The sequence below is a fragment of the Suncus etruscus genome, chromosome X (assembly GCF_024139225.1).
Source record: "Suncus etruscus isolate mSunEtr1 chromosome X, mSunEtr1.pri.cur, whole genome shotgun sequence".
Lineage (NCBI taxonomy): Eukaryota > Metazoa > Chordata > Mammalia > Eulipotyphla > Soricidae > Suncus > Suncus etruscus.
The window spans coordinates 73,981,414-74,053,502 of record NC_064868.1 but is presented as its reverse complement, the minus strand read 5'-3'; the positions used below and the strand labels follow the sequence as shown (position 1 = coordinate 74,053,502).

The window sequence follows — 72,089 nt, the reverse complement described above, 5'->3', positions numbered from 1 at the left end:
TGTTGTGTTTCACTTGGGGCAGCCAAACCTGGCAGTGTCAGAGGCCATGACCTGGCCCTGTGTTCAGGTGTGTCTAGTGCCCTGTTCAGGGAACTTCAGTATTGGATCACATCAGGGTTGATCCCATGCATGGCCAACCACTTAACCCCTGTCCTGTCTCTCCTGTCCTCTTTCTTGGTCCTGGCCCCAACCTATCTCTTGCTCTCTCATGACAATCACAGTGACAGACTATTGAATTCTGTCTTGTTATCCTAGATCATTCTCTCTCTCTCTCTCTCTCTCTCTGGTTTTGTATAACACCCGGTAATATTAGAGGGTTCCTTCTGTCTCTACTATATGTAGTGCCAGGGGAATTGGTCATGCACAAGGCAAGCACTTTAATTCTTCTGCTATCAAGGCTGGAGAATAGTAAAGTGAGGCAAGCATTATTAGGCCAACCCAGTTTCAATCTGTGATACCCCCATATGTTCACAGAGCACCACCAGGAATGATCCCTGAGTACAGAGCCAGAAGTAATCCCTGCACACAGTTGGGTGTGATCCCCAAACTAAACAAATCAAATCAAATCTGTGTTATCACTCATCCTATTTTGGGGGGTCATTTTCTCTTCTTGAGGTCCTATTGCATACATAATGTCTCTTCCTCACCCTCTTTTGTGACATATGTGAACTGGGAGCTGGTGTGATTGTACAGCTGGTAAGGTGCTTGTCTTGCACACAGCTAACTCAGTTTCAATCCCTGGTATTCCATATGATCACCCCCTTCCCAAAAACCTCCAGGAGTAATTCCCGAGTGCAGAGCTAGGAGTAACCCTAAGTGAGCATTGCCAGGTGTGGCCCCAAAACAACAACCAAAACCTAAACACATGTCTGGAGTGAATGAATGAGCAGAAATTCAGGGATAGACTATTCAAGTCCTTGCACTAAAAATGTATAATAACTGCAGTGGCCAATGTCCATTTCTGGGCCTGGAGTGCTGCTTGAAAGGGACTTGGAGCTCTTGGGTGTGGTAAAGAATCCTCTAGCATAGATAGGAGAGGTCAGGAAGGAGTTAACTGAGCACAGATGGCAGCCAGGAGGTGCCCAAGGCAGGAGCAACCTGGCCAATTTGAGTGTTTGGCAACGGGTTTTGTAATGGAGAGTGACAGTGGGAGGGAGCAAGATGCTTGTGGAGCTGAAAAACTCTGCAGGGGCCAGAGTAAGCGGGGCTTAGCAGGCCCGCGCCGAACTTTGTCTTTCTCCTAAGAAGAAGAAGAAGCTATTAAGGGTTTTATGGAGCAATGAGTTGCGGAAAGTGGGGAACAGGAGGGGGAGGGAAGTGACATAATCGGACGTGCGCATTTTAAAAGCCTCCATTTGGCTACCCTGCAGAGAAAGGATAGAAGGGCCAAGTGGAGTCAGTGAATCTGGCCAGTTACAGAGCTGGTCACATGGTCTAGGGGGTTGTTGGGGGCAGCTGTGTCTGAGGTGGGGGACAAGGAGGGGCAGGAAAGTTTGGAGGGAAGATGAACGCAAGGTGTATTGAAGGAAGACAAGGTCAACAAATACGGTAGTGAATTGCATGCAGGGAATGAGGACTATCAAGAGTAGCTCCTGGAGCATGGGATAAATGCTACTTCAGAGAATAGTGGTAATTTATTTCTATTACTGTTTATAGGAGGTAAATAAATGACATCCCTAGAATTAAAACTAGGGCTGAGAGAGTAGAAATTCCCTTTACTGGTCTAGAGAAGCAGTTTTCAAGCAGCAGAGAGGAATGGGGGCATAGGGAGTCCCTACCATATTCCAAGGGGACCATGGGTGAGAGTCATGTATATGAGGGCATGGCACAAGACTAGGACAGCCACAGGAAGTTAATAAAGCAGGAAGAGGGCCGCAGTCAGAAAAAGTTTGTGAAAAGTGGATCTAGATTATGAGAGGTTACTAATAACTTGGAATTTTGTAAGTCTACTTCCAGTTTCCCTCCATCCCCACGCATTTTTCCATTCAAACGTGTGTGTTCCTTCTTTTGTGGGGGAGGAGGGGCCACTCTGGAAATACTCAGGGGATAGTCTTAACTCTGCACTCAGGAATAACTCCTGGATGTGCTCAAAGTAACTAACTATATGGGGTTCTGAATTGAACCCAAGTCAGCAAGTAAAGGTAAGTGCCTAACCTGTTGTGTTAATGCTCTGGTCTGTCTCCTCTTTAACTTTTCCTGAGCACAGAACCAGGAGTAGTAGTGCTCTGAACACCTCTGAGTGACGCCCAAAACACATATAAAAATGTCAAGTGGATTCTTTGGGTGGTGATCATGATATAATATATACAGCTACCACACATCTGAGGTATTCAGAGTTGTAGATTGCTGTTATTTTAGTTAACATTTTGGGTGAATTTTGAATAACACTTGGGGGTACTCAAGGACTTTTCCTGGCTTTGTGCTCAGGAATGACCCTGGTGGTGTTGGGAGATGCCAGGGATTGGCAGCCTATAAGGAAAGAACTTCATCCCCTCTCCAATAACTCTGGTCCTCAGTAAACATTTTTGTTGTTTGTTTATTAAATCATACCTAGCAATGCTCAGGGGTTGTTCCTGACTCTATGCACAGGAATTACTTTGGGCAGAGCTCCAGGGACTATAAGGGATGCTGGGACTCGAACCTGCCTTGGCCTTATGTAGGCAAATGTCCTTTTGCCTTGCAAATGCTGCCCTACTATCACCATTCTTGCCCTCATTTTTAAGGCCAGGAGATTGGTTGCTAGGCATGCACCCAACCTGGGTTCTATTCTGGGCACCACATGGTCCTAGGAGCAATACTTGGTACAGATCTGGAGCTGCCCCCTACTTCTTCAGTAGAGGGGTGACTGACAGTGTGGTGTCTGTGATGCACCCCATTCTCAGGCCTCTGCATTGAACCATGGGCCCAGATGTCAGAGAATCTCAAGGAGAGAAGCAGGGGGGTGGGGGTTCCTGAGCACCTCCTGGGTGGTCCAAAAACTCATTTACAAATAAATAAGCATTTGTTTCAAAGCAAGAGATTGTTCCTCATCCTAAACCCCAAAGAAGAATGTGTTTCAGAAGAGGGAGAACTGGCTAAAGGGAGAGCACAGGGTTAAAGGCGCTTGCCTTGGACACAAGTGACCCCCAATTTTGAATCTGTGGCATACCACATATGGTTCCCCCAGCACAGAGCCAGAAGGAGCCCCCGGGTAACACCAGGTGTGGTCCAAAAAATCCACCCACCCACCCCCCAAAAAAAGAAAGAAATTAGAAAAACCGAGAGAGAGAGTGTAATTGGTTGCCTGCTGAGCAGTGAGAGCCTGAGATAAGGGAACATTTTCTGTTGGATTTATAACAGGGAGGTCATAGTGACCTTACTGGGGGATGTTTGCTGGAGTGCCGAGGCCAGAGAGGATTCTAATGGGGTGGGGAAGAGAGGAAGCACGGGGGAGTCCTCAGCAGTAACATCTGGGGTAGGGGGTCTTTGAGGGGTTTCAAGACTTCCGTGTTGCTTTTGCCTAAAGGAATGAATTTCCACTTGATTCCAAACCAAGGAGGAGAAAAAGACAGTTTAGAGCAAGATTAAAAAGGCAGAGAATAAGGGGCCGGAAAGATAGCATGGAGGTAAGGCATTTGTCTTTCATGCAGGAGGTCATCGGTTCGAATCCCGGCGCCCCATATGGTCCCCTGTGCCTGCCAGGAGCAATTTCTGAGCCTGGAGTCAGGAATAACCCCTGAGCACTGCCGGGTGTGACCCAAAAACCACAAAAAAAAAAGAAAAGAAAAGAAAAAAAAAAGGCAGAGAATAAAAAAAAGGCAGAGAATACTACAAATATGAGAAATTGCTGGAAAGGATGAGATCATTATCCAGGTGGAAAGCTGAAATTATGGGGGAGTGAGGCAGGGGGATGTTGGATCACACTCCAAGAATTCAAAGTGAGGTGAGCAGAAGTGCAAAGCGAGCACCGTTTATTATCTGTCTGGCCTCTTAGTTAACTTAACTTTACTTACAGAAGGACTAGAAGTGCAGTCCTAGTGTTAGTTTAGAAGAGATCCCATAGGGTTCCCTGAACCTTCCAGCTAAGTGTAAGCCCTGAGCACCACCAGTGTGGTCCGAAAACCAAAATCAAAGCCAGAACCAGAGGGCAAGGGAAGGGAGGCAGAAAATTTAACCTTTTATGTATGAATTAGGAGAAACTGAGAAGTAAAGGAGCACAGTCAACCTTGGTGTCAAGGTTGAAGACAGATCATCATGGATTCCAGGGGTCTCAAACTCAATCTACCTGGGGGCCACAGGAGGCAAAGTCGAGGTGATCCTTGAGTGCAAAGTCAGTAGTACGCCTTGAACATTGGGGGATGTGACCCAAACAACTAAAACAAAACAAAACAAAACAAAAAAGGATTCCTCTAGGGCAGGGCCACAAAATGTTGTATGGAGGGCCGCACTGAAGCTTTGCATTCAGGGGACTCCATTTTGTTTTGTTTGGGGGAAACACCTGATGATACTCAGGGGTAATTCCTGCCTCTGCATAGGAGTTACTCCTGGTGGGCTTGGGGAACTATCTGAGGTGCCAGGATGATGCCTGGACATGCCAGACAAGTGCCTACCCATTCCACTAACATCACTCAGACCCTAGGAGTCCCAGATTTGAGCCCTGGCACCATCACCATGAGAGACCCACTCCAAGCACATAAGCTATCGTAACTCCCAGAATTGCCTGGTATGACTGCCCCTCTCAAAAAAAAACCTAGAAATAGTTTATAACCTTAGAATCTATGGCAGATGGGTAGTTTCTGAATTTTCTAATAGGTAAGAGACTTTTTACGTTAGTTTTTGTTTCATTTTTGGGTCACACTCAGCAGCACTCAAGAGTTACTCCTAGTTCTTTTTTGAGTCACACCTGGCAGTGCTCAGAAGTTACTCCTGGCTCTATGCTCAGAAATCGCTCCTGGCAAACTTGGGGGACCATATGGGATACTGGGATTCAAACCACTGACCTTCTGCATGCAAGGCAAATGCCTTATCTCCATGCTATCTCTCCGGCCCCAAGTTACTCCTAGTTCTACTCTCAGAAATTACTCCTGGTGGGGGGTGGCATATGGGATGCCAGAGATCAAACCCAGGTTGGTCTCTTGCAAGGCAGAAGCCCTACCCACTATGCTATTGCTCTGACTCCAAAACAAGACATATGACTGGGGTATTTTGTCTTTCTCTAAATCCCCTATATATGTATATATCCCCTATATATTTTTTCATCCTGAAAGGGAGGCATTTCTCATTCCTTTGCTTATCTTTAAAGTGAGAATGCTGTATGACATGCTTACTAATGTTTCTGACAAGTAAGCTAGTTTAAGGGAATTAAGAAAACATGAAGTCCCAACTGGTAGAAAGTTCCCAAACTAGAATGTTCTTTTTTATTGCTTTCAAAGGCAAGGGTTCAAGTTGCTGGATCCAGACTATATTCCCTTTCACCTTCCTCCTCAAGACCTCAGAAAATGCCAGAAGACACATAAAACTAATAAGCAAAAAGCAATTCACAGTAATTCCAGAAAGCAAGAACAAGTTTTCCCAGTGGACCCCCCAAAAGGAAAAACACGACGCTTTCTAAGACTGCAGTTGACATGTACACAGTTGACATGCATTCAACTTTTTCTATAAATCTATAAGGTAGGTACTATTATTATTCAATGGAGGGGCTCACATCCAGGATTGGCCAGGGGGTCATTCCTGAAAGTCTTCAGAGGGTCCATACATAGTGCCGGGGAAGGGGGGGCGGCGGATGCGGCAGTAAGCAGAGCTAGGAGTTGCTCCTGAGGTGGGGCCCAATTGCCCCCATCACCATGAAAAACACAAAGCAGACAAAGCTTAGAGGATTGTGATCCACAGCAGCAGCAAGGATCTACTTACCCCAATGTAGTGACTTACGCGGTCCTTGGGCTCAGTAGCTCCCAGTGGACAGTAAACAATTGCAGAATGGCAGAGAAATACAGTGATCCACAGGCAAAGCAAGTCACTTCTCAGGGAGAAGTTCACGTGGCAATTTTTTTTTTCGATTTTTTTTTTAATTCCAATTAGTATCTTGAGAGCTTTCCAACAGAATATTGCAGCCACGGAACAAAATTAGTCTCTTATGAAAAAAGAAGTAATCAGAGAATACGACAGAGGCCATACAAATTGAAAATAGGATTGCTGAAAGAGAACAACTTGGTACAGCAGGTAAATAGCAACAAATGGAACTCAAAGCTATCTTAGCAACTTGAAAACGTGGGTCATAGAAAAAGAGGAAAATAGTCTGCCAGGCACAAATGGAAATTTCATATTGTTCAGGATTACAAATCTGTAGGGTTCATCTAGTGATACTACTATTTTTTTTTTTTTGGTTTTGGTTTTGGTTTTGAGGCCACACCAGATAGTGGTCAGGAGTTACTCCTGGTTCTGCATGTAGGTATCAGTTTTGACAGTGCTTGGGGTACCATATAAGATGTTGGTGAGAGAACCCAGATTGGCCATGTACAAGGCAAATTTCCTCCCCATTGTACTATCTCTCCAGCCCTCGAGTGATGCTAATGAGTCCTATTCCTTTGGAAATACATCAAGTTGCAGATTTATGTTTCCCTTTAAAAATAGAAATGGGGGGGGGCGCAGAGTGATAGTAACATGACCAACATAGATTCTATCCCAGACTCTCAAAATCAAAAAATAAATTAGAACTAGAATGAAGATAGGGGGGGCAGGAAAGATAGTAGGAAGACTGGGCAGGGCACTTACGTGGCACACTAATGACCCAGGCTTGATTCCCAACACCATGTAGAGTCTCCCAAACCCTGCCAAATGATCCCTGAGAGCAGATCTGGGAGAATGATTTGAGCGCTGCTGGATATGCCCCCCAACAACAACAAAAAATAAAAAGTAAAAAAAAGGAAAATGTGGGAGATGCATTGGATTGAACCCAGGACCTACCTACCTACGAATCATGAGTTCTGCTACTGAGTCATATCCCTAGTTGGAACATCCATCTGAAATATTGTTTTCCTTGAATGTCACCACTTGTTTTATCAGATAGACTCAAGTCTTTTCCTTCTTTGAGTCACACCCAGTGGTACTCAGATCTGACTCTTGTGATCGATTGACCCCTGGAGGAGGTGCTGGGGTCAAACTCACATTGAGTGCAAGAGACTGAAATAGGATCAACTTCATACAAGGCCCCGAACTATCTCTTCGATTTTCTCCTCTGCTACTGTAGTATCTACTTTACTGAGAGCAGAGTTTATCTCTCCAGCCCAGATCTCTTCTATAATAAGCCTCTCAAACTTATCATTTTGTCCTCTTCTTTCCTCCCACCCACATTTGTTTCTTATGTTTTATGCAAAAGTCAATACCAGCAGAGCATAAAGGGGTGAACATTAGAATTTGGGGCATGAGAGAGAGTACAATGGGTAAGCTCTAAGGTGCTTGCTTTGCATGCATTCAAAGCGGGTTAAATCTTCAGCACCATGTGTGATCCCCTGAGACCTCTAGGAATGATTCCTGAGAGAAGAGCCAGGAATAAGCCCTGAGAACAGCCAGATGTTGCCCAAAAATAAAAATACATTTTAATTAATTTTTTAAAAATATTTTTAAATGACTTCAAGGTCTTTTTCCCTGTGACAACACCTAGATTAACTTTTATGTGAGCAGAGAACTCTAGGCTAGACAATTTGGAGAAATTATATTCTAACCTCTCAAAGGCCATTCTCTGCTTTTTTCATTCTGGAGAAACACATGTTCTCTCTTGAATATATCTCTCTCTACCTCTCTCTTTCTCACACATACTTTCTCTTTCTTTTGTTTTGTTCATATTTCTCTAAGAAGGCTTTCTCTAAATAAACCCCCTTTCCTTCCAAAAAATAAAATTAAGCTTTCATTTAACAGAAACCAATTTCTGATTTATAACAAGTCTGCATCAGCTGTGCATTTTCAGTATGAATACTATTGTTCTATGTAAACCCCATAGAAACTGGTCAACACTGTTGGTATTTGCTTACTTTTTGCAAAATGAGGATCGAGAGAGAGTACAGTGGGTAATGTACTTGCTAGCATGCCATCCTCAACTGCTTTGGCCAACCTCAGTGCCCAAATAGCACACTCTCTCATGTTTTGTTTTGTGGTCACACCCAGCAGTTACTCCTGGCTTGCCCTCAGGAATCACTCCTGGTAGACTCAGTAGATTATTTGGGCTGCCAGGGACTGAACTCAGGCCTTTACATGCAAGGCAAGTGCCCTACCTGCTGTATTATCTGCCAGTGATAAAATGAGCTCTCTTCGTAATCTTTCCAAGCTACTCCTTTTCCTCCAAAGTTTTACTTACAGGGGCCAGGACAGTGCTTCACTGAGATGAAAACTCTTATTTTACTAGTTTGGGATTTGTTCCCTAACACCACATATTCCTTTGAGCACCACTTAGAGCAATATGCAGGCAAGGAATGGGGAGAAGTTCTCCGAAACATTACAAGGGGTGGTCTCTAAACACAAGAACACATCTTGGGGACACTCACATGCTCCAGAGTTTATGGGGAGCTAGAATGATAGTCCAGTGGGTAGTGTGCTTGCCCTGCACGTGGCTAACCTAAATTCACATTTCTGGCACCCCATTTGGTTCCCCAAGCCCATCAGGACTGATTCTTGAGCAAGGAACCAGAAGTAAATTCTGAACACATCTAGGAATGACTTGAAAAGAAAAACAAAAACAATACAACACAAAGAGCAGAGTTGATCCAGGCTGCAGCTCTGTTTTTGCTGCGTCTAGTCTCAACAGGCAATTTTTATGTAGGAAGTTCTGCTCAATCTATTTAGAAGCTAGTCCAGTCTCTGCAAGCAAGCACAAGTACAAAATGTGATTTGGCCTGGTAGAGTGAATACGGGAAATGTCAAACCTAATGCAAGGCTAACCATGACTGTCCTGCAAGTTGGGATGATAAATTGAATTGACCGGCCAAAAGGACCTTGATGACATCTCTTTAAATTGAAATAGCACCGTGGAACTTCAGCCCCGTGACCAACCCTCTCCCTCTCCATTTTCCCCCTCCTATCCTATCAACATACAATGTGACTTCATTTATTTCATTTCCAAGGTCGACTTCCTGTTCCCAACTGGCATGCAAGAGGTTGGAGAATATCCGCTCTGCACTTCTAACAAATAAAAAAGCCCAACAAATTGAAAAATCTTCAACTTTTATTGAATTGGGTAGAGAAAAGATTGACCTCTGGGGAAAGCTCTTGTCCAGAGATTGAAGACTGGCCTGTGAAGGCAGAGAATTGCAATTTAGTTCACCAACCTCAGAGGAAAACAGGAAGTGCCTTTGATGAATTGCTGGAGGCTCATGGGGGAGAAATTTGAGAGAAAAACTGGAGAAAAGGGGATGTGGTTCAGGGTAGAGCATCTGCCTGCTAGGCAAGGTTCCATCCCTATACTGTCCACAGAATCTGATCCCTGCCACAATGCCCTTTGGGAATCCCTGTGCTGTAGCAAGTATGTGACATGCCCCTTTAAAATTGTAGCAGTGACAATAACAAAAAGGGGAAGGGGGAAAAGATATATGCATAAATATATATACACACATCTTTAATATCTTAGTGGGGTTTAAATCGAAGTTGTTATAGTATAGGGGTTAGTGCACTATCCTTGCATGAGTCGGTCCCCCGTTTGACCACTAGGAGCACTGCCAGGTGTGGGTCTTTTCTCCACCTCACACAAAAACAAACCTCTTGGGGGACTCAATTATTGATAGGTTACAGTTTTTTTTTACTTTTATTTCCAGGAGCTTGATAGATTTGCGCATTGAATTTCCCAGAAAAATCCCCTTATCCTTAAAATATATTTTTTGGTTTGGGGGCCGCTCCTGGAGATGCTCAGGGGTAACTTCTGGCTCTGCACTCAGGAATCACTCCTGGCAGGCTTGGGGGACCTTATGGAATGCCAGTGATTAAACCTGAGTCGGCCACATGCACAGCAAGTGCTGTACTTGCTGTGGTCACTCTGGACCCCCACTGTCCTTATTACAGGGAATTGCAAGCAACGGGCCCAAGTTCCATCCTTGATACTGTATATGTTTCTTTCAGCAACTTTAGAAGATCCTGGAGCATCACTGAGTATGCCCTCAAAACAGAAAGAAAAAGCAAAAAGAAAGAAAGAAGGTGGAAAGAAAGAAGGAAGGAAGATAGGAAAGAATGAGAAAGAGAAATGAAGGAATAAAAGAAAATGGAAAGAGAAAGAAAGAAGAAAGAAATAGAAAGAAAGAAGAAAGAGAGAGAAAGAAAGAAAGAAAGAAAGAAAGAAAGAAAGAAAGAAAGAAAGAAAGAAAGAAAGAAAGAAAGAAAGAAAGAAAGAAAGAAAGAAAGGAAGGAAGGGAGGGAGGAAGGAAGGGAGGGAGGAAGGAAGGGAGGGAGGAAGGAGGAAAGGAAGGGAGAAAAAAGAGGGAAAGAGAAAGAAAGGAAGAGAAGTAAGCAAAGAAGGAAGAGGAGAGAAAGAAAGGAATAAATAAATGTAGGAAGGAAGAAAGACAAAGAAGAGGAAGGAGGGAAAGACAGAAAAGGAGAAAAATGAAAGGAAGAAAGAAAAGAAAGGAAGAGGAGAGCAAAAAGAAAGGAAGAGAGACTAAAGGAAGGAAAAAGAAATAGAAAGTAAGAAGTTAACCAAAGTCTAACCTCCTGGGGTTTTTGTTTTACTTGAAATTTCCCAGAGTTTTGGGCCATAACTCTGGTATTCAAGGACTGCTCCCAACTCTGCTCAGTGTTCATCCAGATGGTGCTCAGGGGAGCGTGCAGTGAATGTAGCAGAAGGGACCAGGCCTCTGTGTGCAAAACATGCACCCTAGTACTTTGCACTATCCCCTGCATTCCCCACTACCTTCTTTAAAAAACCAAAAGCCTATTTTACAAATTTAAGTTCCAGTTGCTAGCCACTGAAGACAAGGGTTGGTGCAAGAAAAATAGGTTTATGGGGACTAGAGAGATAGCATAACATGTAGGGCATTGCTTTGCACAGGGCCTCCCAAGGTTTGATCCCTGATACCCCTTATTATCCCCTGAGCCCTTCTTGGGCTGATTCCTGGGCACAAACCCAGGAGTAAGTCCTGAACACCATGGACTGTGGTGCCAATTTGCCTCAAAAGAAGGGCTAATTGAGGTGTTAGCACCTGTTCACAAAAATTGTTATCTTGTGGCAGAAGAGATAGAACAAGGGGTAAGTCCTACATGTGGTCAATCCTGGTTCAATGTCAAGCATTTTATATGGTCCTCAAGAACTTACAGGGTCACTCCTAAGCATAAGCACAGAGTCAGGAATAATGCTTGAACACTACTGTGTGGCCTAAATCAACCCCCCACCCAAAAAAGTAGATACAGGCAGATGGCCAGTAGGTACATGAAAAAGTGCTCAGCATCACTTATTAGGGAAATCCAGATCAAGACAATGATGACATATCATCTCACACCTGTGAGAATAACACATAGCAGAAATAATTGGAACAATCTGTGTTGATGGAGATGGGGTGAAAAGGGAATTCTCATCCACTGCTGGTGAGAATGTCATCTGGTTCAATCTCTGTAAACAAGGTATGGAGAGTTCACAGCAAACTTAGAATTGAGCTACCATATGATACAACAATTCCACTTTTGGATATTTCCCTTCAGGACTTAGAAAATTCATTTAAAAGATGTATATGCTCGGGCTGGAGAGATAGCAAGGAGGTAAGGCATTTGCCTTTTATGCAGAAGGACAGTGATTCGAATCCTGGCATCCCATATGGTCCCTGAGCCTGCCAGGAGCGATTTCTGAGTGTAGAGCCAGGAGGAACCCCTGAGTGCTGCTGGGTGTGACCCAAAACCCCGCCAAAAAGGATGTATATGCACACCATTGTTCATTGCTGCACTTAGTACAATAGCTAAGACATGGAATCAACCTAGTTGTCCAAAGACAGGTGAATGGATTAGGAAGATGTGGTTTATATATACAATGGAAGGAATACTACACAGCTACAAGAAAAGATGAAATTATGCCATTTGCCGCAACCTGGATGGGACTAGGAGATCTCATGTTGAGTGAAGTAAGCTGGAAGAAAACAGCAAACACAAGGTGATCTCACTTATCCGTGGTATATAAATAGAATAAGTGGATGAGGAAATGTAATGTAGCAAAAGGGGAAATAACTATATCAGCCTTCGTCCCAGAGTATAGAGAAAAGAAAAAAAAATCAAGGGAAGGAAGAATAAGAGAAAGGGATGCAATAAGAGAACACTGATCCTCGCCTCAGTTATACAGGTGATGTGTAAGGGTGGTAGAAAAAAAGCACAGTTTCAACAATGCTGAAAACATGAGACTGCAGCTGCAACCACCAAACTTTATAATGTGCCTGTCAAGGTGGCTGGGGTTGTTGAGGTGCAAAAGACTGAAGAAAGCCTAGGAGCACTGCTGAAGGGAAGTTGACACAGGTGGTAGGAGTTTTTTGGAAATATTGCGTGTCTAAGACCCAACTATCAGTCACTTTGTAAATCAAATAAACACTTAAAAAAATTCTCCTGGACCAGGGACATGGCTGCAGGGTTCCTGTATGCTTGCATCTAGATTATATCCCTACCCCTACGTGACCCCCAGCACTACAGGAAGAAGCCATCAGGTATGGCCCCCAAACAAAAACCACCACAAGCCCCTTCTTCCTTTCAACTGGGACTTGAGGTTTATCAATAGCTTGTGCAAGAAGGACGCAGAAAGAGAAAAGGGTGGTAGGCAAGAGGGCTCCATTCTCAGTGCCTGGTTCCACGTTTAATGAACTCACTAGGTCATGCTGACCTGTTTTTTTGTGAATCTTAATAGACTATCTCTGTGCTGTGCGGTGTCTATGAAACATCATCAGGGGACAGTCATCTCTTGTTTGTTCTTTTCTTTTTGCTCATGATTGCTTCCTAGTTTACACTAAACCCATTTCCTTTTCGAAGATGAAAGTGTTTATTTGTGATGTTTTGCTGCGCTTTACTTTTTTAGATGAAAGTGTTTACTGGTGATTTTTTTTAAGATGAAAGCAGTTTATTATTTTGGTTGTTTTTTTTTTCCATATCTGGTTGTGCTCAGCGCTAACTCCTGGCTCTAGGCTCAGGGATCACATCAACTTAAGTACGTCATTTTGGTGCTTGGAAATCATATATGGTGGGTGTAGTGCTGAGGATCAAACTGGTTGCCTGCATGCAAGGCAAGTGCCTTAATCCTAGACTATCTCCAGAAACCTAGAACTGCTTTTTAAAAATTGAGTCACCATGAGTTACAAATTTAGTATAACTGAATGTCAGTCACATACGGACTAATGTTCCAACACCTATCCATTACCATTGTCCACTTCCCTCCACCAGTGTCCCCCAATTTTTCTCTCTCCCTCAGTTTCCCTCTATGACAGTCAATTTTTTCTTTTTCTTTTTTTAAATGTATTTGTTTGTTTGTTTTTGTTGTTTTGGGCCACACCTGGTGACGCTCAGGGGTTACTCCTGGCTATGCTCTCAGAAATCGCTGCTGACTTGGGGGACCATATGGGACACTGGGGATCCAATCACGATCCGTCCTAGGTTAGTACATGCAAGACCAATGCCCTACTGCTTGCACCACCGCTCTGATCCCTCTTTTTTCTTTTACTATTTTCTTTTTAGGCACTGATTGGGGTTTTTAGTACGGTTACTGATTAGTAAATCTATTGTGCATCAGTAGGGGAATGGCAGAAAGGGAAGGGGTGAGAGAAAAGTCTAAATAAAGTCCTTTAGAAAACAAGATGGTGGGCCGGGCGGTGGCGCAAGAGGTAAGGTGCCTGCCTTGCCTGCGCTGGCCTTGGACGGACCGCGGTTCGATCCCCCGGCGTCCCATATGGTCCCCCAAGCCAGGAGCAACTTCTGAGCGCATAGCCAGGAGTAACCCCTGAGCGTTACTGGGTGTGGCCCAAAAACCAAAAAAAAAAAAAAAAAAAAAAAAAAAAAAAGAAAACAAGATGGTGTCTCTAGTACAGGGGTGGCGAACAGGATTTTTACCCTCACTCAAAATGGCAAAATGCAATATGTGTTTAATATATTATTGTTAAAATTATATGCTTTTGTGTGAGTGTTTGTCTGTTTTGGCAGGTCACTGCGTGGTGTGGCTCTCTGACTCTCAGTTTAAAATCTTGGCTCTTTGCGTCGAACTTGTTTGCCACCCCTGCTCTACTGGCTACCACTTAAATAACTGATCAGGAGAAAGAAATTCTCACCTAGAGGTCCCAGGATCTGCTATTTGGAAGAAGAAATATATTCAAATCCAACTCTCCCTAGCTATCCAGTCCCACCTTAGGAAAGAGGAAGAAAACTAAGAAACATCCGCCATTAAGTGATAGGACAGAGTGCTTGCATCCCAGGTTCGATTTCCAACACCCCATATGGTCTCCCAAGTACCGCCTGGAGTAATTCCTGAGGGTAGTTCCAGGAGTAAGTCCTGAGCATGTCTGGGTATGGAAAAAAATAAGACCTAATTTTAGGACCAAAGAACCATTCCAGCCCATTCTATGTCACCACTGTAGCATTATTTGCAGTCTATAACAGCTTCTTTAACACCATGTCTGGATATTAGACAAACTATAAAGTACATCCAAGGACCAGAAAAGCAGTTGGAAAAGTTAGTACAAGCATCAGAACCAGATTCTGTTATTAAAATTTATTATTATTTTGAGGGGTTTGGGGCCACTCCAAGCTATGATCATGTGTTAAGCTTCACTCTGTACTCAGAGATCATTCCTGGCAGGTTCAGCAGACCATGTGGAGTGCCAGATATCCAACTCAGGTTGGCAGCATGCAAGGTGAATGCTTTACCCACTGTAATACCACTCTGATGCCAGGTACTAGAATTTAAAACTATGGCAATGGGGCTGGAGAGATGGTACAGTGGGTAAGGTGCTTGTATGTCCTTGACTCCAGTTTGATCTCTGGCACAGCCTATGGACTCGATGGCTCAACACCCACAAAATTCCTTATTTCCACCCCCCAAAAAAAGAAGTTCTAAACTTTGTCAGTGGGTTGTGTTCCATGAGTACACTTGAACTTCACATTCATTTTTTAATTTTTGGGGGGATCACACCCAGAGGCACTCAGGGGTTACTTCTGGCTCTATGCTCAGAAATCACTCCTGGCAGGTTCAGGGGACCATATGGGATGCTGGGATTCAAAACACAGTCCTTCTGCATGCAAGGCAAACACCCTACCTTCTTGCTATCTCTCTGGCCCCTCACATTTGTTTATTTTTATTTTTAAATTAAAAAATATTTTTGTTTGTTTTTTGGGTCACACCAAGTGGTGCTCAGGAGTTACTCCTGGCTCTGTGTTCAGAAATCACTCCTGGCTGCCTCGGGGGACCATATAGGATGCTAGGATTCAAAGCACCCTCCATCCTGGGTTGGCTGCGTGCAAGGCAAATGCCCTACTACTGAGCTATCTCTCCGGCCCCGAACACTCATATTTTTACTTCATCATTGTCTTTATTATTCTTCCATGTCAAAGAGGAACTGTTACTGTATTGCAGCACCTTGGTATTAAGACAATGAGTTTGTGGGACCAGTACAGTGTGTAGGGTAAGCAGCTGACCGGAGTCCAATCTCTGGCATTCCATATGGTCCGTTGAGCACTGCCAGGAATTTTTCCTGCGTGCAGAGCCAAGGATAACCCGTGAACATCATTGGGTATGGACCCCAAAACAAACAAAAATCTAAAAAATAAATGCAATGAGACAATGAGTTTGTAACTAAAATATTAGTAAAGGCCAGGACTCAATAGGCATAGGGAACAACTTCCCAGCAGTCAGGATTAAGTCCTGAGACAGAGTGTGGCCTCAAAACAAACAAAAATATTAGTAACACCTAGATAAACATGTAGTCTTCTGGCTGGCTGTCCCAAATCTTGACTCTCCTACAGTGATACTGGAATCTGAATTTAAATTTTTTGTTTCTTTTCATCCAAGATGGAGATACTGGGCCAGATAGTACAGGGGTTAAGGGACTGGCTTTGCACTTGACTGATCCTGGCTCAGCTTCTATTAATATACTGGGTACTCTTCTAAGTTCTCCAAGTGGTAATGCTGATTCAGTTTCAGATTTGGGGGCTGCCCTATCTCAACAGAGATTACAATGGCTTTTAGAGATGGTTGTTGTCGAATTATAGCTAGTCCAATGCCATTGTCCTAATTCATCTAACATTAATCTGATCTCTGCTGGCTAATTAGCTGAACCTAGTTATATTAAATAGACGCTATAGTGAGAGTAAATACATTCAATCATCAGTAATCTGTTTTGGAGCCACATCCAGCCCTGCTTAGAGCGTTTCTTGGATCTAGGCTCAGGGATCATTCTTAGCAGTGTTCAGGGACCGTATGTGGTGCTGGAGAGTGAACCAGGGCCAGTTCCATTCAAGGCAAATGGCTTACCCACTATGCTACCTACCTCTCCCATCTCCTAAAAGTATACTTTATAACATGTTTATTTTGTTTGTGGTGCCAAGGATCAAACAGATGCAAGACAGGTCTTAGCCACTGAGTTATTTTCTCAGACCTAAATCATGCTTTTTTCTTAATTAATATTGGCAATAACTGGAGAGTATTGGCCATTTGCAACATTGATTTGTGATTTTCCCCTCTTATTTTGTGAACCAGGTACTACTGAGGGGGAGGTTGGATTCCACCCAGTACTACTTATAAAGCTTATTCCTGGCTGTGCTCAGGGAACATATGTATTGCTAGGGATTGAACTTGGGTTGGCAGCACACATAAGTAACTTATGTACTGTCTCTTTGACATCCAAGTATGGCTTTAAATTTCCATTTTATAATAAAGGTAATGAACTGGACTCAGAGATTAAGTAACTTAGCCAGAGTCACACAGCTATTGCATAGTGAGCAATGGAACTATTTTTTTTCAATTTATGCTTATTAAAATATAATTTTTTTGTCTTTAGTTTGAGGCTACACCTTGGGTTGTCAGGGGTTACTTCTTGGTTTGCACCTTGCACTTCTGGTGGAGCTCAGGGGACTCTATGGGCTGCTTGAGCTCAAACCCGGGTCAATTGCGTGCAAAACAAATACCTTACCCACTGGGCTCCCACCACAGAACTATTTTTTAAGAAACACTTTTTTTTTTGGTTTTTCGGGCCACACCCATTTGATGCTCAGGGGCTACTCATGGCTAAGCACTCAGAAATTACCCCTGCCTTGGGAGGACCATATGGGATGCCAGGGTATCGAACCGCGGTCCTTCCTTGGCTAGCGCTTGCAAGGCAGGCACCTTACCTCTAGCGCCACCTCACCGTCCCCAAGAAACACTTTTAATGTTTTTCCATATATGGATTAGTATTTTGGGGGGGATTTTGTGCCACATCCGGTGACGCTCAGGGGTTACTTCTGGCTATGTGCTCAGAAATTGCTCCTGGCTTGGGGGACCATATGGGATGCCGGAGGATTGATCTGTCCTAGGTTAGCGTGTGCAGGGCAAATACCCTACCACTTGCTCAACCGCTCTGGTCTCTAGATTAGTATTTTACTTAGAGATATGAACTGAGCCAGTCATATACATTTAGGTATATTGAGGCAAGAATTTTGTGGACGGGGTCGGAGGGTTTGGTGTTTGGTTTGCCTTACATGCAGCCAATCAAGGTTTGGTCTCGGGTATCCCCTATGATCCTCAGAGCCTGCCAGGAGTGATTTCTGAGAACAGAGCCAGAAGAAACCCCTGAGTACCACCGGATGTAGCCCCAAAACCAAAAGAAAAATAAACCGGACAAACTAAATAAAAAAAAGACTTTATTTTTGGAGGGGGGCAACCACACCCAGTGGAGTTGAGGTTCTCTTGGCTAATACTTGTGAGAACCTCATGATCCCAGAACTATAATTGAGCCTGGCTCTCTGCAAGGGTACACACAGACCCTCTGCATTGCATCCCTGAGCAGTATTTAGTTCACAGGGGTCATCCCAAAACAAACTGCTGGTGTGGGCCTAATGGCTCTAGGAATATTTGGGCATTAGGACAAGGAAGAGGCCAAGATCTCAGTGGATATAACCTTGATGTGCAAACCTCATCATCACAATGCAGGTGGGGACAAGAATAACTCACAGTTCTGTTTGCAGGACTAATGAACTCTGATTATCTGGTAAACAGGATCATACAGAGTTGTGTTTCTTGACAATTTGTTGTGTATGCTTTGGTTTTTTGGTTGACACCCTGCTGTGCTCAGTTCTTACTCCTGGTGGGGTTCAGGGAACCTTATGTGGTATTGGGGATTTTGAATTGAACCTGAGTTGGCTATTTGATAATCTTTCTCTGACCTGTAATCCGTTAATCAATGTCACCTCAAATGAGTTACTATTTTACAGCTGTTTGTGACTTCTAATTCTAGAATGCTAAATTTTTAAAAATTTAGTCCAATAATTAACATGATTGATAGTTGAGCACATATCAGTTCCATCATCCCCTCTCCCCAACCCTTCTCTAGCACCTTGGCAAGCACATAGCAAAGTATGGTGGTTGCACTTTAGGTCTCATGTTTTCAGTGCTGAGACTGTGGTTTGGTATGTATAGCTATACCACTCGCCCATATCCCCAGTATATCTGAAGTCCTATGTCTTGTTCCCCCTTTTTCATCTTTTTGTTTTGATTTTTCCTTCTCCTTCCTAACCTATGGGTAATCCAAACACCCCCTCAACTATATTAAATTTCCTCATCCAGTTCTTTTTTTTTTTTTTTTTGGCCACACCCGTTTGATGCTCAGGGGTTACTCCTGGCTAAGCACTCAGAAATTGCCCCTGGCTTGGGAGGACCATATGGGACGCCAGGAACAATGGTACTTCCTTAGCTAGCGCTTGCAAGGCAGACAGACGCCTTACCTCTAGTGCCACCTCTCCGTCCCCTCATCCAGTTCTATATATCATACACGAGATGATCCCATTTGTCTTTCTTCTTCTGGTTTACTTCACTTAATATTTTATCTTCCAGTTAGAACCAGGCTGCAACTTTCATGATTTCATTGTTCTACAGCTGAGTTGTATTCCAGTGTCCACTCATTGTGGTTGGACACCTAGGTTGATTCCATATCTTTGCTATTGTACTAAGTACAGCATATGTCCTCCTGAATGTTTTTAATTTTTAAATCCCCCAAAATGGGATTGCTAGGTCATGTGGCAGCTCAATTCTAAGTTTACTGAGAACTGTTCATACTATTTTCCATAGGGGTTGGACCAGACAACCACCAGCAGAGGATGACTTTTTTTTGAGGGGGGGGGTCATCACACCCGGCAGCACTCAGGGATTACTCCTGGTTCTATGCTCAGAAATTGCTCCTGGAAGGCTTGGGTGACCACATGGAATGTCGGGATTTGAACCATCATCCTTCTGTGTCTAATGCAAACGCCTTACTGCTGTGCTATCTCTCCGGCTCTCGATGACTTCTTTTTTTAACATATTCCCACCAGCACAGATTGTTCCTACTATTTTCCTTTTTTTTTTTTTGGTTTTTGGGTCACACCCGGCAGCGCTCAGAGGTTCCTCCTGGCTCTATGCTCAGAAATCGCTCCTGGCAGGCTCGGGGGACCATATGGGATGCTGGGATTTGAACCACTGACCTTCTGCATGCAAGGCAAACGCTTTACCTCCATGCTATCTCTCCGGCCCCTGTTCCTACTATTTTCAATATACTTCCAGGGCACTTTATGATGAGATGAACACTGGATATTAACTAAACTAAGTTCAAATGAAAACAGCTTTTCCAAATGACCTAAGACAGAGATTCCCCCAAATTATCTGGCCTACTACTCTCTTTACAGGAAAACAAAATTTCTCAGTCTAAAGATTACAGAGTATACTTGCTGAATACTCTACTCCCTCCCTCCCCAAAGAATAAACCTTTTTCCTTTTTGGGGGCCACACCCAGTTGTGCTCATTAAGTCACTCCTAGTGTGTTCAGAGAACCATATGTGATGTTGGGGATTGATCTTGGGTCAGCCATGTGCAAGGCAAGCACTCTATCTGCTGTAATATTGCTCTGGCCCTGGAAATACAACTCCTTTGATCAAACAGAAAGCACCCAAATTGCTCCTGAGGTTACACCTTTCCCCCCTTCTCAACTGTTCCAGAACCACCCAAGAAGCAGGATCACCCACTTTGGACAACCAAGAGGTACCTTATGTTGTTTTTCCATATCCCACCCATTGTGTAGGGGAGATAAAGCTCTTTTAAGTTAGAAAATTAAATTCTCCAACAGTGTTCAAATATTTCTAGTTTATCTTCAAAGGGAACACCTATTTTGCTTTGTGTTATTTTTTGTATTTATATCCTTTATTAATAGTCACTGGTGAAAATCCTTAACATATTTTTTTTACAATTTCAGATACTCATTTCTCAGTAAAATAATTGAAAGAACTCCCTCTGAAAAAGGCTAATTATTACATATACAGATGGTATAATAAAAAAGCATCAAAGGTTTATTTGATCACTTTTACTTTATGAGAATAATTTCCATTACACAAAAATCATCAACTTGTTAGTACATCAATACTGAATTTAGAAAGCCAAAGCAAGACAGATCCCAAATTTTACTGGAACTACTCAACTAAACACAGTACTAGACATATTTCTAGAACAAAAATTATTGGTCCACACCCAGCAGTGCTCAGGGATCACTCCTGATATTGCTGGGTGGGAGGGGGAAATGGAACCTGGGTGGGTTGCATGCAAGGCCGGTTTCCTACCTGTGGTACCATCTCTCTGGTCCAAAAACCGAAAAATTTTTTTTTCAGTTTTTGAGTCACACCTGGCAGGCTTGGGGGACCATATGGAATGCCGGGATTCAAACCGGGGTCCGTCCTGTGTTGCTGCATGCAAGGCAAACGCCTTACCACTGTGTTCCAGCCCCAAAACTGAAAATTTTTAAGTATGCAGAGTGTTCAGAAGTTGTATATACAAAGTCGTATAGTATAGGCATAATTTTTCTGGGGCATGACATTTTATTTAAGAAAACCCAACAAATATTATGCAGCCATTAGGAGAGATGAAGTCACAAAATTTTCCTATACATGGATGTACATAGAATTTAGAGGGAGAGATGGAGACACAGAATAGTCAAATTCATCTATGTGTTTTAAGAAAAATAAAAGACATTATTGAAATAATGCCCAGAGAAAATAGAGTTGAGGGCTAGAAGGATTGAAGTGCACCACAAAGAATGGTGAATAACTACACTGACAACTATGGTGACAATGTCAATGAGCGAGAGAAGTAGAAGGCCTGTCTCAAATACAGACCAGGTGGGGGAGGGAGAAAATGGGGGCATTGGTGATGGGAATGTTGCATTGCTGAACGGGGGTGTTCTTTGTATGACTGAAACCCAACCACAATCATGTCTGTAATCAAGATGCTCAAAAAAACTAAAAATATAGTTTTTTTCTTTGACTGAATTTAATTAATTTTAAATTAATTTAATTTAATTAAAAATTAAACATTAAAAAACTCCCACAATCCATGGCATAGTCTGAATTTCCCTCGCATTTTTGTACATCTAAGCGTCATTTTTCATGGGTATAGGGTAGGAAAAATTCCCTGTAAGGATCTGGTAAGGAAAAATCTCTGGTGATTTTTTTTTTTGGTTTTTCGGGCCACACCCATTTGATGCTCTGGCTAAGCGCTCAGAAATTGCCCCTGGCTTGGGGGGACCATATGGGACGCCGGGGGATCTAACCGCGGTCCTTCCTTGGCTAGCACTTTCAAGGCAGACACCTTACCTCTAGCGCCACCTCCCCGGCCCCTCTGGTGATATTTTTTAAATTAAATTTTCATTTTGGTTTTGGGGACTCACCTGGCAGTGCTAAGGGCTTATTCCTACCTTTGTGCTAAGGGGACCAGAAGTAGTACTGGGTCAGTGATACTTTCCTGTATTATCTTTCTGTCCCAAACTTTAGTATGAATAGCATAACAGCAACAATGGACCATGCCATTTCACTTAAGGCCAATGTTCTCTGTTTCTGCAGCTTAACAACTTGTTTTAATTTCTGAGTATCACAAATGTTAACCAAAATACTTTAAAAAAATATCACTCTGCATGCATTTACCAAATCTAACTAAGAACAAGTATGCGGTTTATTTGTAGTATTAGCTCAATAGCCATGGAACATATATAAAGTCATTAAGTACAGGTACTGATGAAAATGTCAAACTCATGGCCTCCTACCACTATGCAAATGTTCATGTGACACTACTGGTAATTACCCTGACACATGGGCAAAGGGAGGGAGAGGGAGACAGAGAGAGGGAGCGAGAGAGATAGGGTAAGAGAGAGACAGAGACAGAAAGAGAGCCTTTCTCTGAACAGTAAGTTTAAGGGATTAAACAGCTTTGCCTTCATTGGCATCATTGAAACTGAGGAAAAAACTGCTGTTTGAGGAGAGGAGCCCCTCTTTCTGGATGCTCTTAATACTCCTCTCACTCATCAGAATCTTCCAACAACTTCTCAATGGAATTCTGGTCATAAGATATCTGTCTCCTTGTTTCTGGTTGTCTTCTTTATCTTCAGGCACATGCCTCTTCACTTCCTTCTTGCCTGGTTCTTTCAAGAACTTCCCTCTGGCACCTCCTTCTCCCTGCTCATCTCTATTTTTTTGCCTTTCTTTTCACCAAAGAATGTTTCGCGTGTCTCCTCCTTTTTTTCCTTTACTTTTGGCTGTTTACCCAACTCCCTCTCAGAGGCTTCTTCGTTTAATACTTTCTCCAAGCTGTCCTCACCTAACTCTGATCCGTTAGAGAAATTTTCTCCTCCTTGTTTCTTCAGAGGATTTGGAAGAGCCCCCTGGTTGGACTTCTTCATGAGACTATTCTCTTCAGCTTCTTTCTCAGCGCCATCTTGGAATTGCTTCTTAGAGTGCTTTTGTGAGTCTCCCTCCGAGCCATCTTCTCTGGGCCCCCGTGGAAGCTTCTTCTCTCCATGATCATGCTTGGGTTTCTTTTTAGGATTACCCTCTTCCAGTAAGTTTTTAGCACTGTCTTCTCCAGATTCTCCACCAGGGCAGGGATCTTGCTTTCTTTTGAGACAACTGTCTGCAACCTCATTTTGGGGGCCTCCTTCCTTAGCATCTTTCCCAGCAGCATCTTCTTTCAACTTGCCCTCATCTTCTGCTTTTTCAAACTTCTTTTCATTGATAGGCTCTTCAAATGCCACTTCCATGGCAGCTTCTGGGACATTCACTTTTGATGTGGACGTGTGCTCGGAAAGGTGCCTTACTCTGGAAGGGCCAGCCTTCTCTGAACCATCAACAGAATTTGCAAGCTGAAGACCTTTGTGGGCCTCAGAAGAATTGAGGAAAGCCTCCCATCCTTTCAGCCTTTCCTCCCTTTCTCTTGAGGTCTCTTCCACCTGTGTGTGGGAAGGAAATTCCCATTAAAATCAATATTAGAAAAAAGTGGTAGTATGTCGGGGCTGGAGTGATAGCATAGCAGGTAGGGTGTTGCATGCGGCTGACTGAGTTTAATCCCATAATAGTACCTTGAGCCCTCTAGGAGTCCTGAATGCAGAGCCAGAAGTGACCCCTGAGTGTCATCGGGTGTGGCCCCGAGCCCTCCAAAGTAGTAGTAATGTCTCTGAGCACTTTTATATTAGTTTTTCTGGCCACACACAGTGATGTGAGGGTTACTTCTGGCTCTGCACTCAGGAGACTTGGGAGACCATATGGGATGCTGGGAATAGAAAGTGCAAACAAGGGGCCCGGAGAGATAGCACAGCGGCGTTTGCCTTGCAAGCAGCCGATCCAGGACCAAAGGTGGTTGGTTCGAATCCTGGTGTCCCATATGGTCCCCCGTGCCTGCCAGGAGCTATTTCTGAGCAGACAGCCAGGAGTAATCCCTGAGCACTGCCGGGTGTGGCCCAAAAACCAAAAAAAAAGAAAAAAAAGAAAGTGCAAACAAGCACCCCACCTATTGTACTATGGCTCTGGCCCCTCTGAGCACTTTTAATATTGACAAAAGCATTAGAAATTTTGTTGTTTTTGTTTTGTTTTGTTTTGTTTGGGTCACACCCAGTAGCACTCAGGGGTTACTCCTGGCTCTATGCTCAGAAATCACCCCTGGCAGGCACGGGGGACCATATGGGATGCCGGATTTGAACCACCGTCTTTCTGCATAAAAGGCAAACGCCTTACCTCTATTGTATCTCTCCGATCCCAGCATCAGAAATTTTATAGACATCTCTTTTATGGCACTGGGGATCAAACATAGAGCCTCACACATGCAAAGAAGGTGCTCTACCTGAGTAACATCCCTGGCTCAAGGTATATATCTCTCTCTGGCCCCAAGGCATCACTTCTTAAGTGACCAAAGCAATTTCCTATCTTTAGTTTTCAAAACTTTAATGTTTTAATGTATATAAAATGACATGCATTTACATCAATAACTTAACCATAATGAGATAATTTAAATAAAAGCCAAATATCACAGTACTACAGAAAGTTCAAATACCACTGCTGTTGCACTATTCATACTGAAGTTTGAGACAGAAGGATGATACAGGAAAGTATTTTTGATTCTGGTTCAATTGCCAGCACTTCTTCTGGTTCTTGGAGCCAAATATCACAGTATTATAGAAAGTTCTGGAGCAGTAACACAGTGGGTAGGGAACTTGCCTTACATGCGGCTGAACCAGATTTACCCCCCAGCATTCTACCTGGTCTCCAGAGCATCACCAGGAGTTATTTCTGAGTGTAGAGCCAGGAGTAAACCCTGAGAACTCCTAGGTGTGCCTCCAAAAACAACAACAACAACAAACAACAAAAGGAAAGTTCTTGTCCATGATATAAAGTTGATATTTGGGCTCTCGCCCTTTACTACACAGCATGGAAGAATACGTATTGATTCACTTTGCTCTTTCTCAGTCTTCTGGTCAAACTTTTCAGAAGTAGAAAAGGAAGGAAAGATGCAAACATGTGCTTTCTAGCCTCAGAGTGCAAAGGATTACCCATATTTCAGCCATATCCAGTGCTTACCCCAAGGGCTGCTTGACAGGTTCTTCTTTGTAAAGACACCCTTCCTGCTTACCTGATAATCTGTAGTTCCATCCCATGCTTCAGCGGTGATCTGGCGGCCACCAAACCACCTTCCATGAAAGGTCTGAATACAGGAATCAGCTTCCTCTGGGTCTCGGAAAGACACAGAGGCCACACCGTCTGGGTGTCTCTACCAAGGCACAAAACAAAGAGGATGAATTACATGAGTCAACAGTGCCTCCCTTCAGTGGAAGACTGCACAGGCGAATCAGATCACCGGGACTTCAGAGCCCAATCAATGATTGGTGCCTTCTTGAATCTGCGCTTATTTCAGAAGTGATAGGAAAGTGTACAAAGTGGCACATACAGAATTCTTTTCTTTGGGGAGGGGGACACACGCCACAATGCTCCAGGCCAACTCCTGACTGTCCACTCAAGGATTACTTCAGAGTGACAATCCAGAGTACCATATAGGGTGCTAGGAATGGAATCCAGGTTGTAGAGAAGCAAGCAAGGAAGAGCCCTACCCCCCCCAATGTACTATCATCACTTTGGCCCCATAGAATTCTTTTTTGGAGGAGTCTCCAAATATGGAGAAGAATTCACAAAGTGGAAGAAACCATAACATCTCATATATTTTCTGTGTACTATCTTCCAGCCCATCACATACCCTGTGAGCCAAGCTTTGGAAGCTTCCTTGGACTATCACCACCGTTTTACAGAAAGCAAAAGAAAACTTCCTGGGAGATCTCCTTTCTTGATATTCAAGTTTGAAAAGTTTTTCATTTTTGAAACTTATGGCAAGCATAAAATGTATCAGTCTGTGTGTGTTCATCTAAGATGTTATTTATGTTATATTCCGGGGTGGGGGGACAGCCATCCCGTGGTGCTAAGGGTCTGTTTGTGGCTGTGGCTCAGCACTGATCTCTGGCTGTGTGTTCTGGGTCTACACCAGGATCAGCCCAAGTGGCTGCAGGCAAAACAAAGCTTTGCCGCCTGCATTCTCTCTCCAGGCCAAAGTAAAAGATTTTAACCATTAAAAGCAAAAAAAAAAAAAAAAAAAAAAAGATACTTTGGGGAATCCTTAAGAATGTTCCTGTCTGGGCCTGGAGAGATAGCACAGCGGCATTTGCCTTGCAAGCAGCCGATTCAGGACCAAAGGTGGTTGGTTCGAATCCCGGTGTCCCATATGGTCCCCCGTGCCTGCCAGGAGCTATTTCTGAGCAGACAGCCAGGAGTAACCCCTGAGCAACATTGGGTGTGGCCCAAAAACCAAAACAAAAGAATGTTCCTGTCTTGTGTATACTGCAGAACTGAAATGCTGTGCATATTAAGTACGAATCTCCTCTGAAGACCAAGTACCCCGGGAATGGGATCACCTGAACAGGTCCTACTATAACATTATACTACTTTCCAAATTTATTTCACTGACAGGATGTCTTCAAGTTTCAACCACTTGACATTGTATGTATGTCAATCTCCTTCTATTTTGGGGGGGTTGGGAAGTAACACCTTGTGGTACTATGTTTATTCCTGGCTCTGCATTCAGGGCTCACTCCTGGTGGGGCTCAAGGGACCATATGTGGTACAGGGATAGAAACCCAGGTTGGCTAAGTACAAGGCAAAAGTTCTGCATGCTGTATTCTTGTTCCTTTCTATTGAATGTCAAGGCAACCCCATGTGTGGCTGTGTTTCTCTCTTCCCTTGAGGGACACCTGAAACATTACCGTTTGGGTTGCTGGGGTCTCAGCTGCCCCTGCATCAGGAATTCCCCAAGCCCGTGCACCACCTGGTCACGGACACAGCCCTTACAGGTGCCACTAACATCTGCCTCTGGCACCATGCGTGGCTCCAAGCAGAGGCACCTGCCCCTACAAGGAGTACTTCTGACACCTACCTTCCTTCAACACAATATACCCAATTATACTTAAGGCTACTACTAGGCTGCCTGGAACATTTTAGCACACCCCAGGAATACTGCGCTAGAATCAGGATAAGCAATGAATGAAGATATGCAATTTATGTCTATCTTCTTTTTTTTTTTTTTTTTTTTGGTTTTTGGGCCACACCCGGCGGTGCTCAGGGGTTACTCCTGGCTGTCTGCTCAGAAATAGCTCCTGGCAGGCACGGGGGACCATATGGGACACCAGGATTCGAACCAACCACCTTTGGTCCTGGATCGGCTGCTTGCAAGGCAAACGCCGCTGTGCTATCTCTCCGGGCCAATGTGTCTATCTTCTTAATGCTAGGAGATGATTGGCATGAACGGTCTACTGTACAAAAACATTTACCTAATATTTGGGGACAGTAATAATTTGCTAATTTAATTCAGCTGGTTCAGGAGTTTCCGATCCCAGTCAAGAACTTACATCAAACAGCAGGAGCTTCCGGATTTGTCCAAACTTGGAACACTCTACTCGAAGGTCTTCTCTGATTTCATTCAGTACCAATGGGTCGTCCTGCAAAAATACATAGTATTAACTCAGGGTTGTTCCCCCCCTTTTTCTTTTTTGGTTTTTGGTTTTTGGGTCACACCTGGCAGCGCCCAGGGGTTCCTCCTGGCTCTATGCTCAGAAATCGCTCCTGGCAGGCTCGGGGGACCATATGGGATGTTGGGATTTGAACCACTGTCCTTTTGCATGAAAGGCAAACGCCTTTCCTTCATGCTATCTCTCCGGTCCCGGTTGTTCCCTTTTTTTTAAGTTCAATCCTGAGATCAAATATCAGATCTAGCACTCTAATAAACCCAGAAACACACCAGCCAAAAAAAAGTTCACTTAAGATTTCTGAGCACCACCGCACACCACAGAGATGGGCACACATCACAAAGAATGAGGACAAGCAGTGTTGGCGGGGATGCGGTGAGAAAGGAACTCTTATCCACTGCTGGTGGAAATGCCAGCTAGTTCAACCTTTCTGGAGAACGATATGAAGATTCCTTCAAAAACTGGAAATTGAGCTCCCATACGATCCAGCTATATCACTCCTAGGAATATACCCTAGGAACACAAAAATACAATACAAAAAACCCTTCCTCACACCTATATTCATTGCAGCACTATTTACCATAGCAAGACTCTGGAAACAACCAAGATGCCCTTTAGCAGATGAATGGCTGAAGAAACTGTGGTACATATGCACAATGGAATATTATGCAGCTGCCAGGAGTGATAAAGTCATGACATTTTCCTATACATGGATGTACCTGGAATCTGGGAGAGAGAAAGATGGAGAATGGTCTCACTCATCTATGAGTTTTAAGAAAAATGAAAGACATTTCTCAACAATTTTCAGAGACAAAAAGAGAGGAGGGCTGGACATTACAGCCCACATCAAGGACCTCACCACAAAGAGTGATGAGTTTAGTTAGAGAAATAACGACATTTTGAACTATCCTAACACTGAGAATGTATGAGGGAAATAGAAAGCCTGTCTAGAGTACAGGTGGGGGAGGGGAGGAGAGGAGGGATATTCGGGACATTTGGTGATGGGAATGTTACACTGGGGATGGGGGGTATCATCTTATATGACTGAAACCCAACCACAATCATGTTGGTAACCAAGGTGTTTAAATAAATGTATTAATTAAAAAAAGATTTGTGAGCACCCTACAAATTAAAAAAAACCTCGGCAGGCCCCTGCCATGCCGGAGGTCTGCTTGACCAGGCCTAGTGGGGGTGCGGGACTTGGGTAACCCCAGCACCCCTCTACCGCCTTGCTCCAGATCTCCAGGGCTTTCCCCGCCACATGCCTGGGCAAGCCGGTGAGTTGGGTCCCTTGGTGGAGCTTGAAGGTACCCTAGGCCTTCCCCCATCATCCTTTCAGCTCCTTAGGGAGGGTCTGGGTGGGGCTCTGAACTTCTGGCCTCCCAGCTTCTTGAAGGATCTCTCCTTTCTTGGAGCCGGGAGCCTAGCAGGAGGAGGTTTGGCAGGCCCCTGCCATGCCGGAGGTCTGTTTGACTAGGCTTAGTGGGGGTGCGGGACTTGGGTAACCCCAGCACCCCTCTACCGCCTTGCTCCAGATCTCCAGGGCTTTCCCGGGCCACATGCCTGGGCAAGCCGGTGAGTTGGGTCCCTTGGTGGAGCTTGAAGGTACCCTAGGCCTTCCCCCATCATCCATTCAGCTCCTTAGGGAGGGTCTGGGTGGGGCTCTGAACTTCTGGCTTCCCAGCTTCTTGAAGGATCTCTCCTTTCTTGGAGCCGGGAGCCTAGCAGGAGGAGGTTTGGCAGGCCCCTGCCATGCCGGAGGTCTGCTTGACCAGGCCTAGTGGGGGTGCGGGACTTGGGTAACCCCAGCACCCCTCTACCACCTTGCTCCAGATCTCCAGGGCTTTCCCGGGCCACATGCCTGGGCAAGCCAGTGAGTTGGGTCCCTTGGTGGAGCTTGAAGGTACCCTAGGCCTTCCCCCATCATCCATTCAGCTCCTTAGGGAGGGTCTGGGTGGGGCTCTGAACTTCTGGCCTCCCAGCTTCTTGAAGTCACTGGAAATCTCTGTCCAGTCTATATTTTCAGAATCGCGTGGGGGCTATTGCCCCCGTGCGCAATGAAACATTAATAGTACTCACACAAGAAACATTAATAGTACTCACTATCATTGAATTATGTTTTTATATATGCAGAATGTCCATTTTGTACTCTGCCCTTTTGCATACCCCTTCATAAGTTCATATTTCTCTTTAACTTCTTTAATTCCTATCATCATTACTCCTCATTTACCTTTTCTAACTTAAGTATGGTGCCCTGGAGTTAACACCCACCCATCTATTTTAAAAGGCATAAAAAAGACACTTATATGTTTTCAACATTTTATGGGTGTTTTCTTTGACGTCTATAAACTTTTGCTGAATATTTTCTTATACAGTGACGATCCCTTCCCCATGTTTTTTATCTTCTCTTTGTGAACTGCTCAATATGGAATTTGGTGTGAAAGAATCCCTCAGTTTAATACTTATGTTTGAACCAAGTCATGGGTCTTGTTGGAAATATTCTTACGCCCCCATATATCTGATAGCACTACGTGGCTTTATTTCTTGTTTGCTTAGGCACACTAAAATGGGAAAATACTATACATACCAATAGGTTCTTATCTAATAGAGATGGGAACACACAAATCTTGTAGTGCAATGAGACCTTACACCCTGAACATTGACATAAAGACCAGGCACAGGCCTCAGAAGAATGGGCATTCTCCATTCACCCCTTGATCTACAGAAGACATTTACAAAACATCCAAGGTTGTATATAACATCACCTGGTGGCATTCCTGTACCAGGGAAGACCCTACAGCTGCTCTGACATCTATCTACTCAAAAGAAACACCCCTTAACACCGAGAAGACAATAGAAACAATGACCTGCTTACTGGACAGGGCTTGCTGTAATGCCCCTTAATTGTGAGGTTTGTCTATAACATCACCTGGAAGCAATCCTCTACCACGGAAGACCCTACCACTGCTCAGATATCGTCCTGCTCAAGAGACTTCCCTTAACACTGAGAAAACTTAACAACAACAACCTGCTTACAGGAAAGGGCTTCCTGCATTGCCCTTTCATGGTGAGGTGAAACGAGAAGACACTCCACATCATGACTTCAATGTAGGACATACAGATTCCAGAATCATTAATACAGAAACATGATACCAACAACAGAGACTGTGTGAAAAGTGTGTTGGCACTACGGACAATGTCTTGGATCGGACGATAACTTGCCTGAGGCCTAGAGCTGGTCTTATGCCAGGAAACTTCAGGGGTAGGATCTCTTTGTATTTAGGCCAAGGTTATTCCTTTCCATGCCTCTCATATTTTGGTGGGTCTATGCAAACAACAATTGCCACTCTAATAACGTTTTTACTGTGCTCCTTTGACTCTAATACTTAAAACGCACCCACTTAAAATTTGAGGTTAACTTAAGCTAATATTCATGTACATGGAAATGTAAAAAAATACTATGCCTCTAATGTTAAAGGAGTTACATAAGTTTGATGGCTTTAGATTGCCTTGTGTGCTGTTAAGAAATATTATAATGTGCTACAATCTGGGGACTCGAGGGACAAAATAATCGCACATGGATTCTGTTTTATTTTATCTTAACTTTGTTTGGCTGAAAGTTCAAAGTTAAGATATCAGCAAGGGGACTTCTTCTGAGAATTATGTTATGGGTGATTGTCCTTCCACTGTAACTTTACCTTGTCCTCTTTCTTTGCATCTTTTGTTCTCACAATTCAAAATAAAAAAATTAAAAAAAAAAAACCTCAAATGAAGTCATTTTATAATAGTTCTGCCAATGTTCTAGGCCTGCCCTACTCTCAAGAGGAAGAAGTGGGGAAGCACCGCAGTAGAAATGAGTATGCGGTGGCAATGGAGGGGAATGGAAGTAGGAATGGATAGTCCAAATACCAGGGCTGGAGTGACAGAGCAGTGGAGAGGGCATTTGCCTTGCATATGGCTGACCTCAGTTTTAAGCCCCAGCAACCCATAGGGTTCTTCTGGGCCTTCCAGGAGTGATTCTTGATTATAGAGCCAGGAGTAAACCCTGAGCACTGCTGGATATGACCACCCCCCATAAAAAAAAGAAATGGCAGTAGCCAGTAGGTAGAAGGGGGTTGGAAAGTGGAAAGAGGGAGAGGAGAGTAGAGGAGCAGAAGGGGAGAGAGAGAATTTCCTCTGTGATTTTCACAGATTTCGAGAACTGTAATGGGGGACAGACAGATATCGCTTCCACTGAGTGTTATGTGTTTGCAAACTTCTACTTGAACTCCAGGGTAAATCTCCCCAGTCAAGCTACAGCTAAAACAGACTCACACAAATGAAGGGTTATTAAGCCCATGATAAACAACACTCTTAGCTACAGTTTCCTTGCAGGTAAGAGTCTATAAAGAACACTCAAGCAATTCCAATGAAACCTCCACTGGGCAAGTCAGGGACTTCAGATTCCCCTGGGGAATTAACCAATCTTCGTCCACAGCCAAAGACTGATATACGCTGCACTAGGCACTGAACTCCAAATACCGAGGTACCTCGAACATTTCTTTTTTTGTGTGTGTGTGGTTTTTGGGTCACACCCGGCAGTGCTCAGGGGTTATTCCTGGCTCCAGGCTCAGAAATTGCTCCTGGCAGGCACGGGAGGACCATATGGGACGCCGGGATTTGAACCGATGACCTCCTGCATGAGAGGCAAACGCCTTACCTCCATGCTATCTCTCCGGCCCCACCTCGAACATTTCTGAGGCGACTCTATCTACAAATTCCTACTGCAGTAGAGTTCTTTGTGCAGAATATTTCAATTGAGTTGTCTCTCAAGTTGTTCACTTTTCTCACTGATTAAAGAGAATCTGCACCAAATTATTTCCGGGTCAGAGAGCTAGCTCAAAGGGCTGAACATGTGTACTGTAAGGCCTGGGACTCAATGTCCTGGCAGCAAGCCTCCCAGCTGGTTTGGGGCTGGGCTAGATGTGGTCGTACAATTAAAACAACCAAACCCTAAATCCCACCTGTCAAAAATCACTGCAGTCAAATTTAAATTCAGAAACCTAAACTCCTACAAATATGAGGCTTATAAATTGTGGTGGCATCATTCTGGATTCTACCTCCTTTGGCAGGAACCTCGTTTTCCTGAGTGTGGGGCACCTCTAGAACTCAAAGTGGATTTTTATAACAGTAAACAGTTAAGAAAAGCTTTTTAGGCACCCGATCAGCTGTTCCTAAAGCCTTTATTTTAATCCATCAAAACAATCAGGCTTATATTGAAAAAAGATCACAAACAAGCCGAAATTGTTTCAAAGTATTTCCATTTCTACATTTAAAGGTGATCCTGCTATGAAGGAAAGCCTTTCTTGCTTTTTACATCAAAGCCTTAGCGTTTGTTTATAAGGATATCAAATTGTAGCTACATCTCCTTAGATCCCCATTTTCATTTGCCTATAAAAACTAGTTTATTTTCATTGTTGAAATAATAATTTATTATTACTGTTGAAATAATAATAATAATAATTTTTTTGTTTTCATTTGCCTATAAAAACTAGTTTATTTTCACTGTTGAAATAATAATTTATTATTACTGTTGAAATAATAATAATAATAAATTTTTTTTGTTTTGGTTTTTGGGCCACACCCAGCGGTGCTCAGGGGTTACTCCTGGCTGTCTGCTCAGAAATAGCTCCTGGCAGGCACGGGGGACCATATGGGACACAGGGATTCAAACCAACTACCTTTGGTCCTGGAACGGCTGGTTGTAAGGCAAATGCCGCTGTGCTATCTCTCCGGGCCCTGTTGAATAGTATCTTATAGTTTAAAGTTAACTATTCCTTTCTTGATGAAAATTGGAAATAATACCGGAGTATAAGTGTCAGTTCTAAAGACAAAACTTCTCAAGCCCCAGACGAGGCAAATCCTATTAAAGCATTGAAAGCTGCAGTTTATGCCAAGCTTCTGTCCAAAGTTCAAGCTGTCCCAGAATGACAGAAACCTGATTCCTGTTTGTCCTAAATACCCAGGCCTAGAAAATGCACACAAACCTACACTGTAGCTCTTAGGTACTTGAAATGTACCGAGTTCAAAGGACATAGCTGCAGATGTGAATGACATAGTGAATTTGAAGATATGGTAGACAAGGGGAAAATAGTGAATTTGTTTTAGGGGCCACTCCCAGCAGTGCTCAGGAGCTACTTCTAGCAAGACTGGATGGAACATTTGGTACGAAGGATCAGCTCTGGGTCCCTACTGCCTGGCTCGGCCTGTTGGCTATTTCTTTGGTCCCACTGCTAATATTTTTGTTACTGGCTGAACAGGTTAAGTTTGAATATAGCAAGCTAAATAAAATTCATGATTTTTTAAGCCACACTAGGTGGCGCTCAGGGGTTACTCCTGGCTCTGGGCTCAGAAATTTCTCCTGGCATGCTCATGGGCTGCCACGGATGGAACATGGGTCGGCCGTGTGCAAAGCAAATGCCCTACCTGCTGTGCTATCAGTCTGGTCCCTAAAATTCATGATTAAAATGAACTTCTCATTTAATATTTTATTTTGATTGCAGTTACTAGAAAAAGTTAATATATACATTAGGCAAAACTGAAAAAAAAAAGACATGATTGGTTCACATTCTATTTCTAGAATTGGGCAGCACTAGAAGAAATAAAGAGCAATCACAGTGGTGCTGAAACAGTACTCTAGTGGGGAGTCTTGGTTCAATCACTGACACCAATCCTGAGCCCTGCCAGATGCCCCCAAAACAAAACACCATAAAAAAGAGAAATCTACACTTATCTTCGTGTTTTTTTTCTGTTGTTGCTGATTTTCATTGTTGTTGTTGTTGTTTGTTTTTGGGTCACACCTGGCAGCGCTCAGTGGTTACTCCTGGCTCTGCGCTCAGAAATCATTCCTGGCAGGCTTGGGGGACCATATGGAATGCCGGGATTCGAACCACTGTCCATCCTGGATCGGATGCATGCAAGGCAAACGCCCTACCACTGTGCTATCTCTCCGGCCCCCTGTTGTTGATTTTTGGGGATGTGTGTGTTGATTTGGGCCGCTTCTGAGATGCTCAGGGATTATTCCTGGATCTGTGCTCAAGAGTAACCCCTGGTGGTGCTCTGGGGATCACGTGCTAAGCCAAAGAAAACCAACGCTCGGACCAAGTGGCATCTAGAAGGCAAGTGTCTTACCTTCAGTACTACTTTTCTGGTTCTTTGTCATTTATTTGGTTTTGGGGCTAGACTCATTGGTGTTCAGGGCTTATTTTTCACTCTGCACTCAAGAATTACTCCTGGTGGGGCTTAGGGGACCATATGGGATGCTGAGGATGTTAATTTGGCCACATGCATGGCAAATGCCCTTGCCATTGTATGAACTCCCGTTTTGATTTTAAACTCATCCCTTGCCATTCACTCATATTTGCCAGACACACATTTTGGGAGATGGGTGGAGTAAGCCACACTTGAGGTGCTTCAGGGGCTATTCCTAGCTCTGTACTCAGGAATCACTCTTGGAGGACTCAGGGCCACACGAGATGCTGGGGATTCAAATCTGGGTTGCCTGAATGCCAGGCAAACGCCCTCTCCATTGGACTATTTCTCTGGAACTAGCAAAGCAAGCATCTTACCTCTATACTACCTATCCGACCCTTTAATTTTAAATTTAAGTAAGCAAAGGAGGTGAAAATCTGCCAGACCACAAAGGTCTACAGTGAAACACCTGTTTCAGGCCCAGAGAGGCCGTAAATTCCAACAGAACCAACACTATTGTCGCTTGTCCCTCCAGCAAACTGTGAATTCATCATCAGATGTGCCAACAGGCTCATCAGACTGTGTCAGTCCAGGCTGGTGCTCCAACAAGGACTAGAACCAAGGGTTTCTCTGCCTAGTACTCTGAGATCTATCCCTGCCTTCCCAGGCTTTGTAACTAAAAAGAAAATTTGCGGGGACGTAGCAGTAACACAAGCTGTAAGGCATCTGCCTTGCCCACGCAAGCCTAGGATGGACCTCGGTTTGATCCCCCGGTGTCCCATATGGTCTCCCCAAGCCAGGAGCAATTTCTGAGCACATAGCCAGGAGTAACCCCTGAGCATCAATGGGTGTGCCCCCCCCCTCCACAAAAAAGAAACTTTGCAATCGGAAAGCATAATCACTGAATGCATGAAAATTCTGCTCTATGAGTTACAACTGTTCTCTCCTTTCCCTTCACAGATGCCAAAAGATACACTGGAGGGGCTGGAGAAATAGCCCTATGTGCTGCTTTTTCTGTTTGATCCCTGGTACCACTTATGCATGCAGGTGCCATCCCAAAGCTGGGAAGAAATCAGCTGGCAAGGCAGAGAATGGAGCTCTCAGAGTGCGCACGTTTTAGCGACAAGAGCCACAGGACTCCTGAAAATTGATGCCACAAAAAGTAAAAGCACAAAGTGAAGTTGTTGGGCTGTGTGGGTATCTGCCTGCCACACCCACCAGTGCTTAGGGCTTACTCTGAACTTATTCTGTGCCCAATGACTACTCCTGGCAAGCTCAGGGGATCTAGATGGGGTGCCAGGGATGGAACCCAGTTTGGCTGCATACAAAGTTAAGCACCTTCCCTCCAGGACCATTTCTCTGGTCCTGGTAAATTTACTTCTAAATCTAGATATTAGTTTATATGACTATGTACCTTTTAAAGGCCCAACTTTTTGCCTCTTCAAAAGTGAAGCCACCAGAGCACAGTGACCAGCCACAGGATGATTGCTTGGCACCACATCCCCTAAGCCAGTGGTCGACAAGCCGTGGCTCGCGAACCACATGCGGCTCTTTTGTGTGCTGGGCGGCTGCTCCGGGAGTCAGGACTCTGCTCCTAGCCTCTGTCAGTGCATGCCCTGTGTGGCTCTCAAAATAAATTTCAATCGTGGTTTTGGCGAGATTTGGCTCAGATGAAAAAAAAGGTTGCCCACCACTGCCCTAGGCCTATTTCATTTGTGAAATAATTAGGAACCTATATGTATAAAATATTTGTCCTACAAAATAACTACTGAAAGGCATGGGGGATATGGCCCAGAGATAAATGACCAGGTAAAGCAGGTATAAAGTTGTAAGGTCGCTCCCTGGCATCGAATTCGTGAGCACCACACTAGGGAGGAGCAAACTCTTACTTTCCTAACAATGACCCCAGCAAAAGGGAAGGTCAAAGAGGCTGGGAGAGATAGGACAGTGGGGAGGGTGCTTGCCTTGCATATGGTTGATGCGGGTTTGATACCTGGCATCCTATGTGGTCCCCTGAGCTCACCAAGAATAAGCCCTAAGCATTTCTAGATGTGCCCCAAATTTCCAAAAAAAGGGAAAGTATACCAGCTAGAGGAACTTTGTATGAGTCAGGGTAGAAAATAAACATGGCTTTTTAGGGGACAGATAGCACAGTGGTTAGAGCTCTCACCTTGCACGTGACTGACCTGTGTTTAATCCCCAGCATCCCTGATGGTCTCCTAAGCCTGTCAGTAGTGATTCCTAAGTGCAGAACCAGGAATAAGTAACCCCTAAGCATCACCAGGTGTGGCTTAAAGCCAAAATGTGGCTTTTATGAGGAAATATAATTTACTGGAGAAACAGGAAACACTAAGTCTGCCCAGAGTATTTGTTAGTTCAAAATAGGTGTTTTCAAAGTAAAGCAGGAGGCAGAACAGCAAAACCATACAGATATGATTACATCAAAAGACCTCTACCTGTAAAATTTCCAGTAATTCTGTTTTATGTTTGCATTTATATTTATGTATAAGTATTTAGTAGGAGTATGAAAAATGTATGAAGGAACTTTACAAATACTAGTAAGTCAGGGAGCAGAGAGATATTACAGTGGATAATAACTTGATCCCTATCACCCCATATGGTCTCTTAAGCCTACCAGGAGTGATCCCTGAACACTGAGCCAGGAGTAAACTGTGAGCATTAACAGGTGTAACCGACAAACAAACTAAAACCAAAACAAACAAAAAAAAACCTAAGCTAATAAAAAAAACACCAGTTATTTATCAGGAGTATAAAATGTGATGAATAATTGGAGATTTCTAGAGTTGGACTAGTAGACTAGACATCATGATTCATCACAAATTCCTTTCCATGCCCTACTTGGCAGAAACGGCACTTCTGAAAGCAGCTCATGGTCATTTGTCCAGGGGGAGTTATTTAAAGATGTTTCACTATCACTGTCAGATTCTATATTTCAAGATTCATTAGGGCTCCAGTGTGGACAGTCAGCAAATACTATAAACAGACCAGTTCTCCTTTGGGTGGCTCAAATTAAATCATGCCCAGACTCCTCTGGTGCCATCAACCCTATCATGTCACTACTTCCTGAGAAGAAGCTCAACTGACCATTTTCCAGCCTTCTCAAAGCACACTACTTACCTCTAGGGCTGAGGCAATATCATACAGCATTCAGGGTGCTTGCCTTGTGGTGCCACAAGGCACCACCCATGGCACCCCGTATGGTTCCCTGAACACAGAGCCAGGATTAAGCCCTGAGCACCCCCGGTATGGCCCCACACCAAAAGAAAACAAAGTACATCAAGACTAGCTAGAGCGTAGTCCAGATAATGGTTCCCAATACATAAGGCATAGATTGATGGTTCAGAATAGTCAAACCAACACCCACCACACTGCCAAAAGAGAAAAATCATGGTATATTAATAGACAAAGAAAAGGCTGTTGAGGGGCCTGAGTGATAATACAGTGGGTAGGGTGTTTGCCTTGCAATGGCAACCAAAACTAAAAAGAAAAAAAGTAAAAGGGTCTTGATAAAATCCAATATCCATTTAGGATAAAAATTCTTGATAAAATGCACACACCTCAATGCAGTAAAAGCCACAGACAATAAACTCACTGCTAACATCAGACTCAATGGCAAAAACTTGCAGCTGTTCCTCTAAGATCAGGCATAAGACAAGGCTGTCAACTCTTGTCATTATTCAACATAGTACCAGAAATCTTAGGTAGAACAATTGGATAAGAAAAGGAAATAAAGGAGATTCAATTTGGAAAAGAACCACTATTTGTAAAGGGCATGCTAACATATATAGATAATCCTGAAGACTCCATGAAAATGATACCCAATAGACCAATACAATTAAGTGGCTGGCTAAAAAAAACCCTATATATAAACATTTATTTTAATTATTTATGCAAATAACAAAGCAGAAGAAAAAAAACTCCATATACAATTTCATTCAAGAGCTGAGGGACTAGAGCCAGAGTAGAGCAGGTAAGGCACTGGCTTTTCATGTGGTTGACCTGGGTTGATCCCTGGCATCCCATAGGGTCCCCTCAAGCCTGTCAGGAGTGATCCTGAGTGCGGAGCTAGGAGTCAGCCCTGAGCACCACCAGGTGTGTCCCCCAAACCAAACCAAACCCAAAAGGGCCAGTGTGCTAGTATAGTGGTTAAGGTGCTTGCTTTGTACATGGCCAACCCAGGTTTGATCGCTGACATCCCATATGGTTCTCCAAGCAGTGCCAGGAGTAATTCCTGAGTGAGAGCCAGCAGTAACCTGAGTATTGTTGGGTGGCTGCCAAAAACAAAAACAAAAACAAAACAAAACACAAACAGAATTGAATGCCCCACCATTTATATTAAAATAAACTTAGCTAAGAACCTCCCAAAAGATATTCTTCTTGAAAGTACTAGAAAACATGAGAAATGGACAGATAGAGTATGCCCAGGTGATTTTTAACACTGCTATAAAAATCATTCTTCCAGGGAATGAAGAGTGAGCACAGTGGTTGGGGTGCTTGCCTTGCATGTGCCTGGCCCAGGTCTAATCCAGCAGCCCACAGGGTCCTGGGGTACTGCGAGGAGTGATCCCTGAGTGTAGGGCGAGGACTCAGCCCTGAACAGTGCCAGGTGAGGCCCCTGGCAGGCATGGAACCCACTGGAAGAGAACTGAACCAAGAAAGGAATTTGAATCTCTGCAGACAGCTGATGGGTGATGGAGGAACAAGTCTCCCACCAATGGTGCTGGGCAACGGCCACATAGAAAGAAGGAAACAGGCCCCCAGCTCAGGCCAACATGCAAAACTCAACATCAATGAGAAGTTCCCATGTTAGGCCCCAAAGCATTAAATGGGAGGAAGTAAACGTAGGCAAAACAGGAGTGATTCTGGCTTTAGTGATATTTCTGGGATTAAATTTCATTAATGAGGAAAATCAAGTTTCAACCAATGAGGCTAAAGTGATCTAAAAAACTGTACAAAGAATCCAGCATCACAAAGATAACCTGGGGTGTATACTGGAAAGAGAGCACAGCAGGTAGGGCACGTTCTTTGAACACCACAGACCTGAGTTTCATTCCGGACATCTCATATGGTTCCCTGAGCACTACTAAGGGACCTAAGAGCAGAACCAAGAGTAAGCCCTGAGCATCGCCAGGTATGGCTCCAAGATTCCTCCCTAAAGCACTTATTAAATGTTTAATATGTTGTGTTTAAGGGAATGAAGTTGTTCAACTGAAAATTATAGTAGAGGGGCTTAGGGCATTTGCCTTGCATGTGGCTGACCCGGGTTCAATCCTCTGTATCCTATATGGTCCTTCCAAAAAAGATCACTGTAGTAGAATCAACTCCAGTTAGTATCGAAAACATGGCTAGAAAAACAGTACAAAAGTAAAGGTGCTTACCGTGGATGCAGCCCATACTTTTGACACCAAGAACCAGACGTGGAGCCCCAAATATCACCAGAAGTGACCCTTGAGGACAGAGCCAGGATAAGTCCTGACCACTATTCGGAGGTGGCCCAAACACCTCTGACATGTTCCCCCCAAAATGTGGTTTATATGCAGAATGGACTAGTACTCAGGCGTAAGTAAAAGCACAATTTCACCTTCTACTACAAAATGGGCTGGTACTGACCTAGGCAAAGTTTGGAGAAAGACAAGCATCAGCGACATCACTCAGAAGTGGCAAGAGAAGAGACAAAGCAAGGAGTGGGCAGAACGCATCTATTACAACAAACCTTAGACTCAGACTGCAAAACCGCATTACCAAGACAGTAGTGGTGTGGGGGGTAAGAAACTGGGGGGCAGTGGACGGTAGTTGAGACAGGAGAACTTCAGCACTGGGGACAATGTGTTTAGCCAGTACTGCACGGCAAGATAGTCATTCCTAATTTTGCAACTGAACAGAATCTCAGTAAAAAAAAAAATATATGAAAAAACAGCACCCTGGTTTTTATTTTTTCCCCCAGGGTCACTCCTGGTTCTGCATTCAAATTACTCCTGGCGGTGCTTGAAGGAACATGTGGGATGCTGGGGATCAAATCTGGGTTGGCTACATGCGAGGTGAATGCCGTACCTGCTATATGATCTCTCCTGCCCCAAATGTCACCCTTTGACTCTTTAGGTAACCTGTTACTCATTTTAGACTTCAGACTCCTGGGAATGAGCCCACTGGTTTATGCCAAGTGATATAGAGGCAGGAGGCCCCCCAAAGCACTGACAGAAATTCATGGTCTCTGAAGCCCTTGAGCAGCTTTCCTTGCTTTCATCAGTTCTTCTATAAAGGCCTCAATTAGCAACTACAGAGCATTATAAAAATCAGGTTATCAAAACCAAGCACTACTATGCCACGAGAGACAGAGGCTGCTTTTCCTTCAGCATGAGTGTTAAATGAAGGGTCACACTTTTAGCACCAAAGAATCAATTTTAGTTGGCAGTGGAAAACTGGTCCACTCCACTAAATTCACCTCGTCTTTGGTCAAGTGTACTCAAAACCACGAGGGGTTGCCACAAAACTTTTAGCAGTTATAGTCTAATGATTTGCCATATCAATGACATCCCTTTAAGGCAGGACTAAAAAAATGGGTTAAACCTGTAAAGAGCTAGAAACTGCCATGCTGGTATCCTTCACTATGACATCCAAGTAGAAGGGATGACCTAAGAAAGAGGTGGTCAGGCAAAATCAGGCTGAACAACAACACTGCGACTGCTTTCAGGATCATTGTGTCCTACCTCGAAGTCCGTAGGATGAAACATGTTTTTGATGATGACAACTCGCTCATGGCGCATTCGGGAGGGCCCAGTTTTTCTTTCAGGTCTCCAATCCAACTGCCTAAGGCAACAACAAAGCAGTCACAAGAGATGAATTTTAATTTTCTACAGGCTGAACTGAGGGAAAAAAAGAAACGAGCAGGTGAAAGAGGTACCCCCAAAACAAACATGCCCGCGAAACTCAAGAAGAATGTAAAACAGCATATTTGACATCAAGGAAGAAAACCAATAGGCTTAAATGGTATTGGACTTTGGACACTTTGTTATCATAAAGAAAAAAAATGAGTCAAATTGGGATACTTAATGGGGCCGGAAAGAGAGAATATGCAGGGAGAAGGGTGTTTGCCTTGCACGTGGCCAACCTGGGCTGGATCCCAGCACTTGATTTGGTTCCCCGGGCAAAGCCAGGAGTGATCCTGGAGTGCAGAGCCAGGAGTAAGGCCCAAGAACAAAGCTGGGTGTGGTCCCAAACCAAGCCAATATTAACCCACCCCCCCAAATGGGTCTATGTAAAGCTATACTGTTAGAATATTAAGTTTTACTAAAATGCTCAGAAAACTTTTTGTTTGGGGGCCATACTCAGCAGTGTTCAGGGCTAACTCCTGATGGGACTGGAGGGACCATATGTACTCCTGGGAACTGAGCCTGAGTCAGCCTTTTCCAAGGCACGAGCCCTCCCCTCTGCACTATTTCTCCAGACCCTGGCTTCTAAAATTATATCTAACTTACCTATTTTTTGTAAAAACCACAGGGCACTACAGTCAAATGCTTTTATGCTTTTCACTGATTTAGACAATATGTTGAAGTGTCATTAGACATCATGACAATAAAAGTACATAGAAATAGTACAGCAGGTGGGGTGCTTGCTTAGAATGTGGCTGACCTGGGTTCGATCTGGGCAGCCCAAATGGTCCCCCGAGCCACTAGGAATAATCCTTGAAGACAGAGCGAGGAGTAAACCCTGAGCACCGCTATGTGTAGCCCAAAATACCAATAGTAATTCTGGGGGTTAGAGAGATAGTACAGGGGTAAGACACTTGCCTTACACATGGCCAACTAGGGTGTTTTTAAAAAGCATTTATTTATTTAGGTTCCTGGGCCACACCCGACATTGCCTAGGGGTTACTCCTGGCTCTGTGCTCAGAAATCACTCCTGGAAGGCTTGGGGGAACATGTGGGATGCCAGGAATCAAACCCAGGTCCATCTCAGGTAATCCACATGCAAGGCAAATGCTTTACCACTGTTATTGCTCTGCCCCACACCCAACTAGGGTTTCATGTCTAGCACTGCACAAGTTTGCTGAGCAATGCCATAAGTAATCTCAGAGCACAGAGCCAGGAGTCAGCCCTGTGCACCCCTCAAACATGCTAATAAGTTACCATAAAAGAACTTAACAAATTTCTAAAACAAACCTATTTCAAATATGCAAACCCAACACATAATAGAACCTTAATGACATTAAACACTCAGGCGTGCATAAAAATGTTAAGTCTAAACTCTATTTTTTTATTTTTAGGCCATACCCAGTGATGCTCAGGGGTTACTCCTGGCTATGTGCTTAAAAATCGCTCCTGGCCTGGGGGACCATATGGGACAGCGGGGGATTGAACTGTGGTCTGTCCTGGGTCAGCCGCATGCAAGGCAAATGCCCTATCATGATGCCATTGCTCCTGTCCCTAATCTCTAATCTTTTAATTTATACTAACAAACCAGTACATAAAAATTTAAGATCAAGGGCTGGAGCAATAGTACAGTTAATAGGACATTGGCCTTGCACGTGGCTGACTCAGGTTTGGCATCCCATATGATCCCCCAAGCCTGCCAGGAGTCATTCTTGAGTGCAGAGACAGGAGTAACCCCTGAGTGCTGCTGGGTGTGACCCCCAAACAAAAGTTCATGGTATAGTTGATAACAAGTCACATCACAAGTGAAAAATAGTACAGCAGGTAGGATGCATGCAATTCAATCCCCAGCACCCATAGGGTTCCCTGAGCAGCTATGCAAGGGGTTTCTCTGAGAACGGAGTCAGGAGAAAGCCTTGAGCACTGGTGAATGTATCTTAAACAAAACAAAAATGAACTCAGGTAGGAATAGACCAGAGGGTTGGAGACATGCAAGAATTTTAGGTTTAACCCCAGTGCAGCATGGGCCCCTGAATACTAAGGGCAGACCTGTAGGTGTAACCTCAAAACAAAACAAAACAAAACAAAAAACAGCATGGTGGGCCAGAGCAGTGGCACAAGCGGTAAGGTGTTTGCCTTGCTATGCGCTAAACTGAGGGCTGACCGTGGTTTTATCCCTCGGCGTCCCATATGATCCCCCAAGCCAGGAGCGATTTCTTTTTTTTTTGGGGGGGGTCACATCCGGCGGTGCTCAGGGGTTACTTCTGGCTGTTTGCTCAGAAATAGCTCCTGGCAGGCACGGGGGACCATATGGGACACTGGGATTCGAACCAACCACCTTTGGTCCTGGATTGGCTGCTTGCAAGGCAAACACCACTGTGCTATCTCTCCAGGCCCACCAGGAGCGATTTCTGAGCGTGTTGGTGTATCTATCTGAGACCCTGGATTTGGTGTAGAAACCTAAAACCCACCCATCTCTGGGAGGGGTCTTGGGAACCGGATATTAGGTGTGACCTTACCTGCAAGACCCGGCTCATTCCTGGGAGGGGTCTTGGAATAGGTAGATAAACCCTGGAGCCTGGGGATGAGGGGCTCTCAGGAAGATGGCTGAATTATAAGATGCAGGGCTAAGAATGGCCGAATGCTTGAAAGGTTATGAGATAGGCCACACACCTGTGGTGGTCAGGGCATGAATAAAGATGATGCTTCCTAATGCCTGCATGTGAGTGAGTCTTGTTTCCGCCTTTCACCTGGGCCTGGGACCCGCCGGCTGGATGGGGGATGAAGCCACATGGCTGGGGCCTAAGCACAAAGGCCTCCATCCTTCACCATCCAGCTCAATCCTTAATAATTTGATGCAACAACTGGCGCTCCGAACTTTGACCTGAATCCTGGACCCAAGAAAACAGCGAATATGGTGAGATTTCTGCTCTTCTGTTTGATTTTGGCTCTTTTCAGATGGAGTCAGCCCAAAGGGTTTGGCCACGTGAAGCCATGTTCAAAGATGGCCACGACCCCTTCTAGGGGCAGAAATTTCAGTAATACAGGGGAGTTGAAAACTTGTATCACTCCCATCCAAGGCCCAGGACTGAAACTTTGTTACAATAAACAAAAACCTTGGCCTCCTCAAAAACTAATTAAAAGTTTAAATTGGAAACGGAGGAGAAAAAAGACTATTGAAAATGGACTGATTTTCTAAGAATGACCTTTGGCTTGAATTTGGATTTCGACTTTGGAAATTTCGGACTGGACTTTTAGTTTAAATAACTTTGAACTCTGAACATCCAAAAGCGCCCTGTAAAGCTGTGGCCGAAAACTTGCTTGCTAAGTGCCGCCCGGAGGGGAAAAGCGGCGAAAAGCTTCTAATTAGCCCTGAAGCGGCTTGGCTTGGCTTGGCTCCGCTCAACTCGGCTTGGCTCCAAAAAAGCGGCAAGCCTGGGATCCACCCTCCAAATCACAAAGGTGAAATGGCACGAGCGAACCGGCTGCACAAAGTTTACAGAAGCCACGTGGTGAGATCAGCGTGGGACAAATTAATCATCTGAACTTATGACTTTAAGTGTAGGAACTAAGCGGGTAGTCATACATTTCACTCATAGTTGGTGATGGGATAAGTTTTAGTGAGTTAGTGGTTTAAAAAAAATAGGGAGGTAATACAGCTTAGCCCATTTAACATCTGATTTCTAACCGCCTGCATCTTTGTCTTAATTAAGTCATTTTCTTTATAATTTAAATGTGTTTTGTTTTCCAGTTAATATTTTCAATTGCAAAATGTTTTACTGTGTGTATTTTAATGTACTTAGCCTGTTTTTAAAATGTATGTTGTGCATTTATGCTTTAGTACTTGTGTGTAGGGAAGGTTAATAGGAACAGGAAGTTCCCCCAATATAGTTTAAAAGTATAGGAACATGAAAGTTCCGAAATAGTGCTTGGTAAAAAAGCATTAAGAGAATTTTAAGTTACAAGTGTATAGTATATTTTGCAAAAATGTTATGTTTTTGAAAAGGGCTGGTATATTTTTCACTCTATTACGTTGGTGCATGAAAATATTAACCCACCTTTGGCTACAGGTGGAGTCAGAATTACAAAAAGGGTCTTTATATTTCAGAAAAGGGGGAAATGTTGGTGTATCTATCTGAGACCTGGATTTGGTGTAGATACCTAAAACCCACCCATCTCTGGGAGGGGTCTTGGGAACCGGATATTAGGTGTGACCTTACCTGCAAGACCCGGCCCATTCCTGGGAGGGGTCTTGGAATAGGTAGATAAACCCTGGAGCCAGGGGATTAGGCGCTCTTTGCCCTTTCTGTGCTGCTGGGCGCTCTGGCTTTTGGGCCTCTGTGTTCTGGTCTTTGACCAGCATGGAGCCCAAAGGGAAGATGGCTAACAGGAGATAAGATGCAGGGCTAGCAAAGTATTGCTGTGCTTGAAAGGTTATGAGTAGGCCACACACATGTGGTGGATAGGGCATGAATAAAGCTGATGGTTCCTAATGCCTGCCTGTGAGTGAGTCTTCATTACGCCGTTCACCTGGGCCTGGAACCCGCCGGCTGGATGGGGGATGAAGCCACGTGGCTGGGGCCTAAGCACAAAGGCCTCCATCCATCGCCATCCAGCCCCATCGTCAATTATTTGATACTACATGAGCGCATAGCCAGGTTAACCCCAGAGTGTCACCGGGTGTGGCTCAAAAAACCAAAAGCAAAAATACAAACAAAAAACCACAGCAAGGAACTCGATTTACCAAAGAAAAAAGTGAACTTGGACAAATAAATCTACATGATCTGGTTTTGATTGAGTGTTCAGTGTTTGCCAAAGGGATGGTTCTTTCCCTTACTATAGACCACTGGGGGCTCCTGATGAGATTAGAAAATGCTTTAAAAAGAATCTGTAGTGGGGCCCGAGTGACTGTAATGCAGGTAGGGTACTTGCTTTGAACATACACTCATCCTGTGTTCAATCCCTCAAGGCCCACCAGGAGTGATTCTTGAGCACAGAGCCAGGAGTAAGCCCTGGGTACTGCTGGCTATGGCCCCACAAACAAACAAAAGTTTTGTGGATATAGAACTGAGTAACCATGACTTGAGGCAAGAGAGATGGGTTACATTTTTGGGGGGGAACACTGACGAAGGGTGTGGGTATTGGAATGTTGTGTGCATGAAACTCTATCACTTAAAATATGGTAAATCAAAGGACCTAAAACTAAGGAAAAATTAAATAAGAATGAAAAAGTTCATCCTGTCTTTGGTCCTTTGGCCTGTGCTGAGGTTGGACCTTTGGGACACACTTGAGTGTCCCAATACTCTTAATAGCACCAGTGGCAGCTTAGGGAAGGCTAGACTCCCTCGGTAGAGGAGAAAGTTCAGCAGGAACAAAATGCATGAAAAGACAGGGCTGGAACCATAGTATAGCAGGCAGGGCATAGTATAGCCTTGCATAGGGCTAACCTGGGTTCGATCTCCGGCATCCTATATGGTTCCCCTGAGCCTGCCAGGTGTGATTCCTGAGTGCAGAGCCAGGAGTAGCCCCTTAGCATCACCGAGTGTGGTCCAAAAGCAAGGAAACAAACAAGACTAAAAGACACACACTTTCCAAGTCCTTTTCCCTTGGTATCTCTAGCAAAAATACTCTTGACCGCAGAGAAAATCTTTAGCCGGGGATGTCTAAGAAAAATCTATGAAACCAATTTCATCAAAGCCAGCATCCTGCGTCCCAGTTCTGAAATCACCTGCATACAAAGCTGTGCTGGGTGGTTCCAGAAATTGCTTTGGGTTCCTTTTTTCTCCCACTTCCACTCCAACTTATGAAATAAGACGTAAGTCCCCAAACACTAGGATGTTTACATGAAATCTTTGCAAAGGGGTGAAAAAAGAAATGAGCACAAACTTTTGTTGCATAGACAATTTCTTCTTATAGTCTTTGCACTTCTTTTTCTTCTTCGAGGCATCATATTCCCCTTTCAATTGAAACTTGGCCACTTCCACGTGTAATCGGTAGCCCCTGATTTCATCATCATCCAACAACTTCAACGCAAGCTCCACAGACTCCCTCTTTATAAAGGCAAACAAGGTATAGTTAGTAAGTTCCACATGGAAATTTAAATGACAACCAAATGAAAAGATAGAATAAAGACCCAAATCCAGGTGCCTGAGACATAATAGTGGGGAGTGAATTGACCTTGCATGCTGCTAATCCTGATTCGATATCCAGCACCCCATAGGGTCAGTTCCCTGAACCCACTAGGAATGATCCCTGAGCACAGAGCCAGGAGTAAGCCCTGAGCAATACCTGGGTGTGCCCCTGCCAAAAGATGTATATCTACTACTTAATTTGGGATAAAGAGCTATGGAATATGCAGCAAAATTTTCCTTGGTGCATCCGAATCACATATATTAAGGCTATTGTAACAATGTTGCCAAAACAGCAATATAAAAATTGAAAAAAGGAGCCGGAGTGGTGGCACAAGTTGTAAGGCATCTGCTTTGCCCATACTAGCCTAGGATGGACCGCAGTTCGATCCCCCAGCATCCCATTTGGTCCCCCAAGCCAAGAGCAATTTCTGCGCACATAGCCAGGAGTAACCCCTGAACGTCACCGGGTATGGCCAAAAACCCCCCAAAAATTAAAATTAAAATAAGAAAAGGAAAAAAACAAGGCCAGAGTGGTAGGGCATTTGCCTTGCACATGGCTGACCTTGGACAGACTGCGGTTCAATCCCCCAGTATCCCATGTGGTCCCCAGAGCCAGGAGCAATTTCTGACCCCAGAACCAGGAGTAACCCCTGAGTATCGCTGTATGTGGCCCAAAATTAAAAATTTGAAGAAAAAAAAAAAGCAAAAACAGATATGCATAAAAGACATGTTATGTCCCCAATGACAGGCCAGTAACTGAAGCTGTCTGAGCCTCAGCTTCTTCATGTGTAACAGGGAAGCAACGGCCTTCATTTCATCACAGGGCCCTTGGTAAAATGAAACATTTCCCAAGGCCAGTGACTGGCATATGGCTGGTGCCCAGTAACTTAAATAAGAAGGAAATGAATGGACCAGCAAGTCTCGTACTGAGCGACACCAGCCAGGAGAGGGGTAGACAGAACAAGCACTCAGAAAGCAGCAGAGCAAAGGAGCAAGAAATGACCAAAGACAACAGGAGTTGTGAACTGGTTTTAGAACTCAGCTTCTGGGCTCGGAGAGATAGCACAGCGGTGTTTGCCTTGCAAGCAGCCGATTAAGGACCTAAGGTGGTTGGTTCGAATCCCGGTGTCCCATATGGTCCCCCGTACCTGCCAGGAGCTATTTCTGAGCAGACAGCCAGGAGTAACCCCTGAGCACTGCTGGGTGTGGCCCAAAACACCAAAAAAATTAAAAAATAATAAAAAAAAAAAAGAACTCAGCTTCCACAGCAAGGAGACCGCAGTGGAGACAGTGGGGCTAGGAGAGGGCCTGAGATAATGGCAGAGGAATGGGGTCACTCTGGTGGAAGATGCAAAACTAGAACACTGTATTGAAGGAATCCTTCAATATTATATTATATTATATATAATTATATGTATTATAAATCACAGTGATTAAAATAAGATTGGGGGTTGACCCACATCCGGTGGTGTTCAGGGCTTATTCCTAGTGGGTTCAGATGACCATATGGGTGGCTGGGGATAAAACTGGGTTGCCCTTGTGCAAGACAAGCACCCGATTTGTTGTATTATGGGTCCCAACCCAGATTTAAAAATAATAGTTTTGCCGCTTAGCATTTCACTTTGTCACCTGTAGGATGAAGCCAAAGGCCTTGGAAAATTTCTGAGATGCAGAGGCGAGAGACAATATAGCAGGTAGGGCGCTGGCCTTGCAAGAGACTGATCACCAGCACCACATATAGTCCTAAGTCCCTCCAGGAGTGATTTCTTAGTGCAGTCAGGAGTAAGCCCTGAGCACGTCAGAGTGTTACCTGAAAAAAAAGCTTTCTATAATGCATTCTGTTTTGGGAATTTTGGAATACGGAACAGAATAGAGCATGAAAGGAACTAAGAATGGTAGAGACTCCAATTTAACAGAGAGGTGCCATATGCCGAGAACCAGAAAGGCAACTACCTAACAGTCTCTACATGACACAATTGTATGTTCTGGGTCACTACAAAGATCTGAGAACCCATAAAGGTGAATGCTTTCTAGGACTAGAGTGGGGAAGGTGCTTGCCTTACATGCGACCAACCTGGGGTTAAGCCCTGGAAGCCCATATGGTCCCCTGAACTCATCAGGCATGATGCCTGAGCACAGAGCCAGGAGTGAGCTTGAGCACCACTAGGTATGGCCCAGAAACAAACAAAAAAGATAAATAAATTCTGCTGCATGTATTAAGTAAGGATGTCTAGAGCAATTGATTATACTCTACCTCATACATTTGCAAGGACCTAAAATGTACACATAAAGTTTCACAAAACATTCAAAATCATTTTGAAGTTTTGTTTGACAGCCATACCTACTGGTGTTCAGAGGTCACTCTTGGTGGTGTTTTGGGGAAGGTGTTTTTTTGGTCTGGGAGTCACACCTGTCTGTGTTCAGGGCTTATTCCAGGTGAGCTTGGGGGACCCTAGGCAGAGCTGGGGATCCAACCCAGTTCAATTTCAAGCAAAGCAAATTCACCTGCTCCCCACCAAGACACCTGCTCCCCACCAAGAATAGGTAGCCAGACTTTTAGTAACCTTTGAAAAACTTAAACAGACTAAAAACCCCACTCATCTTTCAACAAACAATCCTATTCTGTCACTTAATGACTTACGACACATCATGGTCAAGTCCCTGTAATCTCAGTTTAAAACGACAAAGACAAGAAGTTCACTGAAGTCTGCTGAAGCCTGGTCCATTCACTCAAATGGGCAAATAAAATGTGACTGGTTGTTCTCTCTGTGTGGTTTCTACTTCTGGCTGTGGAGCATGCTGGGAAGCTACTCTGGTTTCTACTTTTGGTGCAGGGGACTGATCCTGGGAGCCTCCTACCTCATAGGCATATACTCTACCACTATAATTCTATCCTATAATTCTTTAATTATACCACTATAATTCTTTGCCCATGGGGGGGGGGGGGAGTTGGCCATACCTGGCAGTGCTCGGGGCTACTCTTGGTGCTGCACTCAGAAATTGCTCCGGGGAGGCTCAGGGGACCATACGGGATGCTGGGAATCAAAACTGGGTCCACCCTGGGTCAGCCACGTGCAAGGCAAATGCCCTACTGCTGTGCTATCTCTCTGACCCACCCATTTTTAAAATAGGTCCTGAACTGATTACAAAACCAACATGTCGAAAGAGATCCTTACAGTTAGAAAAGTACATGTTTGCCTTTCTTAAACAAAACAAACACCATTGGCACATAGCCTAGAGAATACATGGGCCTGGGTATTGTTTCCCTAGACTGACCAAATACCTCACCAATACAATGTACCCAGGCACCAACTAATAGTTCGGTTCTCTTCATATACTCTTCTGAATGGTCTCAGTCTCACTCATTTATCATCTAAACTAAATGATAGTCCCTGGGTACAGAAAAGAGACCCAGAAGCTAATCTCACCACAGAACTGACCTTCAGGTAACAACAGAGCCCATCTCCTTTTAGATTGCCTTGATTATCTTTGTAAAGCTTGACCTTAAATTCTTCTGTTTGAGGATCTCGCATGATAATGCCAAACTTGGACATGAGCTGTACAAACTCGTCTACTGTAATGTCTGGAGGCAAACCTATAATTTAAAAAAAGGATTATAAAGGCATTTAAAATACAAGTGAGCATTCAAATCAACACGGAACTAGCTTCTGTTGCATGTTATGAAGACTAAATGGCAAATTACTAACAGTCACCTGAAGCAGACAAACAATGGCAAACAAAGTCATGTTTCTTTCATTTCTGTTAGTTTCATCATAAGCAATATCTTTTCACTGATATAAACTAAAATGACACAACGATGAAAAAGACGTAATTTAAATTTTCTTTTTGGTTTAGGGGCCACACCCAGTGGCGCTCAGGGGTTTCTCCTGGCTCTATGCTCAGAATTCACTCCTGGCAGGCACGGGGACCATATGGGATGCCGGGATTTGAACCACTGACCTTCCTGCGAGGCAAATGCCCTGCCTCCATGCTATCTCCCAAGCTCTGAAAAAGACTTATTTTAAAAAAGAAATACATACCAGACACATATACATTGGTATTTCTGTCTTCTTCAACATGAAACCATCCTAAAAGTCAAAATAATATATCAATAAAACACATGCAAGGAGTGACATTAAGACATTTTGACAATGGGGCCATTTCTCAAAACTTTTAGAAATTAGAGGGATGGGAGAAACGCCTCAGCCTCCTGCTTTACTTTGCTCCATGACTGCACTTCTCCTAGTCAATGGACCCCAAAGCAACATGCAGAATACATCAGTGTAAATGTGACAATGGGGAAACTACACAGACCTCCACCATGCTTAGAGGATGAAGATGATAGCTCTAATGACCCAATAAATAGCCTCTCAGATAAGGACTTTAGAGAAGAAATATGGAGAATGCTCAAAGAACACAGAGAAAGCATGAAACAAACTGAATGAACCACGACCAAGACTCAAGAAGATTTGACAGCAGAAATGAGAAAAATTCAAACTGAAATAACAGGGCTGAAAAACTTGGAAGGCAAAATGAAAACCTCACTGGAAGGACTCACCAGCAGAATAACAGCTGCTGACAGAATCAGTGAGCTGGAAGATGAGATGCATGACAACTTCAAACAAAAGAGGTTGGAAAGCGTCTTAAAGTAAATGACTAGATGATAGAAAAAAATCCCAAAGCATATGAAGAGATGGGGGGCTAGAGCGATAGCATAGCAGGTAGGGCTTTTTCCTTGCACATCACTTTTGGTTACCCAGGTTTGATCCCTGACATTCCATATGGTTCCCCAGCCTGCCAGGAGAGGTTTCTTTTTTTTTTCTTCAGTTTTTGGGCCACACCCGGCGGTGCTCAGGGGTTACTCCTGGCTGTCTGCTCAGAAATAGCTCTTGGCAGGCACGGGGGACCATATGGGACACCGGGATTTGAACCAACCACCTTTGGTGCTGGATTGGCTGCTTGCAAGGCAAACGCCACTGTGCTATCTCTCCAGGCCCAGGAGAGGTTTCTGAGTGCAAAGCCAGGAGTAATCCTTGAATACCAGTGGATGTGGCCCCAAAACTAAAAAGATAGAAAAATAGAAATCTGGGATAAATTCAATAGAAACAACATAAGAATCACTGGAGTCCCAGAGGCCCAGGAAGAAAATCTCCATAAAAATTAACAGTAGAGGCCAGAGCAGTGGCACAAGCGATAGGGCATTTGCCCTGCATGCGCTAACCTAGGATGGACTGTGATTTGATCTCCTGGCATCCTATATGGTACCCCAAGCCAGGAGTTATTTCTGAGTGCATAGCCAGGAGTAACCCCTGAGTGTCACTGGGTGTGGCCCCAAAACAAAAAAATCAACAGTAAAATACATCATTGCTGATAAGTTCCCAGAACTAAAGAGTGCATACAACTACATGGAGGCCCTAAGAGTACCAGCTAAAAGAGATCCAAAGAAAAGCACTCCAAGTCATATAGTAGACACAATGATGAATACTACAGATAGGGGTAGAATACTAAAGGCAGCAAGATCAAAACGGGAAATTGCATACAAAGAAGCATCCTTAAGATTTATAGCAGATGTGGGGGCCAGAGCAATATCACAGTGGTTAAGGTATTTGCCTTGCATGCAGCCAACACAGGACAGACCCCAGTTCGAATCCCAGCATCCCATATGGTCCCCCGAGCCTACCAGGAGCAATTTCTGAGCACAGAGCCAGGAGTAACCCCTGAGCCCTGCTGGGTGTGATCTAAAAACAAAAAAAATATTTACAGCAGATTTATCATAAACGATCTACAAGGCCCAAAGACTGTGGTGGATACACTTCACCCAGCCAGACTTAAATTCAGGTTTGAGGAAAAGATACACAGTTTCATGGATCAACAACAGCTTAGAAACTTTACAGACTCCAAACTAACATTAAAAGAACTGAAGGGTCTACTTTAAGGCAAGGCAGACCCAGCAAACGAAACTCCTACAAAAAATATGACACCTAATCTCAGAACAATCATCTCTCTCAAAGTCAATGGACTAAATGCATCAATTAGGAGACAGAGAGTGGAAAATGGATCAGAAAACTGAATCCAACATTTTGCTGCTTGCAAGAAACATACCTGAATAGTCAGAGCAAACTTAGCCTAAAAATCAAAGGCTAGAAAACAATTACTCAAGCAAACAACTCCCTTACAAAGACTGGGGTAGCCATACTAATATCAGACAACACAGACCTAAGGATTAACAAATCTGTAAGAGACAGATATGGGCATTTCTTTTCTTTTTTTTCTGCAAGTCACAAAACGGGCTTTTTTCTTAGCTAAGGGTCCAAGACTTCCATCTGGGAACAGGCTTCCAGTCAAGGACCCCAAGTCTAGGGTGTGTGTGTGAAGATATATATAGCCATGGCCAAGTGTGTCAGAGCTGAATGTACAGCAGATAAAAGGGATACATAATTCAATTGCCACAAGATACATAATTCATATGTTACAAGGCTGATCTGTTAAGGCTTATCCTGAGTGCACTGATGTGGGTGCTGTGTTCTCGGTCTTGTACCTCCCTTTCTCTCCAACTCTTATCTGAAGGCCACATTAACAAGCTAACAAAGGGAATATACAGAAGCAGTTTTAGCAAAAGCAGAAACTTTCATGGGGAAAGCAGAAACCTCAAGGTCCTACAGCACCAACATGTCCTAAGAGACTGGGGACTACAAAAGATGGGCATTTCTTACTAATCAAGGGATGTATACACCAAGAAATCACACTTTCAAATATATACGCACCCAATGATGAGCCAGAAAAATACTTAAAACAACTGCTGATAAATTTGGAGACAACAGTAGCAACACAATAACATCAACTCATTCAATACTGCCTTGCCATCTCTTGATAGGTCAACCAGGCTAAAACTTAACAAAGATATACTGGCTTTGAAGGAAGAAATAAAAGAGTGTCTTAGTAGATATGAGAGAGAGCTTTTCATCCTCAGAGAAATGAATACGCATTCTTTTCCAATGCACCTGGGTCATTCTCCAATATATGCCATGTGCTGGGCCATAAAACAACTCTATAAAATCAAGAGGATAAAAATTTAGAAATTATTTCTGCTATCTTCTCAGATAATAAAGCACTGAAAATAAAGGGGAATTACAAGCAGACATAAACAACATTAAAATCTGGAAATTAAACATTTCACCGCTGAACAACCAGTGGGTCAGAGATGAAATCAAAAAGATTCCTAGAATCAAATGAGAATGAAGACAGAAATTATTAGAATCTATGGGACACAGAAAAGTGGTATTAAAGGGAAAATTATAGCGTTACAATCATGCATCAGAAAGGAAGAAAAGGCCTACATAAAAAAACTTAATGTCATAGTTTAAGAAATTGGAAAGAGAGACGCAGAATAGTCTCACTCATCTATGGGTTTTAAGAAAAATAAAAGTCATTTTTGCAACAATCCTCAGAGACAATGAGAGGAGGGCTGGAACTTCCAGCTCATTTCATGAAGCTCACCACAAAGAGTGGTGAGTGCAGCTATAGAAATAACTACACAGAGAACTACCATAATCATGTGAATGAATGAGGGAACTGGAAAGCCTGTCTGGAGAACAGGTAGGGGTGGGGTGGGATGGAGGGAGATTTGGGACATTGGTGGTGGGAATGTTGCACTGGTGAAGGGGTGTATTTTACATGACTGAAACCTAATCACAACCATTTATGTAATCAAGATGTTTAAATAAAGAAAAAAAGGAAATTGGAAAAAGAGCAACAAAATGATCTGAAAGTAAGCAGGCGGAAAGAAAATAAAAGTTAAAGCGGAAATCAATGAATTGGACATCCAAAACACAATTCAAGAGATCACTGAAAGTAAGAGTTAGTTTTTTTGAAAAAATAAACAATATTCATAAACATTTAGCAATATTCACAAAGAAAGGGAGAGAAATTTAATAAGCAGAATCAGAAATGAAAAGGGGGAGGTCACTATAGAAATCCAAAGGGTAATTAGAGACTATTTTGAGAATTTCTATGCCAAAAAACAAGAGAACCTGGAAGAAATGGATAAATTTTTTGGAATTCAGCCTTCCAAGGTTCAACCAAGAGGATTTGGAATACTTGAACAGACTTACCACTTATTACTATTGAGGAAATTGAAAGAGTAATCAAAAGGCTTCCAAAAAACAAAAGTCCAGGTCCAGATGGATTCAATAACAAATTCTTTTTTTTTGGCGGGGGCACACCCGGCGTTGCTCAGGGGTTACTCCTGGCTCTCTGCTCAGAAACAGCTCCTGGCAGGCACGGGGGACCATAGGGGACACCGGGATTCAAACCAACCACCTTTGGTCCTGGATCGGCTGCTTGCAAGGCAAACGCCGCTGTGCTATCTCTCCAGGCCCAGTAACAAATTCTTTCTTTTTTTTTTTTTTTTTTTTTTGTGGTTTTTGGGTCACACCCGGCAGTGCTCAGGGGTTATTCCTGGCTCCATGCTCAGAAATTGCTCCTGGCAGGCACGGGGGACCATATGGGACGCCGGGATTCGAACCGATGACCTTCTGCATGAAAGGCAAACGCCTTACCTTCATGCTATCTCTCCGGCCCCGTAACAAATTCTTTCAAACCTTTCTAGAGCAACTACTACCAATCCTTTTCAGGCTCTTCCAGGACACTGAAGACAGAGAAACACTCCCAAATAGTTTCTATGAAGCTACTATCACCCTGATACCAAAAGCAGACAAAGACACCACAAAAACTAGAATTAAAGGTCCATATCCTCGATGAACCAGGATGCAAAGATCCTCAACAAAATACTAACAGAATTTAACAAATCATCAAGAAGTTTATACACCATGACCAAGTAGGATTCATTCCAGGGATGCAAGGATGGCTTAACATATGCAAGTCAAACAATATAATATACCGCATCTATAAAAGAAAAAACAAAAATCAAATGATCATTTCATAGATAATGAGAAAACATTTGACAAGGTCCAGCACCCATTCATGATAAAAACTCTCAGTAAGATGGAAATTGAAGGAAACTTTCCTCAATATTATCAAAGCCATTTATTACAAACCCATTGCAAATTTTACACTCAATGGGGCAAAACCAAAAGCCATCCTTTAAGAACTGGCACAACACAAGTTTGCCCCCTCTCACCACTTCTATTTAATAAAGTACTGGAAGTACTTGCTGTAGCAATTAGGCAAGAAAAAGACATCATGGGCATCCACACAAGAAAGGCATAAGTGGGGTCTGGAGCAGTGGCGTGGAGCGGTAAGGCATCTATCTACCTTGCCAGGACTAGCCTAGGATGGACTGAGGTTTGATTCCCAGCATCCCACATAGTCCCTCAAGCCAGGAGTGATTTCTGAGTTCATAGCCAGGAGCAATCCCTGAGCCAGGGTGTGGCCCCCAAAAAACAAAAACAAAAAAAGGGAAGAAGTGAAGTTCTCATTGTTTACAAATGACATAATACCTAATCCTAATGACTCCAGAAAAAAAGCTTCTAAAAACAATAGACTTGTATAGTAGAATGGCAGGCTACAAATACAAAATTTTGCATTTAATATGCAAAAACCCATGGCTTTTCTATATACAGATAATGAAAGAGAAGAAAAATATATTAAAAACTCAATCCCTGGGGCCGGAGAGATAGGATGGAGGTAGGGCTTTTGCCTTGCATGCAGAAGGATGTTGGTTCGAATCCTGGCATCCTATATGATCCCCTGAGTGTGCCACGAGCATAGAGCCAGGAGTAACCCCTGAGCACTGCCAGGTGTGAACCAAAAACAAACAAACAAAACAAAACAAAACAGAAAAAACACAATCCCATTCACAAGAGGGCCTCAGAAAATCAAGTACTGGGCTGGAGAGATAGCATGGAGGTAAGATGTTTGCCTTTCATGCAGAAGGTCATTGGTTCGAATCCCAGCGTCCCATATGGTCCTCTGAGCCTGCCAGGAGCGATTTCTGAGTGTAGAGCCTAAGTGCTGCCGGGTGTGACCCAAACAAAACAAAACAAAAACAAACAAACAAACAAACAAAAATCAAGTACATTGGAGTCAACTTAACTAAAAAGATGAAAGAGCTATATAAAGAAAACTATAAAACCCTGCTTCAAAAAATAAAAGAGGACACAAGGAAACAAAGACTCACCCTGCTCATGGATTGGAAGGATTAACATCATTAAAATGTCAATACTTCCTAAAGCATTGTACAGATTTAATGTAATCTCTATAAAATTTCCCATGACATTTTTCAAAGAAGTGGATCAGATGCTCCTGAAATTTATATGGAGAAATAAATGTCCATGAATAGGTAAAGCAACCTTTGGCAAAAAAAAAAAGATGGGAGGAACCACTTTTCCCAACTTTACAGCAGTAGTTATTAAAACAGCACAGTATTGGAATAAATCCAGATCCTTAGATCAATGAAATAGATTTGAATATCCAGAGATGGACCCACAGGCTTATGAACAATTAATTTTTGAGAAAGGAGCAAGAAATACAAAGTGGGACAAGGAAAGTCTCCTCAACAAGTGGTACTGGGAAAACTGATCAACTAAATGAAAAAAAAAATGAACTCAAGATGTCTCCTGAACACCATGCACAGAGGTCAAATCAAAATGGATTAGAGATCCTGACATCAGACCTGAAACCATAAGGTACTGAGGAAAACATAGACAGAATTCTCCATGACATTGAAGCTAAAGGTATCTTCAAGGAGGAAATATCTCTTGCCAAGCAAATGTAAGCAAAGATAAATAAATGAAACTATATTAAACTCAGAAGCTTCTGTACTTCAAAGGAAACAGTGACTAGGAAACAAAGGCTACCCATGGAATGGGAGAAACTTTTTACGCAATATCCATCAGAAAAGGGGTTAATATATAAGGTATACAAGGCACTAATAAACTTTACAAGAAAAAAATCTAACTCCATCAAAAAATAGGGAGAAGAAATGAACACTTGGGGAATTTGGTGGAGGGAGGTGGACTCTGGTGGTAGGATTGGCCCTGATTCACTGTTTGTCTAAAACCCAACTAAGAAGGAATTTGTAAATCACAATAGTTTCAATAAAAATATTAAATTAATAAAAAAAGAAATGAACAGACATTTCCTCAAAGAAGAAATATAGATGGCCAAAAGGCACATGTAAAAATGCTCCTTATCACTAATAATCAGGGAGTTGCAAATCAGAACAACAATGAGATATCATCTCACAGCAGAGAAACTGGCACACATCACAAAGAACAAGAACAACCAGTGCTGGAATGGATTCGGGGGGTAAAGGACTCAGATTCACGGCTGGTGGGAATGCAAACTGATCCAGCCTTTTGGGAAAACAAGATAGACATTCTACAAAAAGCTAGAAATTGAGTTTGCATATGATCCAGTAATACTATAATACCCCAGGAACAGAAAAACACAATAAAAAATGCACTCCTATGTTTAGCATAGCACTATTTACAATAGCCAGAATCTGCAAACAACCTAGGTGTGTGACAACAAATGAGTGGCTAACGAAACTGTGGATGGAACACTATGTGGCCATTAGGAAAAATGAAGTCTCGAATTTTGCTTATACATGGATGGACATGCTGAGTGAAAAGAACCAGAAGAAAAGGGATAGAATAGAATAACCTCATTCCTTTTTGGAAATAAGGAAAAAAAGATAATATGGTAATAATATCCAGAGGCAAGAGAAATAAGGGTCAGGAGGACTAGCCCAGGGTAGAAAGCTTGCCATAAAGAGCAGTGAGTGTAGCTAGAGTAGAGAAGGGTCTACTAAGACAATGATAGTTGGAACTGATTCCCTGAACAAGATCTCATCACTGAAAGTGGAGAAACTAACAGGTAAGGAACTCGGCCAACAATAGTGCATACCACAGCATCAAAAATGGAAAGAGAAAAAGAGTGAGGGAGAGAAGCAAACTGCCTGCCCTAAAGCAAGGCAGATGGGTAAGGGGTGGGAGGGAATTGGTAGTGGGAGGGTGCACTGGTGAAGGATGGTGTACAATGTATGGCTAAAACCAAACAATGAGCAATTCTGAAACCATGGTACTTAAATAAAGCTTTAGAAATTAGAACAAGATAGAGCAACTTAAATCATAATTGACTCTATTGACAGATATTATTTTCAGAGTCCTATCTAAAATTCATCTTGATTATTGGTGATGCTGAGAATGACTTCAAACAGTCTGATCCACCCACTTTGGGCTCTTGCCTAAATTGCTTCTAACTTCAATTATTGGTAGGCAGTACAGCCAAGTCAAACAAAATTGACTTGAGCTCAATTTAACTAAATTTCAAAAGTACTAAATTTAACTAAATTCCAAAAGACCAATGATCTTTCAAACAGAAATTTTTTGTGAGGTTCAGGGATAGAACCTAGGGCCTCATGCATGCAAGGCAAAGGCTTGACCACTGAGTTCCATCCCCAGCCCCATATAAAACTTTTGATAATCTCCTGCTTAACAGATCGATTTGACCAAGGAAGAAACTGAGGCAGAAAATTGAAACCACCTACCCACTGGCCACAGCAAGTTAGAGCAAGAGCCAATATATGAACGCGAATAAAAATTCCTGAAAGATCACTGTACCTCAAGTTGTATTGGTGGTTGTAGTAGAAGGGGCCCTTAATTCCTCTAATGGTATAAGTCACCCCAAACAACTATATACATGCATACTCACATTCTGCAACCTAAATTCACTTGCCTGAGTCACCCTTTTTCTTTTCTCCCTTCTTTCTGGGGTCACTGGGTTCGGGGATTTTTCTTTGCGGAGGTTCCTCTGCAGTTGTAGCATTTATGTCTTGCACATCTGCAGTAGAACTTGAAGCGCCGTCATTGGAAAAGCCATAATTGGCTTGATACGTAGCAATGAAATCATCAGTAATCTAAAGGAAAAATCCAACATTTGCATAGAAGTCAAAACATTATTCCCTCTCCTAAAGTACTGTGGTTATGTTCAATGACAGCCCATTTCACTAATAACACAGAAATATTTCTGCAAGTAATAACTGGAATGAGTCAAGCAAACATGCAAGAATATCATGTTCAATGGAAAATTGTCCATAACTTTTTATTTTATTTTATTATTATTTGTTTTGTTATACCTGGCTGTGCTCAGTACTTACTCTTGGCAGGGTTAAGGAGACCATAAGAAGTACTAAACTGGGGCCAGGAAGGTGGCGCTAGAGGTAAGGTGTCTGCCTTGCAAGCGCTAGCGTAGGACAGACCGTGGTTCGATCCCCTGGCATCCCATATGGTCCTCCCAAGCCAGGAGCGATTTCTGAGCGCATAGCCAGGAGTAACCCCTGAGCATCAAACGGGTGTGGCCCAAAAACCAAAAAAAAAAAAAAAAAAAAAAAAGAAGTACTAAACTTAGACCAGCCATCTGCAAGGCAAGTGCCCTACCCACTCTACTGTTCTGTCCATGAACAATGATTTTTAAAATCTCTCAAGTTCAGCAGGTAGGGAGCTTGCTTTGCACAAGGGACCAAGCGGGATTCAATTTCCTGTTCTACATATGTTCCCTGGGCCTATCAGGAGTGACCCTAAAAACAGAATTCAGGGGCCCGGAGAGATAGCACAGCGGTGTTTGCCTTGCAAGCAGCCGATCCAGGACCAAAGGTGGTTGGTTCAAATCCCGGTGTCCCATATGGTCCCCCGTGCCTGCCAGGAGCTATTTCTGAGCAGACAGCCAGGAGAAACCCCTGAGCACTGCTGGGTGTGGCCCAAAAACAAAAAACAAAAACAAACAAACAAAAAAAACCCAGAATTCAGAGTTAGCCCTGGAGTTGGCCCTGAGCACTACTGGGTGTGGCCCTAAAACCAACCAACAACCAAAAATACTTCCTAAATTAGGTTAACCTCCTTCAAAAAAATAAAATCAATACTACTTCTAGGGATATACCCTAGAAACACAAAACCACAAAACATAAATGCCCTAATGCACACCTATGTTCATTGCAGCTCTATTTACAATAGCCATAATCTGGAAGCAACCCAGAAGACAGGCAGGGGGTGGTGGAGGAGGGAGATGCGGGGCATTGGTGGTGGTAAGGTTGTAGTGGTGAAGGGGGGGTGCACTTTTTATGACTGAAACACAACTACAAACATGTTTGTAATCGTGGTGTTTAAAGATATTAATAAACAAAATATCTTATACAGGAAGGTAAAGAAAAAAACTTCCAATACATATAAAAATGGAGAAGATAATATATGACAGTAATGGGCCCATAGCTTTACACAACAATCATCAACTCTGATCCCATGCTCCCAAAAAATCAAGATAGGTACTTTTCAACTAAGTCTAAGTGATTAGGTCATTAGGAATGATATTGGTGTCTTTTCCAGCTGTTTTCATTATAAATTACAACCTTTCAACAGTCTGACCAAGGTGAATGATTCTCCCTGTCCACCATATAAAACTGGCCAAAGTTTTCTCAACTCTTTTTTTTTATTTTTGGCTTTTGGTTTTTGGGTCACACCTGGCAGCGCTCAGGGGATTACTCCTAGCTCTATGCTCAGAAATTGCTCCTGGCAGGTTCAGGGACCATGTGGGATGCTGGGATTTGAACAACCGACCTTCTGCATGCAAGGCAAACGCCTTACCTCCGTGCTATCTCTCCAGCCCCCATTCTCAACTCTTTCTAGAACCAACTGTAGCAACAGTTATTTTACACCCAAGCTGCAATAAAATATCTAACAACGTAAGAAGAATACCTAACTATTATATGCAATAAAGAACAAAATGAAACAGTCAACACCGCACAAAAAGTATAAACTGTGCATCAGAAATATATAGTAAAGGGGTCAAAGCTTTGCTGGCAGGCTGCTGACCCAGTTCTGATCCGTAGCCGCACATATGGTCCCTCGAGCACTACCAGGAATGATCTCTTAGCAGAGTTAGGAGCAAACCCTAAGCATAGCAGATGTGGCCTCAAAACTCTAAGAAAATATATAGGTTCACTTAACTTTTTTTTTTTTTTTGGTTTTTGGGCCACACCCGGCGGTGCTCAGGGGTTATTCCTGGCTATCTGCTCAGAAATAGCTCCTGGCAGGCACGGGGGACCATATGGGACACCGGGATTCGAACCAACCACCTTTGGTCCTGGATCGGCTGCTTGCAAGGCAAACACCGCTGTGCTATCTCTCCGGGCCCCACTTAACATTTAAGTCTCTGTAAGCATAGAACTGATTATGTATATAAAGAACGGGGCCCACAATGCTGAGAGTAAATGCTTGACCTCTCTTACTATGAAATCATTCCTTGCTTTTAGTAGCAGAACCAATGCAACTAAAACCCACGTTCCTGGCTCTTGGGAGGAAAAAAGTACTATGAAAGTGTAGTTTTATCCTAATACCGATTCATATTAGTCACACATAGGAATGAGGAAAATTCTCAATGGAAAGTCTGAAGAGACCTGGGCTCTCCTAAGCAGAAAATTTTAATCTATGACTAGACAAAAGTTCATGTGCTCAGAAGGCTGAAGAACCGCACTCCAGGAGGCACCACCTACAGAAACGAACAGGAAAGAGAACTATTTACAGGAGATAAAATTTGAGAGAAGAGTTGAAACCATGTTTTAAAGTCACAAAAGCCACACTATGGCACTGATACTAGGAAATGATGTCCTCTTGGCAATTTTATATCTATCTATCTATATATATATATATATATATATATATGTATGTATGTATGTAAAGTAGTCACCGACATAATCCACTACTCAGTGACCTCAGGGAAATGTGCAACCTGAAGATTTCTGCTCCTTTACAGATCGTTATACACAAAAGCAAACCTTTCATAGTTTTTTTTTTAAATACTCATCAGGTTATTAGTTCCAAGGCACAGACAAGAGAATGCTAATAGGGCATCCACGAGGCGGCCCAGGCCCTGCGGGGGTGACCCTGCAGCTCTTTTCTTACTTACCTTGGGGAACCAGGCTTTCTTGTCCAGGTCCCATTCATAAGGGGTGTCGGCGGGTGCTTGCCCCAAAGCCTCAGGGTCCCCGGTGGCGTTTTTCTGGGGGTCGTCTTTGGAGTCCCCGTACAATTCTTGCAGCCGCAACTGCTCATCAAACTCGTCGTTTCGGCCCAAGTTGCTGCCACTCATGTTGTCCAGTTAACCCCCCTCACGGAGGAAGGTCCCGGCGCGAGTAGAGGGGGTGTCGATGACGCTGGGGGGGGAGGAAAGAGAGAAAGAGCTCGATAGCGCACCCCTCGCGCCCCGAAGTCCCCCGAGCCTCCTCCCGGCGCCGCGCTCCACCCCGCCGCCTCGCGTGCACACGCATCGCCACCCACCTGCTCCTCCAGCCGGCGCCCCGGGGATCGGGGCTCCGCGCCCGAGGCCCAGGGAGCACGAACGCCCCGGTGGAAGAGGCCCGCGGCTGCACGCCGAAGACGAGCACTTGCCCGGGAACCCAGGAGCGTTTAATATGTCGCAGTCGTCATGGTGGGCGCCGCGCGACGTCATGGTTTGCGCGCGACACGCCCACCGTGGCGTCACTAGCGGCCGACGGGCCGTGGCACTGAGCTGGGGGCCGGACGTCCGAGGTCACGCAGAGGTCGCCGCTCTCGGCCCGCCTTCTCCGCGCCATCACCCTGCAGTCGGGCCGGGTGAAGGGCACGGGAGTTCCCGTGGCACTTTTGGGGCCGCAGACTTTCGAGGGCCCCGTGGCGGGCCAGGGCCAAGTCTGTCCGGCTCAGGGCGGTGGGTTCCAGGCAGGGGAAAGTTCCCGCAAAGGGCAGTAGGGACAGCTACAGGGCGCCGCCATCTTGGAGGTGGACGCCGCCGTGCTGGATTTGCCCAGGCCCCGCCTCCGCGTGGGAAACTTGGGGTTTTAACTGGTTTCTTTCTTTTGGCGTGGGCTTCTGGAATCTTAAGCGCCTCGCATTGGATCTGGGGTTCAGTGCGACTTGGATGAATGAGTGATTACGCTAGGGGATGTCAATAAGTTAAACAAGGGGTGCAAGGATTAAATTTGGGGAAGTTTCAGCTCCGTACAACGCTTGTCTAATTCGCAAGCTGCATTCCGATTTAGGTTTTTTGTTTTGTTTTGTTTTGTTTTGTTTTTCCAGGACACGTCCTTTACATTAAGTTCCTGTTCTGGTGCGAGCATTTTTTTGTTTTTGTTTTTGGAGGATTGAATTTGCATGCACTTAAAACAAAAGTGTTGCGGTAGGGGGCTACTCCCGTCTGTGAGCAGGGCTTATTCCTGGCTCTGAGCCCAGGGAATTATTCTTGACAGGATTAGGGGACCAAATGGGCCTCGTTCAAGGCAAGCTCCTATCCTCTGTAGTATCACTGGCCAGGTGCACCCACATAAAAGAATTCTAGTTTGGATAACATTGTTACAATAGTGTTAATGTTTATAGTTTTTTTATTTCATATTTAAATTTTAATAAATTGGAAAAAAATGGAATCAGTTGAGAAACATTTGCAAAGCTCCTGACTCATACAATGTTGCAAACCTATTCCTTCAGTGCACCTTTCCCACCACCAATGTTCCCAGACATTGCCCTCCTGACCAGCAAGCAGCAAGACTCATACAATGTTGCAAACCTATTCCTTCAGTGCATCTTTCCCACCACCAATGTTCCCAGACATTGCCCTCCTTGGCAGCAAGCAGCAAGATTCCACCATTTTTCATAAGTGCATAAAATAACAGTCTGTGCAGCGCTTACTCCTGGCTCTGTGCTCAGGGATCATTCCTGATGAGACTTGGGAGGAACTTACAGAGTACCAAGGATCAAACCTGACTTGGTTACATGCAAGGCAAGGGACCTACCATCTCTGGCCCCCCTCTCAATTTAAATATTTTTCAGAGATTTTAGACTCCGTGGTTTACAATACCGGCAACTGTAGAGTTTCATGCATAAATCACTCCCTCCACCAGAGTGTCCACTTCCCTTCATTGTCTAAGTGGCCCCCCCACATTCATACACTCATTCCCCCCTCCTTATCTATGATAATCTTCCTACTGAAGACCAGTGCTTAGTTTCTGTGGTCACTAAGTATTTATTATCCCCCTAGTATGTTTCTTTATATCCCATATGTGATAGAGATCATCTGTGTTGGTCTCACTTCTGACTAACTTGACTCAGAACAATACTTTCCAGATTTGTCTACATAGCAGCAAATTGTACGATTTCATCTTTTCTTTTTTTTTTTTTTGTTTTTTTTTGTTTGTTTGTTTTTGTTTTGGGGCCACACCCGGCAGTGCTCAGGGGTTACTCCTGGCTGTCTGCTCAGAAATAGCTCCTGGCAGGCACGGGGGACCATATGGGACACCGGGATTCGAACCAACCACCTTTGGTCCTGGATCGGCTGCTTGCAAGGCAAACACCGCTGTGCTATCTCGCCGGGCCCGATTTCATCTTTTCTTAAAGTTGTGTAGTACTCCATTGTATATATGTACCATAGTTTCTTTTCCCACTCATCCACAGGCACATGGGTTGTTTCCAGATTGTGTCCGTTGTGAATAAAGCTGCAATGAAGACAGGAGAACAGCTGTCTTTTCTGATAGAATTTGTTCTTTGTTTTTTTTATTGACTACACTTGGCAATGCTCAGGAGTTATTTCTGACTCTGCGTTCAGTAATCTCTCCTGGCAGGCTTGGGTGGCCACATAGGATGCTGAGGATCGAACCATAGTTGGCCTCATGCAAGGCAACCACACTACCCATTGTACTAATGTTCTGGCCTTTCTGAATAGAATTTTTTTAATAATTTTTATTGAGACCAATGTGAATTACAAGTCTTTCACAGTTATATTTAAGATACATAGTGACAGTGAATTAGGACAATTCCCACCACCAGTTTTGACCTTCCTCCTCCTCTGCTCCCAGCATACTTTCCTGTCTCTATCCTTCGCCTCCTGGACTGCTAGAGTATACAAGTCCCTTTTGTGTGTAGCTTGTGTAGTTAATGTCTCTTGTGACTAGGATTTTTGAACCCATTGGTAGATATGAAGAAATAAAATTGGAGTCCAGAGAGAGAGAGTACAGTGGGTAAGGCACTTGACTTGAATGCTGCCAATCTGGTTTTTACTCCTACATGGCCCTCTAAACACGGCCAGGAATGATCTCTGACTGCATACCAAAGAAAAATCCCTGGGAATAGCCAGATGTGGCCCAACCAAACAAATAAATGGAATTTCTGGAACATAATTCTGAGTTTTTCAAAACACATCAATATTGTTTTCAAGGAGGCTGGACCAGTCAGTATTCCTACCAGCAGAGAATATCCCTTTCCCCAACAAACAATAATGATGTTGTTTTGGTTTGGTTTGGTTTGGTTTGGCTTTACATAGGGATGGGGTTTACTAGAAAGTTGACTCTACCTCCAGGCTCACCTCGGTGCTGATGGATGTGACTTGCGTCAAACATCTCTAAGGAGCTGTGCATTCTGGGCCTCCCCTGCTTTTCCTAGTGGTGGTCCACAGTGTTTTGGTAAGCATTGGCAGTAGCCCTTTGGTTTTCAGGGTCTTCTCCTTGGGTCACACCATCTCTAGGAACTTCCTGTTGTAGCTGCCAAGGGTTATCCCAATGCGATGGCTCACCAGCTTTATACCACCATTGTCTCTGCAGTGTCCTTAAAGACCATAAATGAAGTGTGGCTTCCTGACCAGACTTCTCCTCCCCCATGAGAAAATAATGATGAGTCAGGAGCAGGAGTGAGGCCTTTAAAGAGTCAACCACTTGTCGTCTGTGTGACTGGAGCCATACAAGAGTGGATAGGGAGCTTGCCTTGTATGTAGCTGACTCGGGTTCCAGTCTGAGCATGGCCTCATCAGGAGTGATTCCTGAGTGCAGAACAGGAATCAGCCTTAAACATTGCCAGGTGTTGGCCCCCACTCCAACCTCCAAAAAGATAGACCTATATAGTAATCTCACTTATTTGTGAGCTATAAGAAAAATAAGAGATAGCTTGGTAATAATATCTAGCGACAATAGAAATAAGGGTCAGGTGGTCCAGCCCAGGGTAGGAAGCTCGCCATGAAGAGTGGTGAGTTGCAGGTAGAGTAGAGAAGGGTCTAGTAGGGCAATAATAGCTGGAACTGATCATTCTGGACAAGAACTCGATGCTGAAAGGGGAGAAAGTGACATGCAAGGCATCCATCCATTAACAATAGTGCAAACCACAGTGTCAAAAGGGGGAGAGAGAGAGGAGAGAAAAAGAGAGAGAGAAAGAGAGAGCACAAGAGAGCAAGAGAAGCAAATTGCCTTGCCTAGGGTCAGGTAGGGGTGAGGAGATAGAGGTGGGAGAGAAATGGGAGACACTGGTAGTGGGAAGTTCACCCTAGTGAAGGATAGTGTACATTGTATGACTGAAACCCAACAATGAACAATTTTTTTAATTTTTTTATTTTTAATTATGAGAACAAAAATACAAAGAAAGAGGACACGGTAAAGTTACAGTGGAAGGACAATCACCCATAACATAATTCTCAGAAGAAGTCCCTTTGCTGATATCTTAACTTTGAACTTTCAGCCAAAGAACATTAAGGTAAATAAAACAGAATCCATGTACAATTACTTTGTCCCTCAAGTCCCCAGATTGTAACACATTATAATATTTCTTAACAGCACACAAGGCAATCTAAAGCCATAAAACTTACGTAACTCCTTAAACATTACAGGCATAGTATTTTTTACATGGAAATGTAAAAAACAATGAACAATTTTATAACCACAGTGCTTAAATAAAGCAATTTTTAAAGAAACCTCCAGGGGCTGGAATGATAGTACAGTGGGGAGGCATTAGGCACTCCCGGATTTGATCAAGGATTTGATTCTCTATGGTTTCCTGAGCCTGCCAGGAGTGATTACTGACTGCAGAGCCAGGAATTACCCTGAGTGACACTGGGTTGTGGTCCTAAAACAAACAAACAAAAAAAAAATTGGTTCACCAAAGGTGATAGTTCTTGTTCATTTTGATGGGATCACTCCTAGTAGTGCTTCAGGTCCTAAATGGAGGGCTGGGGATCAAACCTGAATCAGTCATGTGAAAGTCAAGCACCCTACCCACTGTATATCGCTCTGGCCCCTTGAATTCATTTTTTAAAATACAGGTAGCACATTTTTTACTTTGATTTATTGGTTTTTTGCTTTGTTTTGTTTGGAAAATACACCCAGCAATGCTCAGGGGTTACTTCTGGTTCTGTACTCAAGAACTACCCCTGGCCATCTTGGGGGACCATATTGGATGCTGAGTATTGGACCTGGGTCAGTCGAGTACAAGGCAAATGTGCAACCTGCTATCTTATTGTTCTGGTCCTGATTTGTTGGGTTTTTTGTTTGTTTTTGTTTTTGTTTTTTTAAGCCACGCCTGTTTGATGCTCAGGGGTTACTCCTGGCTAAGCGCTCAGAAATTGCCCCTGGCCTTGGGGGGGACCATATGGGACACCGGGGGATCGAACTGCGGTCCTTCCTTGGCTAACACTTGCAAAGCAGACACCTTACCTCTAGCGCCACCTCACTGGCCCCTTGTTGGGGTTTTTGAGCCACATTCTGTGGTGCTCAGGGATTACTCCTCTATGATGGGCCACAGACAAGGCAAACACACCTTAACCCCTATCTAGTCTCTCTGGCCTAGAGGTAAAACAGATTTTATTGTCTCATTTAAGCATTGCAAAGTATTTCTTACTGGATCCAAAAAAAAAAAAACATTAAAAACTTTAGTGTGCAGTTGTTTTCAGCAATGAGACATTGACTCCATTCCATTCCTGAATCGATTCCTATTAACGGCAATACTGTGCTATGCAGCCTGGTTGCATCCACAGGCACGGCCCCCTCTAAGTAGGTGGCTAAAAAGTTTCCTTATGTATGTGACATTAGTGACAACAACAGACGGAACTTTTGATTTTTTTGTTTTTCTGGCCATACCCAGCTGTGCTCAGGGCTTATTTGTGTTCAGCACTCAGGGATCACTCCTGGCGGTGCTAGGATACCATATGTGGTGCCCCCCAGGTGGCCACATACAAGACATGCTCTACCTACTTGTACTATTTCTCTGGCCCCAGGGGACCCCTTGGCAGTACATCCTAGAGAACCATAGCAGCAAGAAATGTTTACAGAGACAAGAAACGATCTGAAAAGGAGTTTTGCTGCCAGCTCAGATCGAAGGCTGGACCCCATCTGGAGATCTCCCACAAGTAGGCATGATGCCCTGATAAGACTAAAGAAAATGGTAAGGGCTCCCACTCCCGTACATCCAAGAGCTCAAAGTCCTTTTTATAACAATTCCCTGGCAGCTACCTGGCAGCTGAGGCAGTGTAGGAAAAACAGCAGCTAGATCTAATTCTTTAGGAATTAATTTCCTTTTAGTTTAGAGACTTTCTTTTTTATTTATTTTTTATTGTGACTAAAGTTCATTACACAGAATTATTTACAGTACATAGTGACAATGAGTGAAGGGCTTTCCCACCACCAATGTTGTCCTCCCTCCACTCCTGTTCCCAGCTTGTCTCCCACATATCCCTCCTTTACCCCCCAGAATCCTAGTGTAACTGGTCTCCACCTTACAGCTTGTTATAGGTTGGGTATCTATTCTGTTTGGTGTTCCAGTCTGGTCATTTTTTATTTACACTACGTGTTCATATGACTGGTCCTGGTATCATTCTTTTCCCCCCTCAATTTATAAGGCTGAATGATTCAAGTTATGCTATTCTGTTGGAGATAAAAAGGTTAAGGAAAAGAGAAGAAAAAACTTGGTATCAACTACTAAAATAGAAAGAAAAAAATCACTGAGTAATATCCACAAAAGTGAAAAAGAAAGAAAAAAGTGGAAGAAAAAAAGAGAAGTGAGATAATATATAAAAAAAATAAAGCAAAACAAAACCAGAAAAAGTGGTGCAGTTCGGGGCTTGGTGTTACCCCACCATTTTTTTTTTTGTATAGGCACAGTAAGTATTGGGGAAGGAAAGAAATAGAGACTTCCTTTTTGGAGGATTCGTATCCTATATCCACCACACCCCATCTGTTTGTTTTTTTTTGGGGGGGGGGCACCATCCAGCTGTGCTCAGGGTTTACTCCTGAATCTGCATTTAGGAATTACTCCCGGCAGACTCAGGGGAACATATGTGATGCTGGGAATTGAACCCAAGTTGGCTGCATGCAAGGCAAGTGCTCTACTCGCTGTACTATCACTTTGGTCTCTGGCTGACTTCTTTCCTCATCCAAGAGCATGCTTTGTCTCAACATGAGAACCATGGCTCTCAGCAAGTCTGGGTGGCAGGGATCAGCTTTCATGCCAGGTAGATCATGTTGCTCTCCAGTGCAGCTTGCTGGCAGATTTTATTCAAGCATTTACATATTACTTCACTTAATTAATTTGGAGTTTTCAGGGTACATCCAGCAGTCTCAGTTGCTATTTATGACTCTGCTCAGCACTGACATGTTGATGGTGATGCTCAGAGGGCCATATGTGGTTCCACGGATTGAGCTGGGGCCACCTGCACTGCAAAACAGCATCTTGCCTCTTGTATCAGTTTTCCAGTCAGGACTTAAGTATTCATGCCATGTAGCAGCTCATACAGACATACATCCCATCAAGACCACCTAGGTCCCTTATTATTAAGGGACCTTAGCTCAAAGGTGGCCCAGAGAAGAGGGAGGACCTCACTGTATTCTTCATTGTATTTAGCCAAACCACGGACACCCTGTCCTAGGGGCCTGGAGTATAGAACATAGGGAAATGATCAGGGGCATGAAAACAAGGGAATCTCATATAAGGAAGGTAAACTGAGCCTGGCATGGAGAAGTTTCCCAGGTATGAGAGAAGACATTCTATTGGACCTAAGAAAGGATCATTGGATTTTGTCGTTTGGGTGTTGCAGGCTTACTCCTGTCTCTGTGCACAGGGAGCACTGTTGACAGGATTTTGAGGATCATATGTGGTGCCAGGGTTCTATCCTGGGTTAGCCATTTGCAAGGCAAACACCCTGCCCACTGTACCATTTCTCCAGCCCGGGCTTTTTGGTTTTCATTTTTATGGACCTACCTAGGTGCTTGGGAGCTACTTCTTGCTTGTTGCTCAGGGATTACTCTTGGGGGTGCTCAGGAGACTGCAGTGTGTGCATCAGATATGGTTCTCCTGTATTCAAAACACCAGGATGTTGAGAATCGAGTTGAGGTCTTCTGAATGCAAGGCAATTGACTCCCCTGTACTATTGTTCTAGCTCCTTGATTTTTTCTATTTTCCTGTTGAATCATGGAATAATTTTTTTTAGTAATTGATGTAATCTGGACCCATCTGTCTTCATAAGTTTTTCTTTTTATAGGTCACAGAAACAGTCAAAGTAAGGAGGAATGAGGGTTTTAAGACATATTTAAGACACAC

At 43.7% G+C, this 72,089-nt stretch overlaps 1 protein-coding gene across 1 annotated transcript; it reads right to left on the bottom strand.

The window, feature by feature from the left end:
• Positions 1-22,107: 22,107 nt before the first annotated feature.
• On the bottom strand, positions 22,108-64,137 carry HTATSF1 (HIV-1 Tat specific factor 1). The gene is made up of 10 exons (XM_049766605.1): positions 64,050-64,137; positions 63,679-63,925; positions 60,457-60,637; positions 51,798-51,845; positions 51,198-51,352; positions 47,513-47,676; positions 41,465-41,564; positions 27,390-27,479; positions 25,073-25,210; positions 22,108-23,399 (listed from the first exon to the last, which is right to left on the bottom strand). The coding sequence occupies exons 2-10, from the start codon at positions 63,859-63,861 to the stop codon at positions 22,599-22,601; spliced, it is 1,860 nt and encodes a 619-aa protein (XP_049622562.1). The 5' UTR covers positions 63,862-63,925; positions 64,050-64,137; the 3' UTR covers positions 22,108-22,598.
• Positions 64,138-72,089: the final 7,952 nt, after the last annotated feature.

Coding starts and splice junctions, on each gene's coding strand:
- HTATSF1 (XM_049766605.1), bottom strand. CDS start 63,861: ATGAGTGGCAGCAACTTGGGCCGAAACGACGAGTTTGATGAGCAGTTG. Junction 60,638..63,678: donor AGAAAGCCTGGTTCCCCAAG/GTAAGTAAGAAA, acceptor TTTTTCCTTTAG/ATTACTGATGATTTCATTGC. Junction 51,353..51,797: donor TACCAATGTATATGTGTCTG/GTATGTATTTCT, acceptor TTTAAATTATAG/GTTTGCCTCCAGACATTACA.